We start from the raw sequence: 72,089 nt of genomic DNA on the forward strand, positions 1-72,089 counted from the left end.
ATGATCTTCTCTTTGCATGTGTTTGTATGATTGGTGTCAATTGTGTTTTATAACTTGTCATCATATTGCATAAAGACTGTTTAGTCTTACCCATTTAAGTGGGAGTGAGAAGCTACTCCTTCGTGAGGTTTTCACCTCCATGCAAGATAGTGGATCACTTCTGGGATACATCCGTACCTATGTCTTCGTGAGATTTTCATCTCCGTACAGCCATAGGGAAATGTATTCCCCTGAACCGAACTCGGTCTATATGAGCCTATAATGGGTGAAGACTGAGGAATCTGCTGGTTTGGATACCTCAACTTTAGAACCAAACCGCACATAGATAGCCTAAGAGCCTAGCTTAGGTAGAACTCCCCCAAACCCTGGGGATTGCCCATGTAAATGCTTGTTTCTCTCATATTTGTTTCAAATTTTGTTTATATGCTACACTGACTAATGGTGTTTTATTGCTATGATTGCGTGTCATTTCATATTCGAAAGAGTGTTGATTCAAGTTCGATTGTTAAATTAGGAAGTTTGTCATGGAGAACGACTTTCTTGATAAAGTGGAAGACAATGTCATGGTCCGTATATAGTCAGAGAAAGTGCAATTGGAAAAGGGAGACAGTCTAGCTAAAGATTATGTGTCAGAGCTGTGGGACTACACTCGTATTAACGTGACGGAAAATAGCCTTCAGAAACTGAGAGAAATATGGGATAAGTGGAATGATGAGACCAAGCAGTTGTTCTACTCTAACTATGGAGACTTGCCGTATTTGCCTGATGTCAAGGTGGATGAGCGTTTGTTCCGGGCCCTGGTTCAATACTGGAACCCAGCATATAGTTGTTTCACTTTTGGCAAAGTAGATCTGGTACCTACGGTAGAGGAATATACGGCTTTACTACATTGCCCAAGGCTTCAGGTGGATAAAGCATATTCTAGAGCCACGTATGTCCCGGCATTTTGGAAGAAATTGATGAATATTACTGGCATGAGCGAGCAGTGGATCACGGCCAGGGTAAAGCAAAAAGGGGAGTGTAAATGTATTCCATGGAAAAATTTGCGGGATTTGATTCTAGCACATCCAGATGGGAAAAAGAAGGTTGATGTGTTTGCTTTGAGTATCTACGGGTTGGTGATCTTCCCTAGAGCATTGGGGCATGTCGACGAAGCGGTCTCAGATCTTTTCGATCGATTGAGTAAAGGGGTCACGCCTGTTCCTGTAATTTTGGCTGAAACGTTTAGATCTTTGAATGTGTGTAGGCGAGCTGGTGAAGGCAGATTTATAGGTTGTGCGTAATTGTTGATAGCCTGGTTCCATAGTCATTTTTTGAAGGTCGACAAAGTTTCATATCGGGTTTTCTCTGGGTATTACTCCCCATTAAAGGAGATAGTGCCTACTCCAAGAAGGGACGATATATCAGAAGAAAATTGGACAACAATCCTGCAAAATCTTCCAGATGATGATGTGGAATGGAGAGCTTCCTGGTTGATTCCTAATGAAATTCTTTACCGTTGTGGAAGCTTTGACTGGGTCCCGTTGCTAGGGATTTGGGGAGTCGTCGGGTATGCACCTTTATTGGTCTTAAGGTAATACAATTCAAGGCAGTTTGTGCCAGCGATGCAGGGTTTAGCTCAATGTGAGTTCTCGTACCGCGGAGACAATTACAAGAGAATGGTGAAAGAAATTTCTCAGGCTTGGAATCAGGTTCATAGGATGAAAAGGCTAACTATGGGTTCAATGACAACTCCAGAGTACGGAGAGTGGCGAAGTAAGAGAATTAATGATAACATTCCAGAGTTAAACTTGGAGGGTGTTCAACCAATGGAAGAGTACCTACAAGTAATCCCATCAGAATTGGAGATTATAAAGCAAGACTTCAAAAAGAGGAATTCAGAACTTGAAAAGAAAATAGAGCAATTGGAAGAAGAGAAGATGCATTTGAGGCTAGACGTTGACGTCCAAAAATTAGAACCTGAAAAATTGAAGAAAGGGAAGAATAAAGTAGAAGAGGATTTGGATAGCTTAAAGATAGACTACAAAAAGCTACGAGTATCAATAAGAACCGCGGGGCTGGGAAAGACTTCAGAGCAATGGCGAAGGGAGATCCAAGAAGAAAGAAACAAGGCTGATGGATGGGAAAAGAAATGCCAAGAGACTCAAGTACAAAACCAGGCCCTGGAGAGGAATATGTTAGAAAGCCGAGGTGTGACAGATGAATTAAAGGCACGAATAGTTGAGCTTGAAAAGTCTCTTCATCGTTACCGAAATCGTAATACCGTAGTGGAACTAAGAGCGAGCTTGTACAAGATTGAAGAAACAAAGAAAAGATTGGAAGAGTTAGAGGCGACGTTACAAGACTATGAGACACGGGTTGCATTTTTTGAAGCCAGTGAAAAATGTCAGAAAGAGCAGCTCCACTATTATCAGAGCTAAGTTAGAGACAGAGATCACGTTATGGGAGAAGCTGTGACCCAAATTCGGGAGGTAGCCGATTATTTGCAGACTTTGGCAATACAAGCCGACACCTTAAGCATAAAATAAGAGTTGGAATCAGACCAGGGAAGAGAGCTTGCTTCGCTGTTTAGAAAGATTAAAGTTCTGAGCATTAGGGTAAAATTGTATATGTAATTTATTTTATGTAAAGAATGTTGTTATCCAAATGAAGCTTTCTAAATGAAATTGAATCAGAATCGACGCCTTTTTGTATTCATGCATTGCATCACATTGCATCATATGCATTAAAGTCCACCAAAAGACCCTAATTGGTTAAAATTATTACAGTTAACCTGGAAACTGACAAAAGCTCACCCATTAAGCATCAATACGGTACTTGATGGAAAACTAAGGAAATGGACCAAAGACTAGAGAAACTGGAGCAAATGCAACGGGATATGCAAGAACGATTACAAGCACAAACGCAAGAGCGACTAGATAAAATTCAAGAGGACATGATGGAAAAGTTGATCAAAGCTCAAAAGGATGCCATGGCTGAATTGACCCATCTATTGACTGGAGGAGTAGATAAAGGAAAGGGCCCTATGGCCGATCATGGAGAGGGTAGTGAGGATCCATTATATCCTCCGGGTTTCACGCCACCAAATGCACGAACCCAAACTGAAATGTACCCAAGAGGACCGTCTGTCACAATTAGCCTGCAACAATTACAAACTGGTGCCACAATTTTTCAAGGACGATCAAGTCTAAACCCGGGGGAAAACCCCATCAATCCCACTATTCCGGATTTTGATGAAACAGCTAAAGAAGGAAAAGCAAGCGCAGAATTGCCAAAACAATGGGAAGATAGGTATAGGTGGTTGGAGGAAAAGTTCAAAGCCTTGGAAAGCGCTGATAGTAATCAGGGAATCGACGTTAAAGATCTAAGCTTAGTTCCAAATTTAGTACTGCCTCCCAAATTCAAGATGCCTGAATTTGAGAAATATAATGGAACTAGCTGCCCCGAGGCCCATATCACTATGTTCTGTAGAAGAATGACAGGCTACGTTAATAACGATCAGTTGTTAATCCACTGTTTTCAAGACAGTTTAGTAGGGGCAGCATCTAAATGGTAGAATCAATTAAGTCGTACCAAGATCGGTTCATGGAGGGACCTAGCACAGGCATTCATGAAGCAGTACAGCCATATAACGGATATGACCCCCGATAGAATTACATTACAAAACATGGAGAAGAAATCAGGCGAGAGTTTCAGATAGTACACATAAAGATGGAGGGAAGTGGCCATCCAAGTCCAACCACCGCTCCTAGAAAGAGAGACCACAATGCTCTTTTTCAATACCTTAAAAGCCCGTTCATCACGCACATTCTGGGAAGTACAACAAAAAATTTCTCAGATATAGTAATGAATGGCGAAATGATTGAGAATGCCATAAGAAACAGGAAAATAGAAACAGGAGAGAGCAATAAAGGTCAGCCTCGAGAAGAAAGGAGAACGAAGTAAACAACGTAAATGCCTACAACAAGTCAGTTACAGTGAATCAGCCAAGAAAGATGGCTGCCAGTCAACAAGGTTCAGCAAGACAAGAATCTGGCGTAAGACAGGGTATTGAGAAGCCCCAGTTCACGTCGATTCTGATGTCATACAAAGAGCTGTATCAGAAGTTGTTCAATGCACACATTGTTTCTCCCTTTTACTTAAGCCCTCTGTAACCCCCGTATCCCAAATGGTATGATACGAACGCACAATGTGATTACCACGCTGGAATTACAGGGCATTCAATAGAGAATTACACGAGTTTCAAGAAGATAGTCGAGAGGCTCATCAGCATGGGCGTTATCAACTTTGACGACTCACCTAACGCAGAAAATCCTTTACCTAATCATGCTGATAAGGGGGTGAATATGATGAGCAAAAGCAGAGGAGAAAAAGTCAAGAACGACATTGCTGAAGTAAAAACCCCCGTTGAAATGGGTTTGGAAAGAGATGGCGAAGAGGGGACTAGTTATTTCAAGTGCTGAAGAAAGGTATGAGGCTGAAGGCTATTGTGAGTTCCACCGTGAGGTAGGACATGAGATTCAAGAATGTGAGGGATTTAAGGCTCTGGTCCAAAGCATGATGGATAATAAGGAGATGAGGTTTTATGAAGAAGTAGAGGATAAAAGAAATATTTGCGCATTAGAATTGGAAATGAAGACTACGAAAACGAATCATCCTGGGGTCATCATTTCATGCCCTCGGAGCAATGAGTCTAGGGTCCAGATGACACCAAAAATTGTAATCCAGAAACCATCAAATTTCCCATACAAGGATAACAAAATGGTGCCGTGGAATTATGGATGTAACGTGACAATTTTGGGAAAAGAAGCAGAAAGAAATTAGGAAATAGGTTCTTACACACGCAATGGGAAGCGATATGATGCACAGGCAGAATCATCAAGAGAGGAGAATTGGAAGAAAGAGCAGAAGAAAGGGAGGGTCGTGGAAGATGAGTCATTGATTAATAAACCAGTAAAAGAGGATGAGGCAAAGGAATTTTTGAAGTTTTTGAAACACAGCGAATATAGCGTTGTGGAACAGCTACGCAAACAGTCGACCCACATTTCTATATTTGCTTTGCTCTTAAGTTCAGAAGCGCATCGAAATGCACTATTGAAAGTAATACATGAAACATATGTGGCGGATGATATTTCGGTGAACAAGCTGGATCGGTTGGCCAACAATATAAGTGCTGACAATTTTATCTTCTTCAGTGATGACGAAATACCATCTGGAGGAAGAGGTTCCACTAAAGCCCTGCACGTCACAGCCCGATGCAGAGGGTACATACTCCCGGAGATCCTGATTGATAACAGATCTGCACTGAATGTATTGCCTTTATCTACTCTTAGTCAGTTACCGGTGGACAGTTCACACATGAAAGCGTGTCAGAGCATAGTGAGGGCATTTGATGGAACGGAAAAGAGGGTTATGGGGAGAATGGAGGTACCGTTAAGGATTGGCCCAATTACTTATCAGGTGGACTTCTTGGTGATGGATATTAAACCTTCCTACAACTGTTTATTGGGAAGGCTATGGATACACTCAGCTGGGGCAGTACCTTCATCGCTACATTAGAAGGTGAAGATAGTATCAGAGGGCCGGGTGATAATAATAAATGCGGAGGAAGATATCATCGCAACAGTAACTGGTGATGCACCTTATGTGGAGATTGATGATGAGGCAGTGGAATGCTCTTTTTAGTCATTAGAATTTGTGAACGCGATGTTTATTGCTGAAGGAAGCAGAATTCTAGTACCGAAGATATCTAGGAGCACAGAGATGGGGCTACAATTGATGATTGGAAAAGGAGCTTCACCCGGGAAAGGATTGGGAAAGTATCTTCAAGGAAAGATTGAAGCACTGATGCTGTAGGAAAAGTTTGACAGTTATGGCATAGGATACAAGCCAGACATGAAGCAGAAGAAGAAAGAAGTAGAGAAAAGACAAGAGAGAAGAAGGGCACGTTTGAACGGAAAAGAGGTCAAGTGGGAACCTATGTCCTTTCCCCATATATTTACATCTTTATTATCGGGTGGATTTATTCATCCTGAGCGTGGAGTGCCCAGAGGCGAAGACATTGAAGAAATGTTGAAAAATGTCCATATCAATGCTATAGAAACATCTGAGAAAAGGGCCTTGTTGGAGATCTGCCCTTACGAACCTGGAAGCGAGCTAAACAACTGGACTGTGGAAGAAATCCCTGTAGTCTTTAGGGCTTATTCAGAGTAATGCTCAGAACATTCTTGTTGTTTTAGCCTGGAAATGATAGGAAAATCCTTTGTGAAAAAGGCTTGAGCTTGAATATCATTATTCTAATGAAATACATCTTTATATTCATTTTGAGCAATTATTCTTTTTGCCTTTCATACAAGTAAATTTTTTTTATTATTGATTGTCCTGCAAATAATTCTTTCATTTGTAACCTTATTGTACAAATAATTATTCACAAATTTATATGTTCTTGGTATATTCTTTGATATGCCCTCATAGGTCCTCAGATATCAATGACATGAGTGACGCTGTTTCAAACACGGAGCTTCTTTTTGAGCAAGACATGTGTTTAGAGGGATCTCACGACTTTGAAAATGACGAAGATTGTGGTATATCTCCAGACTTGTCGAGAATGCTAGAACAAGAGGATGAACAGATCCTACCTTATAAGGAATCATTAGAAATCGTGAGCCTGGAGGAGGGAAATGAGGTGAAAATTGGAACTGAAATCGCCGCAAAGACAAGACAAGACCTCATCAAATTGCTCTGAGAATTCAAAGATATTTTCGCGTGGTCATACCGGGATATGCCCGGGCTAAGTACTAGTGTCATGGTACATCGTCTGCCCATAAAAGAGGATTGTAAACCAGTTTAGCAGAAGCTCAGGAGGATGAGACCTGATGTTGTGCTAAAAATAAAAGAAGAGGTCAAAAGACAGTTCAATACTGGGTTCTTACAGGAGATCAAATATTCAGATTGGGTAGCTAACATCGTCCTCGTTCCCAAGAAAGATGGAAAGGTAGGAATGTGCATAGATTACAGAGACTTGAATAGGGCTAGTCCAAAGGACAATTTTCCATTGCCTCACATTGATACTTTGGTAGACAATACGGCGAGCTACTCATTATTCTCTTTCATGGATGGCTTTTCTGGATATAATCAAATAAAGATGCACCCTGAAGATATGGGAAAAACAACATTCATTACTGTATGGGGAACATTTTGTTACAAAGTAATGCCTTTCGGATTGAAGAATGCGGGAGCAACATATCAAAGGGCTATGGTGACCTTGTTTCATGACATGATGCATAAGGAGGTCGAAGTCTATGTTGATGATATGATTGCAAAATCTAGAACTGAAGAAGAGCATGTTCAAGTCTTGAAAAGATTATTCTTGAGATTGAGGAAATTTCAGCTCAAGCTTAATCCCGCAAAATGCACATTTGGAGCCAGATCAGGGAAGTTGTTAGGCTTCATAGTTAGTAAGAAGGGGATTGAGGTAGACCCAGACAAAGTAAAGGCAATCCGAGACCTGCCTCCTCCGCGCACTCAAAAAGAAGTCCAAAGTTTCCTAGGAAGATTGAATTACATTGCTCGACTCATTTCACAATTGAAGAAGAAATGTGATCCAGTATTCCGTCTTTTAAAGAAGCATAATCTGGGTGATTGGGATGAGGAATGTCAATAGGCTTTTGACAAGATAAAGCAATATTTGGCTAATACTCCCATACTATCACCGCCAAGTCCGGATAGGCTATTGAAATTGTATCTAACGGTGTTTGCGAATTCCATGGGATGTGTATTGGGCCAACACGATGAAACGGGAAAGAAAGAAAGGGCAATATATTATCTCAGCAAGAAATTCACTGGATGTGAAATGAGATATTCGTCAATCGAGAAATTGTGTTGTGCTTTAATCTGGGCAACACGAAGACTAAGGCAGTATATGTTGTATCATACGACTTGGTTGATTTCAAAGTTGGATCCTTTAAAATATATAATGGAATCAACTGCTTTAAATAGGAGAATGGCTAGATGGCAGATCCTGCTCTCTGAATTTGACATAGTATATGTAAGTCAGAAGGCCATAAAGGGGAGTGCAATAGCTGATTTCCTGGATAGTAGAGCCTTGGAGGACTATGAGCCTTTAAACTTCGATTTTCCAAACGAGGACTTGATGTGTGTGGCAAGCACTAAAGAAAATCCTCAGAGGGATCATGAGTAGAGGTTAAATTTCGACGGAGCTTCGAATGCTATAGGTAATGGAATTGGGGCAGTCTTGGTATCCCCGAGTGGAGATCATTACCCTGTGGCTAGCAAGTTGGACTTTGATTGCACAAATAATATGGCAGAATATGAAGCGTGTATTATGGGCATTCGTGCAGCCATCTAGCGGAACATAGAAAGTGCTAAGAGTATATGGGGATTCCGCATTGGTGATATACCAACTTAAAGGGGAATGAGAAACTAGAGAACCTAAGTTAATCAGTTATAGAAGGCTGATCCACGAGTTGGTTAATGAGTTTGACAATATCACTTTCAGTTATCTCCCACGAGAGGAAAACCAAATGGCTAATGCATTGGCTACTCTAGCTTCGATGATTCAGGTGAACAGGCTTGAAGTAATGAGGTTTATTCAGATGAGCATCTATGAAACCCCAGCTCATTGCTACAATATTGAGGAGCAAGGAAAAGATGATCACCCTTGGTATCAGAGTATCCTATAGTATGTGAAGAATCGAGAGTACCCTAGTCAAGCAACGGAGAACGACAAGAGATCTCTAAAGAGAATAGCCATCGAATATGTCTTCGACGGGGAAGTGCTATACAAAAGAAGGAAAGATCAAGTACTGCTAAGATGTGTGGATGCCGTCGAAGCTAAGAAAATTTTAGAGGAAGTCCATGAGGGTATCTGTGGGACGCACGCCAATGGTTTCACCATGGCCAGACAGATCATGAGATTGGATATTATTGGTCCACTATGGAAGGGGATTGCATTAATTACGCCAAGAAATGCCATAAATGTCAGATTTATGGAGACAAGATGCATGCACCCCCTTCACCACTCCATGTTATGACCTCTCCATGGTCGTTTTCCACGTGGGGTATGGATGTCATTGGGCCGATATCGCCAAAGGCCTCTAATGGGCATCATTTCATCTTTGTAGTCATTGATTACTTCACCAAGTGGGTAGAAGCTGCTTCATACGCAAATGTCACGAAGTCAGCAATCAGCAAATTCTTGAAAAAAGAGATCATTTGTCGATATGGAATGCCTAAGAGAATCATATCCGACAATGCGCTGAATTTGAACAATAGCACAATAGTTGAGGTTTGCATCCAATTCAAGATCAAGCATCATAACTCATCGTCGTATCATCCAAAAATGAATGGTGCAGTAGAGGCGGCCAATAAGAATTTTAAAAGAATTGTGGGGAAAATGACTGAGACTTACAAATATTGGCATGAAAAGTTATCATTTGCTCTCCTGGCCTATCAAACATCTATTAGAACTTCTACCGGGGCAACACCTTTTTCTCTAGTTTATGGAATTGAGGCAATATTACCCATTGAAATTGAGATCCCCTCTCTACGAGTATTATTTGAACTCCAGTTGGACGAAGCCGAATGGGTCCAATCTCAATATGATTAGTTGAACCTAATAGAAGAGAAGAGGTTAAGAGCTATTCATCATGGGCAAATGTGCCAGAAACGAATGATGCGAGCCTATGATAAAAAGGTTCGCCCCAGAGAATTTCGCGAAGGAGACTTGGTGCTAAGAAAGATCCTTCCTATGCAAAAGGACTTTAGAGGAAAATGGATGCCAAATTGGGAGGGTCATTATGTTGTAAAGAAGGCCTTTTCTGGTGGAGCTTTGATTCTAAGTGAGATAGATGGTAAAAGTTTGCCAAACCCCGTAAACGCAAATTCCGTCAAAAAATACTTCACCTGAAAGAAGGGGACCAAAGTGAAAACTGGAAAATAGCGCTTTGCTTCCTAAAATAAAAAGGGGGAGGATGATGAAAAATGAAAATGAAAAATGAAAAAATGAAAGAGTAAAAATGGAGAGGCTAAGGGGAAAACCCGCAAAGGGCACCTTAGGCCAAAGGGGATTTGAATCGAAAACCCGAAAAGGGCGGCTCAAATATTGGTCGGAGAGGGGCATGAGAAGATTGGAACTGTTCAAATTTTGATCAGGGCACACGATGATCTTGCTATACCTGAACCAGCAAGAAGGGGCATACGACATCTTGGAGCATCGACAGAGTACTGCAGATCTCCTAAACACATGCTAAACTCAGAATAGTCTTCAGAAGTTTGTACAGAGAAATTCAAGCTGCGATAACTGGGGCACCTAGTTCTTATTGTATTGAATGTGTAAATACATTTTTCTTTTTTATTAATATACACATTCTCAATCAACTTCTTTGTTATTCCTCTTTCGCTATTGTTGATATTTTATCTCTTTCGAGCTATGCTCAGAACCAACATTTATCCATAGTCATAATCTTTCAGCAAACATGTTGCATTGGAATAATGATTAATGGACTACTAAACTTTCACAAAGTAGGTTTTGCACATTACTCTGAAAATTTTCTAAATAATACAGTAATCTGAAACAGGACTATTGTTTAGAGCGAACTAGGTTTAAAGGTCAGAAATCTAAGAAAAAGTCTGATTTTAAACAATCCCTTCGGATTTTATTGACAGAAGCATCAATCAAACGAAATGTCAACAATAACCGTGAGCTAGTAAGAGGGGATCTCTCTCAAGGAAATTTCTTCGCGCACATTTGATGTGGCACTCTGAAAATGGTATATAAAAACCAAAGAATTACACGTTTGGTATCCTTCAAATTGCGATGGGAATGAGTTGGAAAGCTAGATCTCCTCATTTTTGAGTCACATCTGGAGAATGAAGATACAACTTTTGCATTCCGGAGGATTAAACTTGGAAGTTTACAGTGGGGGCAATTTAATCAAGTGTTTCATTGAAGGCACCAGCTAGGAAGGAATGTGTTAAAGCACAGTCATCACAAAAGCCTTAATAGATTTTGAGTAATACAGCAGCATCTTGCACTCATGCAAACATCACCCATGTCTAGTTAGGAGCATTTGATTCATTTTGATCGTGCCATCCTAATTATTAGGCATAATTAAGTTCATCATACAAGTCATGTTCCCAGAGAACAGGTCCGTAAAGCCGATAATCCTATCTCCCTGAAGTTGTAGTGGAGCGGATTAAAGTAACAGATCTTATCTCACTGAAGTTGCAGTAGAGTGGATTGCATCAGGTCTTATCTCCTTGTAGTTGCAGCAGAGCAGACTAAGTAAGCAGGTCTTATTCCCCTGAGGTTGCAGTGGGGCAGATCAAAGATGGCAAATCTTATCTCCCTGAGGTTGCAGTGGAACAGATTGAAGTCGATAATCATATCCCCCTGAAGTTGCGGTGGAGCGGATTAAAACGTCAGATCTTATCTCTCTAAAGTTGTAGGAGAGCAAATCGCAACCAGTCTCATCTCCCTGAAGTCGCAGTAGAGTAGACACAAGAAACAAATCCTATCTCCCTGAAGTTGCAGCGGAGCGGATCAATATGATGGGTCTCATCTCTCTAAAGTTGTAGCAGAGTAGATCACATCAATCTTATCTTTAAAGTCACAGCAGAACAAGTTGAAGCTACAAGTCTTATCTCCTTGAAGTTGCAGTGGGGCAGACCAAATATAGCAAATTTTGTTCTTTGAGAAACTACAAGTTACAAATTTTATCTCCCCGACGTTGTGGTGGATTGGATCGAAGCAATTCCTATACCTCTGAAGATGCAGTAGGAGGGAATGAGACTACTGAAAGAAGAGGAGCACTAAGGTCTAGTACGACCGGGCAAGATTGGTCCTCTTTAATCTTTGCCCTATTCTCGTTACACGACAATGAGCAAAGAGGGGCAGCTGTAATAGGCCCAATTTGCCTGGCCCATTAGTGAAATAAACCAAATAAACAAATGAATAAAATAAAACCAAATTAAAATTAAAAGTCCAAAAACTAACACAGTCCAGTCCTTTACATCAATAAGGCCAAATCCTAGCAGATCCAATTAGCCTAAAGTCTTAAGACCCAGCATAAACCCAAATACAAGCCTAAACCCTGACCCAATACAACAGGCCCAAACCCTAGTGGCCCATTTGTTTGAAACATCCAGAAACCCTAGGGTTTCTGGAACAATTCTTGCCATGCAGTGTGTCGGCCCTTTGGCAGGCACCACCACGCCTTCCAATCATGAAAGTCTTGCGCCTCCATACCAGTCCATCGCGCCTTCTCCAAGCCGCCGCGTCTTTGACACTTGTAAGGTCAGTACTGCAACAAACGTAAACAAAAAACGCAATGAGGAAAAGGAAATTGTATTCCTTTCGATTTATTTTTTGTTTGAAATTTTCGGCCTATAAAATAGCGCAAAAAGATGCCTTTGTAAGCATATACAAAAAAAACAAAAACAAGAAACACATTCAGAAATACAAAAAAAAGAGATCAAAGAGGTGATTTATGGTTTTTCTTTTCTTCTTCCCATTCGTATTTCGTTCCTTTTCATTGAGCCATTTATTTTTTATTAAAGATAGAAATAGCAGTCAGAAAGGAAAAAGAGGTACCTTGTGACGAGATTCGGGCCTCCTCCGCTGCCATCGGGAACAGTCCGGATCGAATCACTGAACCCTCCTCGGTCAAGGCGCTGGCAGTAGCAGGAACATGGGGTCTCTTTAGATTTTCCGAAATGAAAGTTTAGGTTTTTTTTAGCCTTTTAGTTTTAAAGCTCGGGACCAAAACGTCGACATTTGCTGCTAACACAATAGCTTCAAAACGGTGTCGTTTGACGATCAGATCCAGGCGGTGACCCGACCCGGGGCAGGATCCGCGCATGCTGGATTGGTTGGTTTATTTGTTGTACTGGTCCCTGAGTGCTTGTTGAGATTATGGTTTGATTTCTTTAATTTGTTGAAATTTGTATCGCATATTTAATCCTATTTTCATTTAAATCCAGTTTTAAATGTTGCCGTTTCTATGATAAATTGAAATAATCTTAATATTTGCTCATAATTGCTGATTTGGTCCTTCATTTTTAAAATAAATTTTATTTTAATACTAATTTAGTTTTCCTTTCAAGATTCAACGTCATTTTAATCCTATTTTACATATTATAGTATTTAATATTTTTATAATATTTATTTTGATATTATTTAGGCTTTTTATTATAGTCCAAATGATAATAAATTATTGTCTCATTTTGCTTTTTTGTTTTTCAAAACCATTGTATATCGAGATTTTGAATCTATTGAAATTATTTAGTTTTGTTTTAATCATTATTATCATCCTATTTTCGTTTGAAAATTGGGTTTTAAATTTGTAAATTATTATTTTAATGTCAAAAACGCTTCCTTCATATATTGTTTTGCCTTCATAGTTTTTTATTTTGAATAAATCTATTATTATATTCATATATAAAAACATTTTTACTATTGTCTTAATATTATTTACAAACTTTTTATACTTTTATTTTCCTCATTTGCTACATTATTATTTATTTTACCACACTTAATATACTTTAAGAATTCAATATGTATTTCATATTTCTCAATAATATATTTTAGACTATGGCTCTATATTTTACTTGTGATTAGATCATTTTATATTAATTACGCTTGCTTTTGTCATTTGTAGGATTGATTATTAGTTCATTGGATTATTCAATGTTGATGTATTATATACTTGGTTGCTCCATGTTGTAAATCTAATTTGTTATTTATCATTTGCTTTATATGTGGCTACTCGATTATATTGTTTGAGAGAATCGCATTTCATCAAAATATTATAATTGTTTTGTTTCAAGTCTACTAAAAAGTTTGGCGTTCGTAAGTTCTCGAGAGGATTGTGCCCTAACTTACTGGGCTTCAATTCTTCTCGATGTATTTAGATCATCAAATGTTCATTTTTATAAAACTATACAACGACGAATAATAAAATTCTTTAGATTACAAAATGTTGGATCCTAACTCACTGGATACAACAATTTGTTGTCTCGTTTTTAAATAAGGGCAATATTTGAGGTTTAAGATTTTTGAGAGATTGAACCCTAACTTACTGAATTCTGAATTCTCAATTAACTTAAACAGTCAAGAAACCTTCTTTAAACTCATGATTTTCTAAAAAAGGGAGAGCATATTTAATTTCAAAGATCGAATTGTTGCACCCTAACTCACTGGTGTAGCAATTTATTTCTTCAAAAATGAGTCTGTCTTATTATCCAATTTGATTTACTCAAATTTAAACTTCAAAGATCGTATTTTAAAATCTTTTCAAATTCTCGACACTAAGACATTAAATAATCAATTCGGTACCAATTTTGGACGTCACGAGGGTGATAACCCTTCCTCGTGCGTAACTGACTCCCGAACCTGTTTTCTTAAAATTTCGCAGACTGAAAATTTATTTTAAATGGTGAACCGGTCTCACCTTAATAAAAGATCGGTGACGACTCCCATTTCCATTTTCAAAATCGATTTCCATTTCTCAAAAATTTTAAAAAGATGGTTTCTACACTCTTTATGCACAAGAGCAGAGAAGGGCAAACAGAATGGAAGACCACTATGAGGGAGCCTTTCAAGCTAGAAGCAGAGAAAGCTCAAGTTCAAATTTGAATTCCAAAGGCAAGAAGCCTTAGACTGAAAAGAAGAAGAAAGAGCCTGCCAAGAAGAAGTTTCCACCTTGTGTCCATTGTAAGAAGACTACTCACCTTGAAAAATACTGCTGGTACAGACCAGACATTCAGTGTAGAGGTTGCAAACAATTTGGCCACATTGAAAAGGTTTGTAAAAGCAAGTCAAAAGCACAACCACAATATTAGAATCAAGCTCAGGCTGCAGAAGATGTTGAAGTACAAGAGGAATATGTTTTTTCAGCATCATGCTTTACAAGCTTGAGCAAGGTTAGCAAAATTTGGCTAATTACAGTGGATGTACTCACCACATAGCTTCTAAAAAGAGCATATTTAAGGAGCTTGACACCACTTTCAAGTCCAAAGTCAGAATTGGCAATGGTGAGCTATTTGAGGCAAAAGGCAAAGGCAAGGCTCTGATAAGCACTAAGTCAGGTAACAAAACCATTTCTGAAGTTCTCTATGTACCTGACATTAACCAAAACTTGTTGAGTGTTGGTCAGTTACTGGAGAAGGGCTACTCTTTAATTTTTGAAGGTAAAAAGTGTGTGATCAAAAATGCTACTGGTGAAGTGTTAACTTCAGTAGCTATGCAAGACAGAACCTTCATTATGGATGTGAATCAGCTGCGGGCAAGGGCATATGCATCTTAGACTGATGAAGGAAACTTGTGGCATAGAAGGATGGGACATGTAAACTACAATTCACTAAGTATGCTGCAAAAGATGAATTTGGTCAATGACATGTCTAAAATTGAGCCAAGGGAGGTTGTGTGTGAGGTCTGTCAGCTAGGCAAACAGACCAGATTACCTTTTCCTGTCAACAAAGCATGGAGAGCACAAGAAAAACTTCAGCTGGTTCATACATACATCTGTGGACCTATGAAGACCACCTCCTTAAATGGCAGTAGGTACTTTATACTTTTCATTGATGATTATTCTAGGTTCTGTTGGGTAAATTTCTTGAAGTTAAAGTTAGATGTTTATGATTTCTTCTGCAAATTTAAAGCTCCGGCTGAAAACCAAACTAGCTGCAAACTGAAATGTTTGAGGTCTAACAATGGATTTGAGTATGTATCTCAGAAATTTCAAAAAATATGTGATGATGCTAGAATTCAACACCAGCTAACTATTGTTTATACACCACAACAGAATAGTTTTGTGAGAGGAAAAATAGAACAGTCCTCGATATGGCCAGGTGTCTTTTGTTTAAGGCTAAAATGCCTAACATCTTTTGGGCTGAAGCTGTGAACATAGCTGTTTACCTGCTAAACAGGCTACCAACTAATGTAGTCAAAGGTAAAACACCCTTTGAAGCCTGGTTTGTGTTATGTATTGGTACCAGTAGAGAAAAGAACCAAGTTGGATAAGAGGTCCATGCCAGGGGTGTTTGTTGGTTATAGCAGTGTAAAAAGGGGATACAGAGTCTTTGATCCACTAACCAAGAAGGTTGTAGTGAGCAAAGATGTTAAATTTAGTGAAGCAAACAGCTGGAAATGGGATGGAATTGAGGCAAGTTTACTTGATGTAGATCAGAATGACCTTGATATACAGTAGGCTGAAATTGAAGAAGTGATTGAAGATGGTTATGATGATGAAGATGGTTATGATGATGAACCTGTTCGAGGCACCAAGACACTAGCAAACATCTATGAAATGTGTGTTGTAACCTTGGTGGAACCTTCATGCTATGATGATGCTGTAAAAGAAAGATGTTGGCAAGAGGCTATGGAAGCTGAACTGAGGATGATTCAGAAGAATGATACTTGGGGCTTGTTAATAGACCTGAAAACAGAAGGATCATTAGTGTCAAATGGGTCTTCAGGACTAAAAAAATGCTGATGGTTCTCTGAACAGACACAAAGCCAGACTGATTGTAAAAGGCTATAGTCAGCAGCAAGGGATTGATTTCTCTGAAACCTTTGCATCTGTTGCAAGGTTGGACACCATCAGATTATTGCTTGCTTTAGCAGCTCAAAAACACTGGAAGGTGCATCATTTAGATGTTAAGTCAGCTTTCCTAAATGGTTTTCTCAATGAAGAAATTTTCATAGAACAACCTGAAGGTTTTAAAGTCCATGGTGAAGAACACAAAGTCTACAAACTCAAGAAGGCCTTGTATGGCCTAAAACAGGCTCCTAGGGCCTGGTATGAAAGAACATATGGCTATTTAGCAAGGCTCGGGTTAACAAAAAATGTCAGTGAGCCTACTCTTTATGTAAAGAAGGCTGAAAAGGAAACTTTGTTAATTGTATCTTTATATGTTGATGATTTGTTGGTTATTGGCTTCAAAAATGAGCTTATAGTGGACTTTAAGAAACAGATGCAAGAGGTTTTTGAAATGACTGATCTTGGTCTAATGACCTACTTTCTTGGCATGGAAGTAAATCAAGAAAGTGATGGTATCTTCATAAGTCAGCAGACATTTGCATCAAAAGTGTTGGAGAAATTTTGTATGTCAAATTGCAAATCTATTGCCACACCTGTTGCATTGGGAGAAAAGCTGTCAAGCACCAGTGAGTATGATCGAGTGGATGAAAAGGCTTATAGAAGCTTAATTGGTTGCTTACTTTATTTGATAGCAACAAGACCAGACATTATCTATGCTGTCAGTCTTCTTTCAAGGTTCATGCATTGCTGTAATGTGGCACATTTAAAAGCAGCAAAAATGTTGTTAAGATATGTTAAAGGAACCATCGATTCTGGTGTGAAGTTTTGGAAGACAAAGGAACTGAAGCTTGTTGGTTATTCTGATAGTGATTGGGCAGGTTCAGTTGATGACATGAGGTGCACATCAGGTTACTTCTTTACTCTAGGCTTGAGTGTTTTTAGCTGGAGTTCAAAGAAGCAACAAAATGTTGCTCAATCTACAGCAGAGGCAGAATACATCTCAACTGCAGCATCAGTTAATCAAGCCATTTGGCTTAGAAAGATTTTATGTGATTTGAATGAAGAGTAAGCTCAGCCTACTGAAATCAAAGTTGATAATCAATCAGCTGTAGCCGTAGCCAAAAATCCAGTCTTCCATGGAAAGACTAAGCATTTTAAAATTAAATTTCATTTTGTTGAAGAAGCTGAGCAATCGAAGGAGGTCAGCCTTGTCCATTGCAGCTCAGAAACTCAATTGGCTGATATTTTGACCAAGCCATTAGGAGCTAACAGGTTTGAAGTCTTGAAAGAAAAGATTGGTGTTTGTTGTATACAGTCCAAGGAGCAGTGTTGAGCTTTAGCCTGCATTGCAACAAAAGACCAGCAGCAGCAAATTCAGCAATGTCAAGCAGCAACACTGTTCTGAAGTGAAGAAATGAAGCTAATCTGAATGCAGCAACTTGTTTTGAGTGATTTGTTCCTACGTAACTTTGTCTAGTTCTTTTGTATTTTGATAGCAAAGTTAGTAGTATGTTTTGATTGATTTGTATTGATGTAATGGCTAGTATGCTAGCTTTCTTATGTTTTGATTGATTTGTATTGATGTAATGGCTAGTATGCTAGCTTTCTTTTGTATACAAATTAAGCTATTTTTTGTATATGTATTAAGTGGGAGCAGTTAACTAGTAGGTAACTGTCCAATTTCTTGTGTAACTCTCATATATTCAAAATTTGAATGAAAATTATTCAAAATTTTCAGTTACATCTTTGCTGAGTTTCCATTTTTTAGTTTTTCTCTTCATCTTGCTTCATTCGTTTTCTTTTCTTTTCTTGCTGAAAAATCCAACAGGTATAGACCATTTACTGCGCCAGTGTTTTGTTGCGAAATCGGTATGGTTCACTTTAGTTCAGACTCTTCAGAGAGTTTTTGTCAATGAATAATAAAGAATGGGCGCTATTGAATATACGAGATCCAGCTTACTTTGCGAAAGTGGATGCTGTCGACTGGGACCTGCTGTTTGGATTTATATGTCGAAACTTATTGAATTTGTTGAAATAAGCTTTTCCTTGACCCTAGCTTTATTGAAACAAAAGGAATTTTAGAGAAAAGCAACATGATATGTATTGACATGCGAAGAGCAGTTGGTCTCGTGGGGCGACAGCAAAGTGCCAGTGACCAAAAGTATAGTTGGTTGGTAAGCTGGGAGAAACCGATGGAAGTATGGTGTAAGGTAAATACAGTCGGGGCGTTGCGGACTGAGGAAGGGGTGGCATCGCCCAGGGAATTATTCAAGATGTTGATGGACGTTGGCTGATCAGTTTCTCAAGAAGCTTTGGGCCATGCCCGATCCTAGATGCCGAGCTGTGGGGAGCTTATGATGGGTTAAAATGTGAAATGGACATGGGTATGAGGAAGGAGATTTTAGAGACGAATAACATAGAGGTTGTTTGACTGTCGAGGCATAAAGGAAATCTGGCAGCTAATAAGGCGGTGTTACGATCGATTTGGCACTTACTTGGGAAGGAATGGGATGTTAGGGTGACACATGTCTTTCGCGAAAGAAAGTAGGCAACGGACGAGATAGCGCAATAGCTTGGGCTATGAATAATTCGAGAGCCTCTTTAAACATTAGGACAACATCTTCAAGATGATTCCAGCAGTGTAGGAACAAGAAGAGTACTGCATAATTAGTCTAATTTAGAATTTAAATCCTTTCATTAAAAAAAACCCTCAAAAACTGTGATTGCAATAAAAAAAAATGTGACCACATTTAACCATTTCAGCATAATTCAATTTTTTTTTAAAAATCCTTAGAATTTTAAAAATTATAAAAAAAATATTAGAATGAGTGACTTTTTAAGTTTTTATTTTTTTGGAACACCTCTTCTTCTCCTTCTATTTTGCTCTCTTCATCTCAAACCTTCCGCCATTGTTGGTCCACCAAAACCAATCCAATTTCTCGGATTTCCCATGGAGTCCATCTCTAAACTAGATTTTTATCTCTAGAAACAATGGCTTCGCTACCGGGTCTAAGCCGCTGGGTTCTTCTGGAAAACTCTTCTATTTCTCTGTTTGGTATTGCAACATGTCTAGAAATAACATTGTTGTTTGATCCTCCGATGACTCTCTTCAGGCCAAAACTTGTTACCGGGGATGCCATCAGCGACTGGTAACCGAAATTCAACGGGGCTGGTATTGGAAGAAGGGGGATGTCTGGTTTATGGGAATATTTGACATAGTTTGGATTTTCCAACTGATACGATTTTGCCCAACCACACAATGAATTTTCTGAATTTGTTTGAATAAAGACTAAATTATATAATATTATTTAGGTGAACATTCCTTTAATGATTTAAGGAGAGAATAATCAAAAGTAATAATATTAGTTATTAAAACAAAAAACTTAACTCTTATAATATTAATACTCTTACCAAATAAAGAGAGTGAATATGATTTTTAATGTTAATTCTGAGGTCTATAGTATAAAACATGAAGAAGAAAGAAGGTCAAGTAATTTTATTACCAGATTTATAATGACGAAATGGATGAAGGCTCCCATTAATTTCCTATCTTGGTGGGAAAATTGATAAAGTCAAACCTTTCTGCCCCTTTTCTGGGTTATTTACCACTAGTCTTCAATTATTTATTAGGGTTGTGGGCGTTCTGATTTGATGGTTGGCCGTAAAAACCCCTCCCTCTACCAATCCATTAGTCTGAATGCGCTCCTTTTTTCTTTCTTTGATTCCAGCTTTAACACTTTCTTTTTCCTTCAAACATCCCCATGCATGAAGTTGAAAGGTCAAAGTCTTCTTTAGCCCCTAAAGACAAGTTACAAGGTGGTCAGCTCACGCCAGGCGCCCACTTCGCTCATCCCTTTCGTATAATTTACATACACACACGTTGCCCTCACTTTCCTATTCCCCATTTTAGGCTTGTGTTGCAACCCAACTATATAACATTTTGGGGTTTAAGCTAGCTTTATATGTCATGTGAACCTTCAACTTGATGCTCCATTTTGTTTAGAGCTTGATTCCCATTATTGGAATGGACAAACACCAAGAATACGAGAGGGTATTTAATCACTTCGATGAGAATAAAGATGGGAAGATATCCCCAGCGGAGCTTCAACAGTGCGTGAAGGCTATAGGAGGGGAGCTGTCGCGGGAAGAGGCGGAGGTGGCGGTGGAGGTGTTGGATACGGACGGGGATGGATTGTTGGGGTTGGAGGACTTCATTAGGTTAGTGGAAGAAGTAGGAGAGGAAGAGAAAGTGAATGATTTGAAAGAGGCTTTCAAGATGTATGAGATGGAAGGTTGTGGGTGTATTACGCCAAAGAGTTTGAAGAGGATGCTTAGTAGATTGGGTGAGTCTAGAACTTTAGAGGAATGTAAATCCATGATTGCTCAGTTTGATCTTAATGGCGATGGAGTCCTCAATTTTGATGAATTTAGAGTCATGATGTTATGATCTTGTCATATTGACATATATAATCTTAACGATGAATTTGAAGTCAAGATGCTTGGATGTATAAATATACATATCTTTCTTCTTCTCTTTCCTTGTTCCTTGTTGAGATTTCTTAAAAATATTTTTATTTCACATAACGATATTAAGATTTTTTATATTAAATGTCAATAATATGATACGTTCAACAAAGTAGAACATCCATTAGGTATTTTTTAGCACATAAAAATTTTGAGAGGTTACGAGTAAGTTTACAGAGAGGAGTATTTGATCCCTTTTCTTAATACATATGGGAGTTGAATAGGTAACTTGAATACCACTTTATCTACCTTTTTGTTGAGGCAATTTCGACTTATGAGGAAATAAAATCAAGCATAGACACTTCGAATCTAATACCAAGCCTATTGAGAGGGTTTATAAACTCTTAAGAATGACACTTCAAAAATTTCTCTTTAAAATTAGATTACAATCCCCTAAAAAAATAAAATAATGCAATAAGTGCATTAAAAATTTCAGCTCTAAGTGTTCATCCATTTTAAACCCCTAAATAAGTTGGGGTCATAAACACAAAAATAATTAAAATTTTAATTTTCTTATAAAGTAATAAATATTACTGTGAGTGTATTTTTATTTTTTAAAACTTATTTTTCTTGAAAAACAACAAATGCATTTTATTTTATTTTATTTTCAATTAAAGCCTAATTTTTTAAAAATAAAATAAAATAATAATATTGCAAACTGCAGTTTACAATAAGAGAAAATAGGGGAAAAAACTGCAGATTCGCGCATTTCTACATGATGTGACAGGAGAAGACCCAGAGACTTTGCCCTACAAGAATTTTCATACTGTGGCATTTGGTCCCTCCCCACCCATAAAAAAGCTTTTAATTATTGGCCCCAAATTCATAGAAAAGTGATTCAACCACCAAAAGCTTCAAAATGGTTTTGGAGTGAAAAAAGAATATTCCAATCTTAAATATATATATATATTGAATATCTTAGATAGATCAGTTACCAATATTTTTTTCTTGCAAATTGTGATCCAATGAATGTGAAGCATACCACTACCAACTACCAAGCATCACCTAGAAAGTGGCAACCTTTTTTATTCTACAATTTCTGCCAATTTCAATAGTTTAGCTAAACTTTTGACTGAATGAGTCAAAGCAGCACAAGCTTCAGTGAAGAATTCCCCACCATTTGGCTTCATAGTTTATAGTAAATTATATGTAATCTTCCAAGCTTTTTCTAAAATGTTGACTACTTGAATGATTTATTATATATCAGGAAATGCAGAGAAATTAAATAAAAACTACAAAGTTGAAACCTGCCTTATTTGTTCAATCTCAGTTTTCTTTTAATTATATATATGTAGTTATTTACATGGATCTCAATACCCTTATCAAGAGGACAAGAGGCTATGAAGCCTGGACTCGAAAACAATAGCTATTTTGGATCCTTTTTAACAGATTATATTATATATTATTCACAGATTGGATGTTGTGGATGATGTGTTTACCAGAGGTTTGGAAGAGCTTTCGAAGATCAATGTGTGTTCTCCTTCTGTTGATTCTTCCACCAATCTTGATAACCTGTCAACGATCTCTCCAGCACTTGGTCTCAAACAAGGGTCTTCTTCAGTGCAAGCTCTTGCAAGGTTTGCCAATGTGACTGCCGTATCAAATGAGTAATTCTCCCCTAATGCACTGTCCATCCATGCCCTTAACTCATCTGCACTTTCTGATTGTAATATGGCCTTGATTTTCTCCGAAAGCCAAACGTTCCCGCCTCCTTTCTTATCCGGTCGGCTTATCGGGGTTTGTCCCGATAAGATTTCCAGCAAAACTATCCCATAAGCAAATATGTCAATGCCTGGGGAGATCACCCCTTGGTGAAGATACTCAGGAGCTAGATAACCCAAGCTCCAACTGGAAGGGTTTGTTGAAAGATCAGGATATTTTGTATCATCTTCAACACACCTTGCCATACCAAAGTTCCCAATCTTTGCATTCAAATCTTCATCCAGGAATATGTTTCGGCTCTTGATATTTCTATGAACATAGCTTGGATTCATAACTTGATGCATATACTGTAATGCCACGGCTATATCGAAACTGATCTTCAGCCTTTGCTTCCATGTCAAGAAGCAGTAACATGAGGCTATGAACTGATTTTTCATTGCCAATCCACCATGTAACCAATCCTTCAAGGAACCATTTTTTGCATATTCAAAGACCAAAAATGGATGGGAGCCCTCAGTCACACATGTTCCGAGTAATCTAATTATGTTTGGGTGGTGATGAGTTGCATCAGTAAAGAATCTAGTCTCAACCTTTGAAATATTTTCTGTTCTAGTGCGCCTTATTGCCATGTTTTTCCCATTGAGATGACCATGATACACACTTCCCTCTATATGAGTACTCGGATTGAAATCCTCGGTAGCTTTCCTGAGCTCCTCTATGGTATATAACTCCAGCAGCGCCTTACGAGGTGTAACACTGTCTATCAGCGGACCGTCTCCGGCATCCTGAGATCCTGCAAACGAGACTTTCTTCTCGCTTGCAGTCCGCACACTTAAGCTAAGCTGCTGCAGTTCCAAATCATCATCCTTGCTTAAGTTTTGCTTCTTCTTTTTCCTCTTCAATCGGATCACCAAGAAGGTTGCTGCAACAGCAATGATAGTCCCAATTACAACACCACTTACAGCAATATAAACTCCCGCTTTCCACATCCTTGGCTTTTTCTTCTGCGGGTTAATTATAGGAATGCTGGTTTCTGGAAAATGCGGAAGGGGCTCACCATTAAGTGGAATCAAAAGAGATGTAAGAGTAGCTAAACTTTCAGGTTCAAAGGTCTCTAAAGATCTGTTATTTGCAGATATTATAGCTTCCGAGGTTGTATTGAAGGCAGCAGCCAAGTTAGAAATTGTATCACCTGGACTTACAGGGTAAGAAAGTAAGAGCCTTGCTTTCAAAGTGACTTCAGACGGCGACGGACATGCGCATCTTAGTGGTACCACTAACCGGACTTTGTCACCAAGACCCCATGGTGAGACCCCGGGATTCTTGTCTTGGATTGCTTTGCAGGTTGTCAAGCCTTGCAGTGATTCAGCAATACCATAGAAGCTCTCCCCTTTGATTGTAGTTTTTGTTAAATCAGCATGGAAAAAACCATTGTTGCATTTACAATCAATTGGCAACAGCAAAGGCTGATCTCTTGGTAGAAACTCAGTTTGTGCAGAGAAGCCATTAGCTTCAGCAATTGCAACCCTGTTGAAGCCTAAATAAAAGCTCAGATTGGAAAGAGATGAGTAGTATGAAGTAGCTCGAAGCACCGCGAACGTGCCGCATTGATCCTCTGATCCATTTATACCACAACGGTAACCCAAAGCATCTGGAGATGTAACGTTACAGCTAAGCAAGTTCTGTCCAAGTGGAGAGATAAGTAACCATATTAATAAGACCAAAGCTCTCAAGTATATTTTACTCATTACAGATGCCATACCAGCTCCAACATAACAGGCCAATCAAAAGAAGAGCTCACTTCGAGAGAGTGAATATTTTGGATCCATACATAAAAAAAAACAAAAAGGGGGGGGTTAAAATAAGAGCTTTTTTGCTTTTTTCCTCAAAGCTTTTTCAAGGACAGGATTCTTGGGGATGGCGAAGATATTGCGTGTATATATATTTATATGGTTCCAGCTGTTGGTTAACCACCTAGGGGGTGGCTATGTATCTCAAAGGTTTCAGTTGCCGGGGAACTAATCGCAGCCACCACTCTCAGCTACTTTTTGAGAACTTCTGGGGCCTCTCAAACCTGCTTTTTGTATGCTGCAAAATATTCTTACATGTGCATTGACAGGACACTTAATTTGTTCCTTATCTTAATCTATATACATATAGATATTCATTTTCCTATGACATGAATGCCCCATTAGATCATGGATATGCAAACATTTTGTACATATGGTCCTGAAGTTGGGGAAAAAAAGTTGCTTATGATTCACGGACCAGAACTGGAATGCAAACATGGTCCTGGAATTAGTACAATAAGTTGTTATCTTTATTGGTTGATTTAAATTAACTATGTTGATTGCATATTTGTTATTTGCAGAACAGAATAGACATAGGTTTTTGCAATGAAGAAAGCTGCCTGATCAATGGGGTAAAGGAAGCAGGAAGAAGAGGAGAAACTGGGAAATAATGAAGGTAGATAAAAGCATATCCACAAATACATGCATGCATTGACATACATGGCCTACCATAGCAATGAATTGACAAAAGTGAGGGGGAGGCCCCCGCAATTTCTAACGTTTTCCGTCATGTAAAATTATGATATGATGAATGAGCAAAAGTTTCCTTACTTTCATCAAGATTTTCTAGACAAAACATGTGAATTGCCTTTCCGATAATCAGCTGCCTATGTGGGAACCGACTTAACGAGATTAGACAACTCGGTGAAAATTTTCCACATGCAATAACCAGATTAGAGATGAATTTCAATGACTCAACTTATTAATAATAATATGAGGAAGGACTTATCAGAAAATTTTATTATTTTATTGTAGGTTTTTTTTTTCAAAATTATTTATCTCTAACTACCTTAATCCTATAATTTCTTTTTATTTTAAATACATCTTGTCACCCATACATTTTAAAACCAAGCTTGAATAAAATTTTTAACATATTTGTTACTATTTTCATTTTTTTAATTACCACTTTAAAATATTTATGTTCTTCCCTTTTTCGGTTTCTAGCACTTTTTATCTTGGGATGATGATATATTATATATTATTTTATAGTATTAGTAGTTACATGTTGTTGATGTAATTTGTTTCATTGAACTCAATTACTCATTCTTTCACAAAAGAATTCTATCAAAGATATATTTTGTACGATTATCAAGTTACAAAATATAGGTTGAAGCAAATAAAAACTTAAAGAACGTGACATTATCACATGCCTTGAAATCTTCGTTAATTTCTCAATACTACCTCATTGTTTATAGCCATCCTCATAGTGCCATGCTTTCGATGTCATGTCACTATGTGTTAAATTGACGAGCTTTTTTTTTTTTTTAATTCCCATAGATTTGCTTAAATTTGTTAATGGAACTTTGAATCAATGGAAGGAAATGATGTTTCGGTTGGTGTCTTAAGCTAAAACATATGTTTATTTGGCGATTTCAAATTCTAATAATCGCTAAACTTCCAAACATGAAAAGTTATGACTTTTTAAAAAGACAATTATGTACTTATTGGTACATATATAAATAGAGGTTTGGTTGGAGTTGAATTAATTAATTCATCCAAATCGTGAGTGAAAATTTTCATTAGTATTTTCTTTCTCATGATTTGAGATATATATGGAATAATTTATTTATTCAAATTATTATATTATTAACTAACATTTGGATGTTGTTACGAGATATTATTTTAAATGTATTCATTGCTAAATGTTACATTTAAATTAAAGTTTATAGACAATCATACAATATAAATCATCTTGACCGGTTTAAAACACCATAAGCTAAATAAGGTGTACATATGATAGCATTTTAATATATATTAAAAGGTTGAATAGGATTGTGAGTTTTAGTCACGTGTTATATTAGTTTTATGATAATTAAATGTTGAACTAGAAGTGATTTTGACTAGAAATAAAATAAGTCATATATAATATGCATGGTTAATTTTTCTAGTCAAATAGAATAATAGAAAGCATTGGCTTTAATGATAATATCACTATTCGGTATAAAATCTTTTAGTAAGAATATGAACGTTATAATCATACATTTGAAATCGAGATCATATTGTGCATATTTATAATGGTGAACATTTTTAATATATACATATATGATTTGCATATGATTTATAATTTCATGGTTCTATAATTTTTTTAAGATATAACGAAATTTGAAATATATTTAGAAACCATAAACAAATTATCTCGTGACTAAGAAAATAATAATATGAAGCTATTTGACTCATTTAGGTGATGACCATAGTTTTAATTATAGTTACTAAAAAGACTAATAAAGTCTATGATTATGATCACATATTATCTTAAATATGAAAACATCATATCTTTTGGATATTCAAAATATACTAGTTTTCTTTACAAAATTATCCTAATTTGACAAACTAGTGGATGACCAACTGATGCTAACAATTATTTTTCTTACCATGGTAGTAAATTAGTGTTTTTTTTGGTTGGATTATATGTTATTAAAGATTATTGAATTTGTTAATATTATTTCTAGTATTAATATTTTAATATTTTACAACTTCAATTGATAAGATGAGTAACTAATTTATCAACTTAGTTTATTATAGTAGATCAAATTTTGATGATTGAGATGGACTCATATTTCAATTGATAGATCTTATCAACTTGATTATTAAGAATGATGTCACATTGAAGGAAATAAAAAAGTGGATTCATAGAAAAATGCAACGAATGTGATATACCGCACTTGAACCCGAATGCAATGAATTGTTAGTATCAGTTGGTCATCCACTAGTTTGCCTAATTAGGATATTTTTGTAAAGAAAACTAGTATATTTCAAATATCCAAAAAGATATGATGTTTTCATATTTAAGACAATATGTGATCATAAAAAATTGGTTCTAACTTTGTATAGATGTATTTCAATACTTTTTACTTGATTTGGTAAGATTTGGACAGATCAAAATAGATTGTTATTGAGGATTAAATTTAATTTTTTATATTGAAGTCTTGCTCAACCTTGGAATATATACATTGAAGAGAGTGCATATCTAGTTCAGTAAGAGGAACTTATTCTTGAATGCATTTACTTATGTTCATAAAATGTTCTGTTGGTTTATACTAAGCTTTCGCGGTGAAATATTTAATTGGTGAGAGTTTCCATTGTAATTGTACAAGAGTGAGGTTGCAATGATTAGGATATCAATTAAGTTTAAATCATAGCTTGTAATATGAAAGTTATAATCAATTTCTCACTGGGTATGACCCTGCAAATGTAGGTTGTTGAATTGAACTATATAAATTATTGCTCTTGTTCATTTGTTTTATGTTTACTTGTTCCTTAGGTCACAACTAAACATGCAACTAATCAACAAATTTAACACTATCAATAACATAATAAATAATGTATTCAAGAATACTAATAACATAACATTGGGAAAAAAATATTTGCATGATAAATCGAGTCATATTAAAGAGTGATTAAAAGAGTTTTAGAGTAGATAAAGAGGTTTAGGTTTGAATGCGTAGAGGATAGGATAATAGGGGAAGAAGTAGTAATTGTAGGGTTTAAGAGAAATTAAACACACAAAATATGAAGCCAAACCTCAACATCCATGATGTTGAGGTCAATGTAACTAAGATCAAATTCGTATTAATTGAAGTATAAGATCCTTAACTGTTATAATAAATGTCGATAATGGCAATAGAATGATTGCAAAAATAAGAAAAAAAATAAGAACACACAAATTTTACGTGGAAACCCCTTTGGAAAAAAACCATAGGCAGAGGAATGATACAAGAGGAATGTTGAAAAACGAATAATAGAAGAGGAGTTTTAACTACATCTATTTAAGGATTGAAAAAATCATGTTCTAATCAATATAAGAAGTGTAGTTTTATATGGATTCTACTTGTACAACCCTTAGCCTCTCACCCCCATAGTTCCCCTTATTTTGTCATTGTATTTATTTCTTCAACAAGTGATGGGATTCGAGTCACACAAACTCTAACAATCTCCACTTTAACACGAATTATCAACAAACAAGTTCTCCACCTTTTCCACAAAACCCCTAAAGGGGTATTCTTTAATAATGAACACCAACCAAGTCCAAGTAATGCTTAAACTTGGTTATAGGAAGTGACTTAGTCATCATATCTGCAAGATTATCATGAGTACTAACTTTGCTCACAACAATATCACCACGAGCAATAATATCAAGCACAAAATGATACCGAACATCAATGTGCTTTGTTCTTTCATGAAAAATTTGATCCTTCGTAAAGAATATGACACTCTAGCTATCACAAAACATTGTATTGATCTGAAGGTCTTTACTGAGTTCACCAAAGAATCTCTTTAACCAAATAGCTTATTTACAAGCCTCAATAATCGCCCTGTACTTAACTTCAGTAGTAGATAAAGCAACTATAGTCTACCAAGTGGCTTTCCAACTGATTACGCACCCCCAATAGTAAACACATATGATGTGTCGCGAAACTAACTAAAATTTTAACTAAGACAAGTGCACTTATCAATTAATAGTATGGCTACAGTGAGCATAGATATCATTCCTACGAAGACTAAAAGTACTAGTAATTACTATCTTTCTATTATTTAACCGATAATTTTGAGTGAACAATTAAAAACTAAAATTAACTAAACTAATTAACTAATGAACACGAAAAAAAACAAAACACAAAAATAACCAAGTAATAACTAAGAAGCGAAACAATACCTAGGAAAGAATTCACCTAGATTTCATTTGTTACTATCAATCTAAATTACGTAATTTTTTTACTTAGCATCTTGATTCGTAAAAATCCCTAAATTATGCTAATATATCTTTCGAGAGTAAGGGCAACTGACTATAGGTTGATTAATTGAAATTTCTTTCTAGATAAAACCCCTATTATCGCATTACCTCAATCTGTGGGTTCCCCTATTAGATTTGACTCTAATCCGGTAGATTTATGTCGTCCTATTTCTAGGATTGCATGCAACTCTACTCAATTACACTAGATCTACTCTTAAACATGGTCTATTCCTCCTCTGATTTAAGCACATCAAACATAAATCAATAGTCTAGAAATATCAAATCAAGAATTAAGCACACATAATTGAGAACAAGATCTAAGTATTTATTGCGTAAAATAAAAATCAAAAGATAGAATCCATCATAAAGTTCATCTCACTAGGTATTTAGAAAATTAGTTCATGCTTGAAAATAAAAACATCCAAGACAAAGTATAACCGAAAGAAATAAAGAAACTCATGATGGCTTTCTAAGAAATCAACGGGGAGTCTTCAATTTTGACAAAAATCTGCTTCAGAATCTGCTTCAATGATATTTTTCGAGTTGTTTTCTTAAATATTCTATGACAGTTTTCTCCTATCTTCTTATTTTGTCATATATATGTCTTAGAAAGCCCGAAAAACCTAAAAATCACGTTTTTCACTATTTGGAGTGTAATTTTGCAAAATCGGTATGGTCTGCTACATGGTCGTGTGGCAACTCATGTGGCCAAGCCATGTGGAAGGGGTTAGCCCATGTGGCTCTTGTACTTTGCTCCGATTTTTTAATTTTTGCTCGTTTTTCACTCTTTTTTGCTCCCAAATGCTCTCCTAAGTATAAAAACATGAATTTAAAATATTAGGAGCATAAAATTCACCATTAACATCGAATAATAATCTAAAAATGCATTAAGAATGAGATTAAAACATGTTACTTTTAGCACTTATCAACATACCTTATGAGTGTTCTTCTTTTATCAAGGTATCCGGCAAAATCAGAATCAACACACCTAATGACTCCATCTTTAGTTCTTACAAACTATAAACAAACATCAGTAGTACATCGTAAGTATTTGAAAATTCACTGAACTGCTTTCCAATGTTCTTTAGCAGGATTCGCCATGTATCTACTAACTGCACTAACTGCATATGATAAGTCTGGATGTGAGCTAACCATAACATACATGAGAGATTCCACTGCACTAGAATATGGAACACGTGACATGTAGTCAATCTCATCATCTGATTGCGGAGACAAAGTCGATAAAAGTCTAAAGTGGACTGCTAATGGAGTACTAACAGACTTGACACTTTGCATATTGAACCTGCATAGATCCCCTTATTTTGCCACTGCATTTATTTCTTCAACAAGTGATGAGATTCGGGTCACACAAACTCTAACGTTAACAAATCTAAAAAATTGATCATGACCTAAACACCCAATAGAGTCAATGTCAAAGTATAATTATTTTATCATGTCCTAAATGATGAAAATTAGATTCCGTAAGGATTCTTTGACATAAATACTAAATTTCATGATACTTATGAGTGTTGAGTTTCCTTCAAAAATTATTGATATGTACCTCGAAATCGGTAGATGTTGAAGTTGTGTAATGCTAAAAAAATTATAAAAATAATCTTGAAAAACGCCTATTTTAGGAAAATATAAATAATAAAATAAAATTCCCCTTATATCACAATCAGAAAAAGGCTGATATTCTTATAAATGGCAATAGAATTTGTTACACAATAATAAATGCATTTAAGATGGAGAAAAAGCAATGGTAGTATGTGAAGCAAGTTGGATGAGGGGAAATGATTGAAATTTTGAAACATAAAGAGGATGACATCAATCCGCTGAAGATATATATGTCCATGAAAGTTGAAACGAAAAGTTGGGGCATGATAGGAAGGCTAGCGAATCATAGGTCAAATTTGGCATGAAGTTCCTACGTTGACAAGATCCACGTACCCACCCATGAATCAATCAATCATCATTGCAACTCCAGGTTGTCAATGGAACCCTTACTATACTTTTGGCTCTCTCAACTTCAATGAACAAAAGGAGTAAATCAACAAAATTTTCATTTTCCCATTTTTTCCCCTTCCATTTTCTTGCCTGGAAGGCCACTTCTTCACTTCAACAAGTGAAGTTATTGCATTTTAGGAGAGCTTTTAACTTTGGGTTTACTGCTTTTTCATTTTAAACCCAGAATTGAAATTGCATTGAAAGTTTCAAACATCCATAAAACTAGGTTTACAGAACCTAATGTGCACGTGAATACACGTGAAGCTATGCATAATTTAACAACAAAAAAATATGGGACTTAGGTTTGGAGCATGGCATAGCAGACACATTTAAGAATCGTTTCTTGTCGAGGATAAATGTATGCCTCTCACGTGCGTGCACGTAAATGGACATCTCGTTTTTGTTTGAAAGCACCTGGATGGAACAATTTGATCCAAAGATGAAACAGTGTGTGTAGATAACAGGTTTCAGCTCAACGACTCTGAAATTAATTTGGGTTTTCTTCATCAGTCTTAACAACAATTGGTAGATTTAAATCACTATTTCTGATTAGCTCAACCAATAAACCATGTCTCCATAATATCATTCAATTATCTTTGCAGGCCGGTTTGTACATACATAGACCACTTCAGAAAGGTCATTATCACCAATAATCTCAAATCATTTTATTGAAGGCCCTAACCCACCATCTCACCTGCAAAACAAATCCACAAAGGCTTTAGCATGTGTTCATTGCTCTAATGCATGAACATGGTGTTCCTAAGGAATGGTACTCTTCAAGAAGTAACCAATGCAAAAAGGTTGTGGAATATTACAAGGTTTGACCTTTACTTACCCCAAGTAGCAGATATAATCACAATAATAACATAAAGGTCGTGGAATATTACAAAGTTTGAACTTACTTACCCCAATTAGCAGATATAATCACAATAATAACTAAAGCAAAAAAGTGAAGACTATGTACCAAAAAAGTAAAGGAGAGAGCTTTACCAAGCAATGAAACATACCCATCCTGCAGAAAAAAAGGTCCAGAGCTGAAAAGGAGATTAGAATTTAGAAACTCTTTTTCATATCTTAAGAATCCATGAAAAGCAAAGCTAAATGCTTTTACCATGATATCCATGTGAAGCCAGTGAGCTCCAAAGTCCCATTTTCTTTCTTGTTCATCAAATAGGGTCCAAGTTTTAGGCTTTTTCTTATTGTTTGGAGCCCAAGTTTAAGTTTTGTTTGGATGGAAGGAAAGTGGATTTGCAGTCTTGGGCCTAAGAAAGCAAATTATAGTGAATCATTCATATGAATATCACATGGTTTGATCTCGAAAGTTCAAAGCTTGAAAGAAACAAAAAACGATCACGCCAGGCAGCCACATGGCTTGGCCGATCATAAATCTCTAATAAATATTTTCTCCATGATTCATGATTGAAAAGCTTGATTGATTAAATATATTCCGAAGGGTGTGATATTTTTAGTGAATGTGAAGCTCAAACAGACAGACAATGGCAATTGGAGATGTTCGGTGTTGGCATACAAACAAAAGAGATATAATTCTTTCTTTTGATTAGAATTTTGTTATTGCTTTGATTTTCAAAAACTCTTATCTTTTGGTACTATAGCCACAACCATCCTCAGTGGGTTTTCCATATTCCATTTGCTTTCCTCTCTTTTTTCTTTCTGTTTGGAATTTTCTTGCTAATCTAGGACAGGTCGGATTTATGGTCCAATTTGATTATTTTAAATATATTTTATTTTAAGAACAAAAAGTAATAAAAAGAAACTATTTCCAGCACTGCTTGCTAATTGTTGTGCTAACTTCCCTTTCGATTCAAGACTAAGCACTTTCTCTTCCAGAAGCCATTTTTCCTTTCTTTTTTAACATAACGCTAAAGAAAAAGAGCTCTCTTTCCTTTCTCTCCCATTTTCTTTTTGCTTCTGCCTTTTGGGTTGCACAGTCCATTGGTAAAATAAGTGGGATGCTGTGGTTCTAAAGAGTTGGAGACAGAGAGAGAGAGTGGGAGAAGAAAAAAAAAAAGAGATGGGTTCATGTGTTTCAGTGCATAAGAGCTCTCAAGAGTCTGCCATGAAACTTGGGCTTTCTTTAGAGCCTAAAACAGATAGCCTTATCATTCCACCTTCACCTGTTAAAGAGAAACCTGCTGCTGCCAATGGTGACTTTGCACTTAAATCTCAATCTTCCTCTACTTTTAAAGATTTAGGTAATTGATTTCTTTTTGGTTTTCTTGGTCTTGTTTTTGGAATTAGTTTGCTTCGTTATGAGATAAAGGCAATCTTTTTTTATTTCTTGTCGTACATTTTTATCATAAATTGAGTACAAAGTTTTGAGCAAAAAAAAGAGTACAAAGGTTGTTTTTTTTTTCATTCAGGAATGATGTTTTATTTCGATAATGTGAGATCTGAAATTGAGTACGTGTTGATCTTGATGTCTAGTAGACTATTTACTTTTTTAATAGAAGAAAGGTTTTTTTTTTCTGGTTTGATGAATAATGATGCTCCCAATTATTGATTTTTATGATTATGTTTCAATCTGTGCCATGAATGATATGCCTAATGAAATTGGTTTTAGCTTTGTTGATTGTGAGATATAAACATGGTGGCTCCTTTTTTTTTTTTTTTTTGGTTTTCTTATATTTGTGGGGTCTTGTTATTGTTTCATAGCACAATAGAGTATGGCGTGGTGACATTTCAGAGCATTTTCACCATTGTTTTACTGCAAGTTCGTCTATCTTAGCTTAAATTTATTTATTAGAGTTGAGATTTCTTTATAAGTAAAAAAAAGTTCATGTTTACTAGTTAACTCCATTTCCCCCCTTCCCGTTTCATATGAGATTTGTTACAGAGAAGTAGCTTGTCTTGCAAGAAAATTCTTCCGTATTGTAGTTTTTGCAAAAAAAGAAATCTAATATAAGATGTAATGAAGCCAACTATTCCTAAATCTCTGAATTTTTGGGGTCTAACTTAGACTTTTGGGGTGGATCTTTATTCAGATGGATTGAAACGCCCTTGTTCAATACCTTACCTTGTGATGTGGAATAGTAATAGCATAAAGACATGTCAGCAATTTTAAGATTTTGTCTGATTTTTGAAGGTGCACATTATAGGGGGCCCATTTTTTAATTTCTGCATATAGAGAGCAGTACACATCCTGTTGTAGATTTGTCAGCCTCTGATGGAAAGCTTGTTGATGCATGGACCACACCTAGATATTATGAAAGAACAAAGAGTTTTAAGGTTTTTCTAAGGACATTGGTGTAAATAATTTGACATTATCATGAATATAGAAAGACCAGAAAGGCAATTTGTGGACTATCTCGGTACCATTCATACTTGTTTATGAGTCATAGGGTTGCTGGTAGTGATGTTATATTTGTAGAATATCAAAGAGGTTACATCCTTGTACATTGTGATGATGTAGTTCTTAAATCAACTTCATCCTTTTTAGCAATCTAAATTCCTTGAGCTAAAATGTTCTTTTGTTTTGCAGGTAGTAAAGATGAAACTTTTTTTGATTCCCGAGCGTATCTCGATTCAGATTGTGAGGATGATTTCGTTAGTGTCAATGGGGGTATGAATATAATAAAATTTTGAATTCATTGATCTAGGAGGCTTATATGATGGTCATAAACGGAGAAGCTTTCATGACATAAGTTAGGTTGTTTGTGATCATTTGTGATAATGTTGCCTTGGATGTTTTATGAATATATACCAGAGCAACTGTATAGTCCTTCCTGCTCTAATATCAAATCATTTTTCAAAATGTTTGTATGTTTCTGTGCAGATTTTACTCCTTCTCATAGTAATACCCCAGTTCATCAGAGCTTCTCTGTGGGGACATCTCAAGTTAACAAAGTCGGTGATGATGGATCTCCAGGGTCAGTTTCTGAAACATCCCCATCGGGAAAGAAAAAGAAGCTGGTTGAACTATTCCAAGAGAGCATTAGGGATGACCACGATACTTCCGAGTCAAATACCTCAAGCAACCAGGACACTGCCAATGAAAAGATAGTCAAACCAACTATCCAAGACATACTACCTCCAAAATCCGCAGATGGTACCCCTTATGTCTCTGGAGCTAACTCTTGCTGCAGTAGTGAAAGGACTGTGAACGGAGATAACCCTATCTTTAAAGAGAAGCCATTAAGGTCCGTACAGTGTTGCCTTCCCAGCTTGGTTTCATGCAGTAGTTTTAGTGAGAGGAAGAAGAAGATGAGCCCTGCAATAGCTGCAAACAATAAGCCGTAACTTCCATCTGCTACCAGCAATTAGATTGAAGAAGCCTGGATCTTGATTCCCAGAGATCATTTGCTCAAGATGACTTCAAATTTTTGTCAGAATTAACGGAGTCTAGGTGTCATGGTTACTTAAATATGGGATTTTCGGATTCAGGGCAATGAAAAAAAGCTGCCTGGCCCATTAGTAGTATATCGTCTCAGTCAACCTGAAGGTATTAATTTTCTTTTCAACTCGAAGTTTATAACATTACAGGTATTGTGTGATAAAAATGCAAAAGAATCAAAGGAAAACTTGTAAATGACCCTTGTAATCAATTTCATATATATATTATGTAAAGTATTTTTTATATATCTTAAGTAACTTAAGGGTTGTGAAATATTAATTGTGCTTCTTGATTAGTAGGTCTTGGCACTTTGAAAAGCTCATGCTTTAACTTTCTTTCTCAACACTCAAAGATATTGCTCCTTCAAAGTTTGTGTTTGATTGCTTAATAAATTTGAACATGATGGACACTTATTTTTCTGTCGTAAAGTAAGCCCTTTCTTCACCTTTTGTTGATTTATCCATTGAAGGTAATTTTGGGATGTTTTCTTGCACCATTGCTGTTTTAGCTGTGTTCAAAAGGACCCTAAAGAAGAAAAGGAAGAAACAAACTTGAGTAACGAAGGGGCATAGATTGTGCATTTACTTTTCGGAACTCTTCGGACTTAATACAGTTAGAAAGTGGTAAGATCAGACTGTAGAGACCTGAAACCAATCTACAATATGTTGTTGCGGTTTTTGTCTCACAAGTGTGAGATTAAGTCTATGTGTCTTGAGTTTTTAATGTGGGATTGAGGTGTTAAACATGGCTTTCATAGTACGGAAGTGGTTGTGAAGGATGCGCCAAGTTAGCATTGGTCTCGGCTTCATCACATGTTGCCATAAGAGGACAGCAAGATGTAAACAGAAGAAAACAATCTATATCATTTATTGCTCTGTTCTTAATCAAATGAAAATATCTTCATTATTTAACTGAAACTTTATGAAAAAGAATTGGTGCAACTTAACAAGGTTGTACACGGCTGTTGAATCTCTTCTCTTTGATCTATCCATAGGTGAAAAAAAACTGCAAAAAATGAGTGCAACTGTGGAAGACTGAACTTAGAAAGATGAAAACAAAAAAAAAAAATATGTGTGGTTCAAACAAATCTGCTATTGTACTTTTGTTTTATTTTTCCCTTAAGAAAGCTTGGGTCTTTCTAGATGAGGAAAGGCACTCAAAATGTTGTAAGCCCGCAAGTCTTGCCTGGTCAAGATCCCAACTACAGGAGCTACCTGCAGAAGCAACTTTGTAAGTAAGGTGTACAAAAATGGAAGAATAAGCATGAAAAAGAAGAGAAGTGTTTATGGTTAGTAAACTGACCCCTGCACCTTGATACTTTGGCACGATGAGCAAATGCCGGAGTCCGACTTGCCTGAACAGCACCAAGGCTTTAGCCACTGACAAGCTTTCCACCACAGTGAAAGGGGTTGTGTTGGTGAGAGGATGTAAATCAACATACATTTCCATTTCATCACGGGTCACTGCCACCTGCTCAATCTTGATTTCCCTTTCAGCAAGTTCAACCCAGTTGAATTTCTCCCTCACTTCCCATTCCTCAGTTCTTCTTTTCTCTGGCAGGAACCATTTTTTCTTCAAGGCTTGAACAAGGTGAGCTCTGAGGATCAGTCCATGCAGTTCGGTTGCACCGGTGGCTACCATGCCTGGCACCGGCACACCCTGGTCTACGATGGGGAATGCATTATGTGTAGTGTTCCTCAATACGTCCACGATCCGTGAAACCTTTTCCACCCCACAAAGAGTGACTACCGGTGGCTTGACATCAGCAAGCTCGCCAACTGTGAGATTTCTCATCCAGGGTTCAGGATTTGCATCCAGGAAAGGAAGGCCTTTAAGTTCCAGTATAATCTCATAGATACTGGGGTTGAAGCAGTCTCCAACAGTTTTGGCAATCAAAAGGACTATCATAGTTATTGGCAGCAAAAGAAGGTTGTTTGTGAGTTCAAGGAATATGACACAAAGTGACACAGTCATCCTCATTGAGCCAGCCATAAGGGAGCCTGCACCAAGAACAGCAAAAAGACCCTCGTCTAAGTTTGTATATGATCCCATGGCCATACTGAGAAGTCGACCATAACCTGAGCCCATCAGAATGATAGGGAGGAAGAGACCAGAAGGAACAGCAATGCCAAAAGTAATGAGTCCTAAGATGCAATAAAGTGCAAAAAAGATTAAAATGGAGGTAACATGGAATTCATTTGTAGTGTTGGTTGAGAAAATGTTTCGAACAGCATCATCATTAGTGGTAAGGAGGAGGGTGGCTAGATCATTATAGTAGCCATCAGGGCAGTTGAACTGCTTGAAGTTCCCAGACCGATCATTTGTTGGACAAGTCTCAGGAAAAGATGGATCGCATGCTCTGCATTGGGCTAGAAATGGGAGACAGTATTGGCACACTGAGGTAAAAAGAGAGACACCAAGAGCTAGGAGTAGCTTATGCATTTTCCCCTTACTGCAACAGATTAAAAACATTGATTACTAATCAAGCAATCAAACCGAATTATATTAATTTTGAATTGCTCATTGACCATTTATCAAATTTTTAGAATATGTTCAAAATAAATCAATGTAGTTGTAGGATTGATGTGATACCATAATTGAAGAGGAAGATGGATTATGTATCTTACTGGTTAATGAGATTGTAGACTCTGAGGACCTTATGAAGAACATGATTATATAAGCTTCCCAAAAGTCCACCAATGATTCCAATTATGATAATTGGGATTACATCCATGGCTTGGTAGCTGACTTTAACATCGCTAACATCGAACATGATCAACCCTCCTGTTCCAAAAAGGCCACATTTCCCAGAGTTGCAGATTTCGATGAATGCCCTTAGCACTACCACCACCACTGCTGTACTAAAGAAAGTTCTCCAGAGAAGGGCACTCCTCCACCATGTTGCAACTTCTTCGAGAGCAAATAGGACACCTCCCACAGGAGCACGGAAAGCTGCACAAACACCCGAGGAAGAACCACAGGTGATAATATCTCTGCGATCGCGATCATTGTTGAAGTAGCGAAGCCAACGCCACTTGATGCGGTAGTTATCAGGCCCTCCCTGGGCTAGTAATGAAGCGATGCAACTCCCAATGTGCACTAAAGGCCCTTCTTTCCCCAGATCTAGACCAGCAGAAACTGCTCCAATGCTGCCAACAATCTACAATTTTACAAAATTCATCAGCACCACTAAGAAACAAATTAAAGTGAAACTATCTCATACTAGATCCAAATTATAAAGAAACAAAGTAAAAGTATCTCATACTAGATCCAAATTTACCAGCACACTAATTAAGAAACAAATTAAAGTGAAAGTATCTCACTGGATCCAAATTAAGAAACAAATTAAAGTGAAACTGCTCCAATCCTTAAATCCCGGACAAAAGCAGCAAAGCATAAAGCACAATAGCAACCCCACAATTGATCTATAGGACAGAAAACAATTCTTGAAATGCCGGATCTGATCGATCTCTACCGTCCATAATTGTTTTAAACAGGCATTTCTAACTGAAAAGGTAACCAACCTTGACAAGCAATGTTGTAGCACCAAACATGTTAGGAGTATCAACTCCATTGAGATAAGCCTTGATTTCAGGGATACCAGGACCAGCTGCAGTTGGGGCAAAACACACACAGAGAACTGCAGCAATCAAGGTCAGAAAAAAGTTTATCCCAGTGAAAAAGATCAACCCAGATATATACCTGCATCAAGTCACCTAGTCATTATCAAAATCAAATTCAGATAATCTTGGATGTAAAACTGAAGTTTAGTCTTTGATCATTAAAGTCCTTACCTGCCCTCCTCTATGAAACCAACAATAGCAAGAAGCTTATAGCCAGCAATATTCTCAATTGCAAGATTGATAAGGGTGGCAATCAATCCTGTCAACAATCCAACAAGGAAAGCCAAAGACCATTTCAAGAAAATGTACTGCAAAACTTGAACTTTAGATCTTCTTCTCCAATCATGCTTGAAAAGATCATTTTCATTTATCCTGCATCAAGTTTTTTTTTTCTTTCAGTAGATGTTATCAGAAACAATGATCAAAGAAGAAGAAAATTCAGAATTTAGAAATATATGTGTATATATAGATTATTACTCATAATCCAAACTCTCAATATGGGAGACCTTGGCTCCAACCAAGGCTAGTGGAGTGGAAGAAAGGGTTCTGTTTCTTTTGAGAAGTGGCTGACGCAAAGAATTGCTCTCAGGATCTCTTCCTTCTTCTTCTTCATAAGTTTCAGCCTCCAAGCTATGGGGTGTTTCTGGATTTGCCAAATGGTTTGAATCCTCCTCCATCAATCAAAGAAGGCAATGACAAAAGTGTTGGCTTTTGAATGGCAATGGATTAGCATTAAGGAGGAAGCAAAAGCTTTTTATATCTCTTGAAACTTTATAGTAAGGACTTAAGCTTCTTTGTCCTACTTTAAACCCATCTTTCTTCACATGAAGTTGCACGATATACACACTAGCTAAAGAAAGTTTAACCATTTTTGGTCTTTAATATAACATTTTTGAATTTTTTCTATTTTTAAAAATAATTTTTATTTTTATTTTTATTTTTTATAAATATCCTTTTAAATAATCCCTTATTTGGCTTTTCTTTTTTTGACCATATAATCCATGCATGCAGATCACGCAAATCACTCCTCAGATCTTTAGTATGTTCAAATGGATGAAAATTGGCCCACCTACAATCAAACTAGGCCACATTTTTACTCCAAAATTGGCCCCACCAATAATGAAGTCCTCACTCAGAAATTTACTGCAACATATAGAATAAGATGAAATTGGATAAATTCATGTTCACATTGGTTGTTTATTGCTTTGGCGTTTGTCTCTTTATTGTTCACAAATTGATAATTAAAAAGGGGGGGGGTGTTCTTCATGACAGATGGGAACCAATCTCATCTCAATCAAAGCCCACTTGGATATAACGTTTAAAGATCTAACGGTGGACAAAAATCCGACCCTTGGATATTGGAAAGGGTGGCCTTATCCATTAATTTAATAATAATATATTTGTGGGACTAAATAATTGAAAATGAGAAGTGATGGGATTTTGGTGTTTTTATTTATTAGGCGCCAGGTGTCAGATATTCAGGTGGGTTGACGATGGATGATCCACATGACTGGGGATGTAACCCATGTGACGTGGGAAACCCTCAACCATCCGATGTTATTTAGACAAAAGAAATCCAAAATACAATCTCGAGACGCCACTTTCCAGCAAAATCAGCCGACCAAGCAAAGAGCATGGGATGGCATGATATATGTGATGTAAGAAATGTGGATGGAATGCCCCCATATTTTTTCCTTTTGCCTTTTTAAACAAATTCATCATTATTTTTCACTTCCAACAAAATATATCAATTTAAAAAAGGAAAATAGCTTTAGGGGGAAAAAAAAAGTCAGGAAAGACGAATACATAAAAAGATGATGGTTTTTAAAAGTTGAGGTTGAAATTTGTGAGTTCATCCGCCCACCGAAATCATTCATACTATCCACTTACGCCACGATTCTAAAAAAAAGAAAGTATATATTAAATTTTATAGATATTAATCTTTATCAATATAAAAACGAATTCAAGAAAAACAAATCGGATCAATTAAGTTTTAGTTTGATTAGCATGGATATCGATGTCAATATAAGAGGAACGTAAGTTTAAGTGTATTAAAACACATTATCCTCCTATTTATGAGTTGGAGAAAGACCCTTGGTAATTTTAAGTATAATCAAAATCTATAATAAAATTAAACATGTGAGAACAATATGTAATTAATCAAAACAATTTTTTCCTTTACTTACTGCTATCTGCTATCGACCATTATTATAGAGAAGCAAAGGAATTATTAAACACCTATTTAAATTTCTATATGATATGCAGTTGTTTCTCCACTTTAATTTTTTACTTATTTGTACCATGACTACTACTCATAATCGATTTTAAATGATTATATAAATTAATATTTCTTTCTTTTCACTTATTAAACATTTGTTATAAAAAAAAGTACGGAATACGAAAAAAATCTGCTAGGTTAGCACAATTCCATCTACTGGTTAGCACGTTACTTGATGTTTGTCTAGGGTTTAACTATTTTGTGGGGATATTTGGATCTAGTGATTCTTTTACTAAAGGGTAAAATGGAGGAGGATCTGGCCAACTTGAATATTTCTGAGGAAGAAAAAGCACCATTATGGGGGCAAGGGAATGTAGATGTGATTGAAGAGGATTATAGGCTTTGCTTGGTGGGAAGGGTGTTAACGGATAGTGTGGTGCACTTCCTTTCGACGAGGAATACACTTGCAGACCTATGGCATACACTGGGAGGAGTTGCTATTTCAGATATTGAGGAAAAGAGTTACTTTTTCCGATTTTATTATGAGATTGATGTAAAGAGGGTAAGTGAAGGCATGCCATGGACATTTAATAGATCTTTGATTATCTTTCTTCCAACATGTCAGTAAAAATGACAGTCATACATCTCATGAAGGTTGTCAAAGCATTACACAATTCGAATGGCATACGTTTAAAGGCATACATACCAAAAAGACATGTAAAAGTAATTTTTTCTTGATCATTGGAGTGTATAGGAATCTGATGGTATCCAGAGTATCCATCAAGGAAATAATACTATTCTTTTTCGGCTAATCTGTCAAGCATCTAATCAATAAAGGGAAGAGAAAAATGATCTTTTTTCATCGTGTCGTTTAATTTCCAATAATCAATGCATATCTTCCATCTAGTTACTATTCTTGTTAGGGTTAACTCATTTTTATCATTCTCTATGACCGTCAATCGTCAATCGTCAATCGAATATTGCATAAACAATACCAGTATCCAACCACTTAAGTAATTCTTTTTTTCACTGCTTCTTTCATGGATGGATTTAAACATCATTGAACGTCCACCACTAGTTTTTTTTCCTTTTTCTAATCTAATCTTGTGTTGACATAATGTGGGATTGATTCTCTTAATATCTGCAATAGTACATCCAATTACTTTTTTGTGTGTTCTCAGTACACTTAATAACCCCCCTTCTTGTTCTGTGGATAATCCCGCGACAATAATTACAGGCAATGTATTTTGCTCTCCCAAATATCTATATTTCAAGTGGTCAGGTAAAAGTTTCAACTCCAAAACATGTGGTTTGATAATAGAAGGAACCATTTTAGTTGTAGCTGGATTTATCTGTTCTAGTTGTTCTCTACTTTTATGCCACCAGTCGAGCTGAAAGGCCAATTCGTTATTTTCTTGTTCTGGATCATCTATCATTTCCTCCTCTGTTTCATCCTCATTCAGCTCGATGAAGTTCAACACTTCTGATTCAGAATTATAAGTCATTCTTTCTTGGAATATAAACTCTGTTGTTTTAACAGTTTCGGTCTCCTTGCTCATACCCCATGTAAGTTCATTGCTACTGACTTTCTCCAACAGATTGACTATTTCTTGTCCCATTTTTGACTAAATACTTTCTCTAGCTATGATTTAAATTTACGTTTACTTTGTCCATCCAATCCATCATAAAAATGTTACAATTGTACTGCAAAGTTAATGCCCCCTCCCAATATTGACCGAATAATTAATTTAAACTTTTCTCATGCACATCCCAATGTCTCAATAACATCTTGCTTGAATTTAAATAGCTTCGCATATGTGATGATTATTGTAGTCATATGCACAACTCAGTGTAGGAATAATTGTACAAATTCAATCCATGTCGTAATAGTGTCTGTTGGAAGTGCATCTAACCAAGCCTTTGCTTGTCGTTCTAAGGCAAATGGAATTAATAATAATTTGATAACTTTCGCCCTCACGTCGACATACACAATTGTGCTACATATGTGTACAAACTACTGGAGGAAAGCTATGTGGTCCTTATTCTTGTAAATGTTAAACCTGATTTTTGAAGAAATACATGTTAGTAATGCAGGGTTTAATTCAAAATTAGGATTCTTAATAAAATGTCGAGTAATACTAGGCCTAACCAGTTCATGTCAAAGGGAACTGCCCCTAACACTTGCATCATCTTACTAAATTTAATTAAAAAATTAAGTAGGAAGAGATATGTCATGAATTAAGTTTCAGAGGGTTATTTTTGCGAACTTCCCTTAGAGCTATCTTGTCACAAGTACTCATTACTCTATACGAACACTACCACTTATAAGGAAAAGAGAAATGTTAATAAAAATAAAAATGACTAAAGTCAAAATCGTATATATAATTTAAAAATTTTCTAATTATTCTATTAAACGTAAAAATTAAAACAAATCTAGTAACATTGCCTCCCCGGCAATAGCACCAACAACTTGACCACATCCGGACGTACTAGCGTTTAGAGTGTAATTCCTACAACCAAATATTAGAGTTAGGCGGTTTCTGCAAGTATATGGGTTAGGTTGTAATATAGTTTATACAACAAAGTATGGAAGTACTTCGAGGATCGTACCCAAGGGAGGCGAAACTAAATGAATTCTAACTTTGACGTTAATAGATCTAATTAGTATTTTACCTAAATTATATTATGATAAAACCTAAAGTGAAGAAAAATTATATTGTATGAACAATAAATAAATTTCATGAAAATAAAGATGAAAAACTAATTTGTAGATTAAATCAATTCTAAGAACGGAAGACTAACTCGCTTCAGTGGTCACAACTAATTCCTATTTTGAGTTCTATTCAATCAACTAGTCATTAACCTAGTAAGAACTCTCGATTTTCCACTAAACTAATGAGTCGACAAGAACTACTTATCTCTCGACCTCATAGTTTAGACCGAATTGGGGTAAGGTGTTCACAGATAGGCAATACCAATTTTGGGTTCATTCCCACCTAGATAACTTCCTAGGGTTGTCAGGCCTAGGGTTTTAAGTTCGTCCTATCCCAACTAGCTGATCTGCTAAGAAACCCTACATAAAAATTAATTACTCTCACATCCACTTGTTAATACCCCATAAAAGGACTAGTTCCTCATGGATCTCATAAACAACATAAACTTGATTGAAAAGATGAACATGAATAATAAATCAAGAATAAGATTTAAGAAGAATCCTGATTTTGTATTAAGAATTGTAAGCACAGAAATCCACAAAGAGTTCATGAATCCACAACCAAATTCTCTAAAGAACGAAAACAAAGTGAAAGCAAATTACAATATTGAAAGAACCTAAGTACAAAATAAATTAAAGAAACTAAAACTAAAACTAAATAAAAGCTATCACCTAAAACTAGAATAAAATTTGTTTATGAAGTGTTTAGAGAAGCCTATTTATAGATTTAAGGTTGGTCATCTTCCATTGACCTAATTCAGCTAACGTTTTTACGTTAAAATTTGTTGTGTGGACCAAAATACCCTTGACTCTTTAATATTCCTCTTCAGGTTGGTGTCATAACATCTTCTGGTCTATGTCGCGACACTAATGGCAGTTTTAAAAGTTGTGACTTGATTTCAAGTTTGTTTCGTGACACCCTCTAGCTATGTCATTACACTAAAAGCAGCTTTGCTCTTTTGGGTACTCTGCTCACTATGTTGAGACGTCGACCCTCCATATTGAAACATTAAGAGTAGTCTTATGATCTCATACCTCTAAATGATGTCCTGCACACTCACCGAATACGTTAACCTTCCTTTAGGCCTATTTTGTCCCTTAAAGTCATATAAATAGCTCAAATCACACTTTTTATCATTTATGTACTGAAAACGAAAACTAAGTAAAAATATAATGAAATTATTTTTATACAAGCTCCTTAAGCACAAAAAATGGTTTAATCTGCTACAACAAATTGCGGTAGATCACATATGTCTAATCGATCCCTCCGTTACCTTTTTGAAACCATAAATGAATTGCATGCTGAATCAAAATGAACAAATTGAATAGAAATGGAGGAATGGAAAACATTCAGAAATGGTTACGGTTTTCTCCGAAATGGAGAAATGAAATAATTTGGAAATGAATTTGGTTTTCTCAAAATGGAAATGGAAATGAAAATGAGAAATAATTCATTTGCAAATGAACATGGATTTCTCAAAAGTGATCGGAAGAATGAGTTTGTCTTTTTGAGCTATTTTAAATCCAGAAAATAAAAAATAAACCATTCGGTCATAGTGAATAAGTTAAACGGCTAAATATTAAATATATTTTCTCAAAATTTTACGAGGTTAAAATTATCATAATTATATCGAGAGTAAAATTGGGATGAGAGAAATTATTCTATATATATTTATTGAATTTTATTTTGGGAAATAGAAAAACAAATATTAGGTTGGATCAAATTATAAAGTATTGGGTTAAAATCCCTTTAAAATCTTTTCCTTTAAAGTTTTACAAGCATGATCTTCATAAAATACAATTGAAATAAATATGAATTGTAAATCCTTTAGAAATTAACATAAATAAGGTTATACATTTCCAAGGAAAATGAAAACATAAAACCTCCACTAGAAACTCTTAAAACCATATTAAGCGTAAACCTATATGTATCTGCAACATCATATACATATACACATAATTAGACCAACATGAATCATTCGAAGTAACTAATTTGATACATTGCAAAAACATAATCACTTCACTGAGGTTTCATTAAATTAACGGTTTCAAAAGAATAACTTTAAAACACAAAATTCATTTCTTGGAAATGACACCATCTTGACACCACCTCCATGTCATGCATAATACAAAATACTTACAAACCTCACGGCAAAAGATGTCATCTGGTGTAGTCTTCGAAAAGTCCTTTACTCTGTCAGCGATCCTAAGAAGGAAAGGTAACTAAATAAGTTCAAAGAACTTAATGAGTTCCAGAGCAAACATCTCAATAGCTATATATATACCAATAAACTGTTAGAGTATGCCCAAAGATCAATCATTAGATGGTTGTAATAACATACTTGATTTATCATGTTTATTAATATAAGGCGTTACTATTATTATTTTAGTTTCTTTTCTGTGTGTATAAATAAACAGTTTTATAATAATGTCCTGAGAATAATATGATTATTCTTAAAAGGTCCTTAGTCAAGTATTATTGTTGGATAGGACAACAATAATGCATTAAGACTAACATATAGTTGATTGATGATAAAAAGTTGTCATTGATATGGAATGTCAAAATCGATGCATGAATATGTGTGTTAGAGAACAACATATTGGATTGACCCGTTATGAGTATGTTTCTTGGATTATTATGTAATTGTCACAACATTATTCATAGTGATTAATATGTATATGATCCTCTGACTTGAGATCATCATAATCTCAACATCGTGAGTTGTATATTTTGATACAGTCAAACGTACACCATAACTGGTTGTTCTATAAAGGCTGATGTTGGATATACCACGATCTATGTAGAGGGATATGGTTGGTCGATATAGGATAAGTCCCTCCTACATAATGGGAGTAATATCTTAGGCCACTTGATTTAGTGAGACTAGAAATGCATGGTCATGCTCAAATAAGCTGATATGAGATGTCATACTTATTTGTTTATCATAGTCTACTTAAGATATCAAGAAACATGGAATAGACTATGCAAGTGTGACTATTCCATAACTTGTGTCCAATCCAGAGATAAAGGACTTAAGGATTATTTCATGAAAGGTTAATCATAAAAAGGTTATGTCGAATCATGATTTCTTATGACTTAGGTAGCAATGATGCATTGCTAGGTGCCACTCATTGTTTGTAACATTGGAATCGTTCTAGTATTATTGCTAACGTTACAAGAACCTACAGGGTCACACCCTATAGTTAAAATGAACGAAATAAAACATAGTTGGTATTGTGTTTGGTTGTCGCTTGAATTAAATTAATTATAGAATTAATTTAATTGGGTAATCAAATATCGAACACATTACGTACAAGGTTGTTGTACGCATAATGGGAACATGAATTTGGTTAGTATATAAATTCAAATAAATATATAGTTTACCGAAATCATTATTATAATTAATGTAATTATAATTTTCGGTTTAAAACATTGTTATATTTATTTAATTTCTAGAAACCCTAAAAATAGATATAAAAATCCCATTTTTTCTTTGCTTGGGGTTTAGCAACCGTCAAAGCAAAATCTTTTCCAAAAATAGTTTTGGGATTCCTTCCATTCATTGTCAACTGGGTGGATTACGTAAAGGCCGGAATCATGATAGATTGCGGCTTGGTTCGATAGTAGATCAGATTACTCGTTGCTGAGGCGTTGCTGTCTACTCAAAAAAAGATTCGGTAATTTCGAAACCTTTATTTCACCCCGATTCGTTTCCTCACACATGGATCCATGGTTAGGATTGCCGGATGTTTTTTTTCGCTGCGCCGTAGGGGTGCCGGCGTTCCAACATAAACCGTTCCAACTCAGCAAGTCATACAATTCACCCATTGGTGCATACAATACACAAACAGACTTACTACAGCACTATATCTTTAACGCATACACTACGCCCATACAACCATGCAAACAAATTTATTCGTGCTAGCCACACCCAAGTCTATGATTAAGCCTTAGCATTCATTTTATTCATTCCATCATGATTTGCCAATCTAATTTGCACTAATTCTTGCCCTACTAGAGGCTACGTTATCCATTTTCATGTATTGCGATCTGCTAGTTCAATGCTCATTTCATTGAAAGCATCATCATGATTTCATTTTCATAACTTAGTTCATATTGTTCATTCCAGAAATAATGGGTGGTGGCATAAACACGAAGTAAGGCCCTTACTACATTTACATAGAAAACTAACACAGACTTATAACCACGAACCTTTCTTACCCATACACAAACATATCATCTTATACTCAATCAAACATAAACGAGAACATTATACACACATGGAAGCAATAAGAAATTCATCAGAAAATGCAGCAAGATTAGACAACAGGACTCTTGCCCTTATCACGAGAGTTTTCAAAAGTTTTTTGAGCTATAGTATAAAGAGTTAATTTTTCAAATCATTTTACAAGAAAAAATAAACAAGTTAAATAAGAACATTAACCGGAAACCTAGAATCTAGAAGTTTCCTCCCTTACACCTCAAACCTAGAATCTAAAAGTTTCTTTCCTTACACCTCAAACTGACCCTAAAGCATAAAACCTTAGGGTCCCATAAATAACTATGGAAATAACTTGAGTTTCGTCCATTTTTACTAAGTACCAAAAATGATGGAGTCGGCTGAGTACAACGAACCCAAAATCTTCAAGCAAGTCTTAGGTCTAGGATTTTCCGAGAAAAAATTTTAGAGAAAGTTTGGGAAGAAAATATGGTTGCCAAAAAAAGTATAAAACTTGCTTAGGAAGCCAAAATTGCTTTATAAAAATATACACAGAAGGAAAACTTAGTGGATAAGTCTGATTTCCCTCCAAACCCCTCATTCATTGTGGCTAAGCACTTCTCTCTCTTCATAAATGCGGGTCTGACATGTTATAAAAACTTGGTCCTATACTAATCAAATTCTTGTTCGTCTAACCATATTGTTCAACCAGGATAATAAAATAATAATAAAGCACATGATTCTTTTCAAATTAAGGTATTAAAACTAAGGGTCAAACATTTCATTTAACAACTAGGGTGGCGTATACTCTTCAGAAGAGTCTGCCAAACCACCAAACTCATCTAATGCAGACTTTGCTTGAAGGTGCAACCATAGACTCGTATACTTAGTCAAATTTAATACCTACCCACTCAGAACTTAATTTATATGCCTTACTTCTATAAATAATATTCGACCACTAAGGCTTCGTCGGGCGAGATGTTACAGTATGTTCATGCATATATGAGATAAGCATACCATATAGATTAGGGAGAATGTCACATGTACTTGTCATGTATATATTGATTATTCATGATTGAAACTAGACATGAAAAACCTTGCATATTTTTTTTAAATATTGAATGAGAAAAGGTCTCTAAACAAGACCTACGGCATCCATCAATGGTCTTTTATGATGGCATGAAATGAACCTACCCTAAGGTAGACGTTGTCATGTGGATCTCATTGAGGAGAATTCCTAAAAGTAAGCAGAATTGTTTTATGATCATGTGATGGTTTGACTGGCCTCTGTGGTAGGTATTATCTTGTGATATATCAAGAAATTTTGTCTTCAAAGAGCATAACTAGTCACAGTATGATACTCAATGAGATTATCCCAAGATTACTCATTTATGGTATATGATGCGATAGGTGTTACGTTGATGTTTATACACTCAAGATCATCTAGTTAAGTAACTCCCTAAGGAGCTATACTTAAGTTAGAATGATGGTCAAAGATTATACGATTATTAGTACATATGAATGCCTAAGGAATTAGGTTCATGTACTAATTGGATGGAAATCTATCTTCTTACTAGTTGATTAAGATCACCCAATGTAGCTTGATTCAATGGGTGTAGGAATTATCGTTGCAACGACTTACAAATGTTTTCAAGGTTTAATGTAAGATGCATGCATCATCTTAATGCATATCGTAATGTTGCACAATGTTTTCAAACATTTGCTTAATACAAAGATATTAATATATGAATTTTTATTTTCAGTTCAAAAATGACACCAACTCTCTTATTAAACATATTCACTGAAAATAAAATGTCGATAATAACTATAAGGAATGGAAAAGGAATATGATAATTATCTTGAGCTGTGAGAAACTTAAACAGTTATTGATAATAAGTGCCCTCTGGCCACTCAAGTTGAGGCTAGAAAATACTGGGGGAATTTGAAGAGATAAATCATTGTTATATGCTAGCAAGTGTGACCAACACCCTATATAAGCAACTAGAGAGTTGTAAAATTGCCAAGGTAATTCTGGATAAGCTAGAAGACATGTTCAGAGGCCAAACTACATTGGCTTAACAGTCTGTTATAACTAGCTTGATTAATGCCCAGCAAAAGCCTAATACTCTAGTCAAATAACGTATATAACTCTTATGGGATACTTTTAGAGATCACAAGTAATGAGGCAAATTTGGATTAAAACACTCAAATTGAGATGGTGTTCAAGAGCTTTCCCAAGGACTTTGTCGGCTTTCGGGCCAAATATAACCTTGGAAAAAAAAATTTTGACTCTTACACAACTTATGAATGAATTATAGTCTTATTAGTTGATGTTAAATGGCGACCAGTTGGTCCGAAGAGTAGAGGCAAATATAGTTATCATTTTTTTACTCAAAAGGGAAGGGAAAACACGCTAAGAAAGGCAAGGCTAATGTCTCTAGGTCACAACAAGTGGAAAGGAAGAAAACTAAAATGCCTAAAGACGTATCTAAGTCTAATTGTTTCTTCTATAGTAAGAAAGGACATTTCAAAACAAACTGTAAAATCTTATTTGTAATAGATGAATGTTGAATAATCTCCATTTTATCAAACCAAAGATGTACATATTTCTTGAGACTGAAATACCAAATAAGAAACTTAAATCTTCTCACTCTAATCAGGCGTACCTTTGGCATTTGAGACTTGGTTATATTAACCAAAAAAGGATCTCTAGACTTGTGAAATATGACATCTTAAGTTTGTTTAAAGAAATCGATCTTCCACAATGTGAATCTTACTTGAAAGGTAAGATGACCAAGTGATCTTTTAATGGAAAATGAATAAGGGTTGTAAAACCCCTAAAACTTGTGCACATCGACGTATGTGGTCTCATGAAAGTTATTGTAAGAAGTGGTTACGAATATTATGTAACCTTCATTGGTGATTATTCTAGATATGGGTATGTATACCTTATGCACCACAAGAGTAAAACCTTTGATAAATTCAAAGAGTTTCGTGAAGAAGTGGAGAAACAACTAGGTTTACCTATAAAGACACTTCGATTTGATAAAGGTGGGAATATTTATCTGATGAGTCCTTAGGGAACCTTATAGCGAATGAGATTTTGTCCTAATTAACCATGTCGGGCATTCTACAACAAAATGACGTGGCGGAGAGAAGGAATCAAACATTGTTAGACATTATACGCTCGATGATAAGTTATTTGAAGCTATCAATCTCTTTTTGGGGATATGCGATACAAATGAGTTGTTATATTCTGAATGATATGCTAACTAAGACAGTATTAAAAGCTCCATACGAATTGTGGCATGGCAAAAAGCCAAGTTTAAACCGTTTGAGGATTTGGGGATGCCCAACCCACGTATTAGATAAAGATGCGAAGAAGTTGGACTCATGGATAGAATTGTGCATATTTGTAGGATATACAAAAGGATCAAAGGATGGTTTATTTGATAACCTAAAAGAGCAAACTATTATAATGCCAACTCTTGCTACTTTCCTTGAAGAAAGCTACATGAATGACTTTAAAACTTGGAGTAAAGAGGTATTTGAGGAACTTTCGTGAAATAGAAAAAACCCTATAGAAATGGTTACAGAACCAACTATTAACAGTAGATCTACAAACGATCAGCAGCATAGTGTATTTCGTTGAAGTGTGAGGGTTTCTCACAGTCCTGAGTTCTTTCAATCCGGCGTAAGTGTTTTTAACACTGAATATGCCAAATAGAAAGACGATAACCCACTCTCATATAATGAAACGATGTAGAGTGTTAATTCCAAGCTCTGGGAAATAGCTATGAAAGTTGAGATGGATTCTATGGACTCCAACTTAGTGTGGGAACTTGTAAACTTACTGGAAGGAATAAAACCCATAGGGTGTAAGTAGATTTACAAGAGGAAAATAAATGCGGATGGAAAAGTGAAAACTTATAATGCCAAACTTGTAGCAAAAATCTTCTCTCTGGTTGTCATACTCAAGTCAATCCGCATATTGTTATCTATTGTGGCGACTCTAGATTACGAGATATGGAAAATGGATGTCAAAATAATGTTTTTGATTAACTATTTTGAAGAGAGCATCTATATGATACAACCCACTAGATATATAGCTAAAGAAAACGAACATAAAGTTTGCAAACTGCTTAGATCTAAATATATACTTAAGCAAGCATCCAACTCATGAAATCAAAAATTTGATCAAGCGATCAAGACTTTTGGATTTGAACAAAACGTAGATTAACCTTGTGTTTATAAACATTTAGGGGATGGAAAGGTAGTCTTTCTCATTCTATATGTCGATGATATTCTACTCATTAGGAATAGTGTAGGGACATTACCATCGATTAAAATATGGTTAACTCAATAGTTTAGCATGAAAGGACTTGAGAGAAGCTAATTTTGTTCTAGGCATTCAAATGCTAAGGGATCGAAAGAATAAAGTGGTAGCATTATCTTAGGCTTCATACATAAATAAGATATAGGAGTGTTATGCAATGATCGATTCAAAGAAGGGAATTCATCCATATTGGGATCATCTCTCTTTGGAGGACTGTCCTAAGACAACGAAAAAAAGAGAAAACATGAGAAGGTTTCTTATGCCTCGATAGTAGGAAGTTTCATGTATGTTATGTTATGTTATGTTATGCATATACCTTGATATATTTTTTGAAGTGGGGTTGGTAAGCCGATATTAGGAGAATCTGGAACCAAGAAACTGGCAAGTAGTTAAGCTTATACTCAAGTATTTACGGAGAATGAGGGAATATATGCTTGTGTATTCCGAAAGAGATCTTACTATTGAGAAATGTGTCTATATTTTAGTGAACATGTAACTATTTTCTGTATATTTGAAAAATGAATAAATAAATAAAGTTAATTTCACATTTTACTATTATGTCTTTTGTACTTCTATCTTTCATGTTTTGCATGCATAGCAAAATTATGACAAGCAAATATTAGCTCATTGATTGTTTAAGTTCAAACTAATGATTAGTGGCACTGTAAGAATGTTTACATTACGAGAAAGATAACTTATTTAGTGTATAATCTAAAGGAGTCTGTAATCCTGTAAAAGAATCTAAGTGAACATTTAATTCAAATACTTAGAAGGATTATTATGTCGTCTACAATTCCAATTGGGGAGATGTCTATTCTTGGCTATCAAAGCAGTTGACTCCACAGGTAGAGACATAGATGTATTCATTGGAAGAATGATACATTGGACTAGACCCAAGATAAATTAATTCTTGATATGATTGTGAATTAATTCACTTGTGAAGTTCATGGTGTGATTTACCTAAATCCTAAGTTAGTCAACGACCATGCGTATGTAACTCATGTGCTTTGATATAAGTGGAGGCTTATACTCTATAGATGATCTAACCTATAGCCGGTATGTTAGGTAGATGACTTTTGTATGACATGGCTTTATTAGCAATAATGTAATTGATAGCTTGATTAAAGATTTAACGATATCTTCTTATTGATATTGTGTAGATTGATAAATATGGAACGTGGCCATGGGTTACTTATTATCGAATAAGTAATTTATCACAGTCATTTGTTGACAGTGATCATATTAATCATTAAGAAGACACAATGGTGACAATGAGATAAAATAGGATTGTATTTGAGTGAGCAAATTTAACTCAAAGGAATCAATCATATCATATGAGGGTAACACACACATGATGAGGTCATTGGACAAAGTAGTTGGATGAATTGTTTTCGTAAAGAGTATACAATAAGGAGTTTTCAATCATGGTACTTATTGTGGACTAACTCCCTGATTAAGTAAATTATGAAATATCGAAACGATACTTTTAGACATAATTACAATTAGTCGAGCCTAATTGTATATATTTGATTGGTCCATTTGCTAGCTCAACAAAAGCTTGATCGAACTGCATTTAAATTACAAGAAAATTCTACGAATTTGGAAATAATTTAATTCAGTTAATTTATTCGATATGAAATTAAATTATGAATCGTGAGAATTGGTCAACTGGAGAATTTGATTAAAAAATTTTCTTGATGGTAGTACTAGAAAGAACATATATTTTCTCCCTAGTTATTGGTTAATTTGTTCTCATTTAGTTATCTTTAGCACATATTTTAGCATTTTCAATTCAGTAAATTGCATTTTATAACTCAGTGGATCTTAACCTATTTTTCCTTAATTTTGTCATGTTTTGGTACTGATGTCGTTGCATGAGTATTTCCAAATTGCGACTAGAATTGTCGCCGCACCTAACAGCTGTCTGGATAAGAACAAAAATGTGTGAGCTGTCCAGTTTGGTATAACCAACTTGTACGTACAGAGGCGGCATGATTCTGATGAAAGGACATCTGTGCTATTTGGAATAATAAAAATATTCACGTGAAAAAGAAAAGGAAGAGGCTTTTTGGGGGTATTATCTTCTTCAACCTATCTCCTGAAACTTTTTGGCTATGGCGACTTTAGCCTCCTTTGGGTGAATCAACGTGAAAGGGATACAGATTAGCTCTTGACGACGAGCCCTAAGTGAGACACAATAAGGAGTTGAGAGATCAAGTCGAGATTTTCTGAGAATAGTACTCTCCACTTGTTTCTTTTATATTTCTTTTCTAAACGATGGTAATTACTTTTTATTTCATGTTTGTACGGAAGTACACATGAGTAACACCCCAAACCCGGCCTAGACGTTACGGTCGAATCTAGCGATGTCACATGAAAAGAGATTTGAAGACAAGATTGTCGAGTTTAAAAATCGTTACAGTAAGTTAGCTTTTATTTAATTCGAAAAAAAAAACTAGTTGATTTGCTTTAAAGCTTGTCTCTTAGCGGAAGCTTTTGTAACCAATTAATTTAGGGAAAATCGTTTCTATTTACGAAAAACCTTAGTTTTTAGAAAAAAACCGCGTTTTGTGGAGTTGCATTTTTTAAAAAAAGTTCTTAAAAAACGGTATAAATTCCCAAATTTAAAGCCAACCAGTCCATAGTCCAGGAGATACATCAAAAACCCCAAACAAGTAATAAATTCTAAGCATTAACGGAAAACAATCTAAAATTTATGTGTGGCCATCGTCGAGTCTTCCGCTGCACCGACCCGTCAAGTTTAGGGATTACCTATCCAGATTAAACAAAAAAATGGTGAGTTTTCGCAAACTCATATGTAATCCCCACAGAAAACATGCATACAGATAATAAAAAAAATCAGTTAGATATAGTCTAGGGCCCATGCCCATCACAAAATTAGTTTGGGCCTTAGCCCATTCAGATACAGTCTTAGAAACACATTAGGGCCTTAGCCAATATCAAATACAAAATGTAGATACAGTAAATTAGAATGCTACCCACCAACCTCTACACACCATCTCTGTCCAACCCTACACACCATGCTGTACCGAAATGCGGCACATAATCAGAAGGTTTCAGCTGAGTTGCCAGATAACAAGTTTAATAGCCTTTTAGACACTTCCTCAAAATATCATCAACCCACCCCACCCCGATTCAATGCAACATACAAAATATATCATGCCATTATACAATTAACAGTACATACATTCAGATATCATAAGTCATGCTCGGTAGAGAAATCAGACAGACAGATCACACATATGGGGGCCTAAGTAAAGCTTACCGACCCTACAGTAGGTCCAAAGTCAACTTCGGCGACCCATGCAACTTTACAGAACTTTTCAGAAAAATGGGCTCACAAGCCTATGTGGCCCACTCGGCCCAAATTAGCCTTGGCCACGTGATCCATTTTTAATGTAACCCGTGCTAGTTAATTATTCAAATATGTTTTCATTATTTACTTATATGTTCTTTCAAAACTATCTACTTGAGTCACTGTTACTAAATTATTTATATCTTGAGCTACAGAATTCCGAATTAAGATCCACTTAATGTCTTTGAAACTGGACTTAAAGAAATTTCTACCATAAAATTTTCAGAATTTTTGGTTCAGCCAATAAGTACAGTAAAATCTTCAAACTTACCACCTGTCTGACAGTTTCGACCCTTCTTTGCTAAAAATTACTTATCTCCTAGTACAAAATTTGGATGATGTTTCCATTTGTTTCTATTGAAAATAGACTCATTAATAATTTAAACATGTAAATTTTAACCCCTAATTATTTTTCTCCAATTTTTGATGATTTTCCAACGTCAGAATAGGGGAACCCGAATTCAATCTGACCTTGTCTCACAAAGTTTATTATACCTCACGATTTACAATTCCATTACTTACAACGTTTCTTCTATAAGAAACTAGACTCAACAAGCTTTAATTTTATAATTTTTTCATCCTCTAATTTGATTTCCACAATTTATGGCGATTTTTCAAAGTTAACCTACTGCTGCTGTCCAAACAGCAAGCAATTTCGGCTTTTCGCCCGAATCCCTTTTTTTTTGTGTTTCGGGTAAACACTTGGTTTTGTTTGATGCTAAAATAGTCCCTGGGCACTCGAAAGCCTATAATCAAGATACTCAACATTAATTTAACGGATTTACAAGTGAATTAACAACCAATAACGAACAGAAACCCAACTTACCACAAATGATAACCCTCCGTTTAACTATTGTTAAGACGAGAACATTGAATTCACCAGTCTGAGCCTCCCCCTACTCCCAAATCGTAGAGGAAAAACATTACCACTTTAATTGTTAAGAGATTCATGACAGAAACGAAGAGAAACACTTTCCGAAAATAAGCGAGCACTAACCGCGTGAGAAAACGAAGGAAAATAAATGGATTAGGGAAAAATCAAGAAGAAGAAAAAGAAGAGAAAGATGGAAAAACTCAAAGAATTTCGACAAGAGGAGAGGGAGAGGAATAGACGGTAGAATTTTTTTTGGAAAAGAGAGTCAAAACTTGGTTACGGAATAAAATAAAATAAAATCCCGATAACCCCCAAAATCTGTAATACCCTGAAAATTACTACAGTAAGTAAGATAATATCCCTAATATGGTAAAATAAGGAAATAAAGTGATAAATGGGTAATTTTGAGTTATGTCAACATTGGGAAGTATATTATGACATATTAATTCAAGAAAGGATTAAATCGCAAAAGTGAGAAAAGTTTTGCTGCCTAAGAGTAAATACTCAAAATTTGAGGGGTCAAAGTGTAAATACGAAAAAGTTAAAGGACCAATAGTGTAAATATTTTAAGGGTGAAATAATCTAGAAACTAAGGAAAATGGATGAATTAGGACCAAATTGAAAAGGTGAAAAATTTTGAGGGACTAAATTGCAATTTTACCAAATTTAGTGATGACTCAAGGATGGAATTTTAAAAGATTATAAAGGGCAAAATAGTCAATTAGAAATAGAGAATTCTAGAAGGCAATGATGATGTTGGTGATATTTTAGATTAATTAATTAAATAAATATTAGTTTATTAATATTTTAATTTAATTTTAAATGATATTTTATTAATTTATTATTATTCTATTTAGTATATATATGAAAGGAAAGATGAAGAATTATCATCTTCTTCCCCATGCAACTAACGTATGAAGAGAAAAGAAAGAAAGAAACTTTCTTTTCTTTACAATTTGGTCTTTTACCAAAATTTACTATTTTCACTTAGAAATCAAAAGAATTTTCATATCCATCAAGAGAGAAAGATAACAAGGAGACTATGGGGAGCTAGAATATCAAGTTAGATTCAAGAAATAGAAGTTGGAGAAGAGAGAAAATCAAGTTAAAGATTGAAATCAATAGCACAAGAATAAGAACATCAATATTTTTTATATACTTTTGAGTTTGATATTATTGAAAAGTAGGAAATTAATGTTAAGGTAGAGTTTCATTATATAAGGTTCTATATTCTTGTTGTGTTAGTAAAGGCAAATAGAGAAAGTGATGGAAAATATTGAAGAGAAAGGAAAGGAAAGTGTTATAAATTTAGTTATCAACATTTTACACTAAAACAGTTTCGAGACAGTAGCAGTAGTCTGAATTTGAAAATTTGCCAAAAATTGCATAAATTGAATTATAGGATGAAAAAATATGAAATTAAATATTATTGAGTCTAGTTTCTCATAAAAGAAACAGTGTAAGCAATGAAATTTTAAATTATGAGATATAATAGGTTTTCTGAGATAATGTCAGAATGCATTCGGGTTCCCCTGTTCTGACTTTGGAAAATCATAAAAAATTGGATAAAAATAATTATAGGCTTAAATTTATATTTTTAAATCCTTAATGAGTTTATTTTCAGTATAAACAAGCGGTAACATCATTCAAATTCTGTACGAGTAGATAATTAAATTTTAGTGAAGAAGGGTCGGAACTGTCAGACAGCAGAATAGGGATGACTTTAAAGAATAAACTGTACTTATTGGATGAACAAAAAATCATGAAAATTTTATGGTAAGAATATATGTGAGTCTAGTTTTATATAAAATTAACGGATCTCAAATTTGAGTTCTGTAGCTCAAGATATAAATAATTTAGTGACTATAACTCAAGTGGACAACTTTGATTGAATATATAAATAAATGGTGAAATTATAGATAATGTTACATATAAGCATGTTATATACATTAAGGATGTGGAATGGAGAGGAGGAGGAGAAAAATATATGATTATTCAACTAGCATGAGTTTCCATTAAAAATGGCCAATTTACATGTTTTAGGTTCAGGGACTAAATTGAACAAATGTGAAACTTTAAGGGTAAATTTGTAAAAATGTCAAAAAGTGACCAAATTGCATGAAATAAATTGTTTTATTATTTAAATTAGTAAATTGAATGAAATATTAATTTAGATCAAGATTGGGTGGAAATTTGAGAAAAATAGAAAATTTCCAAAATGTCCCTGAATTTTGGTATTTCTGTAATTTAGCCCGATAAGTTCATATGAACTATATTCTGTATAATTTTAATTGAAGTGAATGCTATTTGGTAATGAATATTATATATGTGTGTATTTTATTATTGGAATTGAATTGTTATTGGTAATATGTATAATTATTTGATGCATCGAAATGATTATCGGAAACTCAATTGAGTTGGAAGCTTGTTGGAAATATATCACATTATCCATTGGTTCTATCAATAATTTTGGATGATTTGATTCTGGTTATAATGGCATGTATAAGTTAAATTGGTTAACGTTGGCTCATTAATGATTTGATTTTGATTGGTTATAAATATGAATGCTTGATGAAATGAAAAGTCTGAAAATTAATTAGTAAACTTTGGTAATGCTCTATAACCCTATTCTGGCGATGGATACGCGTTAGGGGTGTTACGAAATCCCTTAATCTTCTTCCCTAATTCCCACTACACATCCACTACTCAGAATTCCCCTATTACACAAATCTATCCCGAAATTTGAGCAAAAAAAAAATAATACCCTTGCCTGCATAAGGATTCAAACACAAGACTCCACCATAATAACACACCATTTAACCACTAGACCAGCGAGCCCATTCTGATGTAATTTACCCAACAATCAAATAAAAGCCTACTAAATAAGAGTAAGGCCTAATTCATTCAAAATATCAAAATTTGCCCAAGCGAAGGCTTGAACTTGGGACCTCCCAAACACTCCCAAAACACATAAGCTGACAGATATTTGTATCATATTTTCACAATAACGAAATTAGAAATTTTGGGGCGTTACAACATGATTTGTGGGTTAAATATTATTTTATTCAATCTTTCTTCTATTGTTTAATCTTTAGGTTTGAATGTTTTTAGTATGGAAGTGTTATTCCGGTCACTGACACTGGAAAGTGCAACGACAATTTAAGCTAACAAGCATGACAATGGCAGTTGCTTGAGGATTAGAGGAATTTAATCCACTTGTTCTTTTAGTGTTTCATTGCCATCATCGGAAGGTATGGTTAATGTGAATGTTTAAGTCTTAGATTAAATATAGAAGTTAAGCTTGGTAAGATATTCATTGCAATTTAACGCATCGACAATCACCTATCCTTTTATACCTTGTGAGCACTTAGTATTGTGTTGAATATTCACGTTAGGGATCCTAGTTTATCATTATCATATTTTATCTTATTATTTTCAAGTTATTGCTTCGATAACTATTCTCACAATTTATCTCATTTTTATCTATTTATTGCATCGACGTTGATGGACAAAAGACAACCATCCTCGTGGGATTGATATCTGACAGACTCATATCTGTCTACTATACTTGCACCGATAGTGTACGCTTGCACATTATTGCTGTGACGTTAAACAGCCGACCACTTGAAAAATTAATTTGAAAAATCTAACTGATTTTTGGGAAAATTACTTTTGATCAAGTAAAATTAAATTAATCAAATTAATTAAAATTAATATAATATTTTTAGAAATTAATTTTCAAGTCAAACAATTGACACAATGGGTAATTGAACTTGAAAATTGGACCTAAGAACGAAAATTAGGCCCGAGAACCCAAAATCTAGACTAAGACCCCAAAACTAGTTGAATCGGGCTTGGTATGTAAAACTATGCCGATGATCTAACCGATGGCAGGACCGAACCGGTTGGGCAATCACTGGCTCGGATCAAACCGACAACATTCGAAACAGTTTGGGATGCCGTGAGTGTGTCGCACCTGCGATGGAACCACCGGACATGATGGTGTCGACGACGACATTCCGACGGTCGGCGGGTGGTCCTTCAGTGGTGAAGCAGTGGAAAAATTACACTGCTACTGGGACTCTATCAGATAATTTGATTTCAAATTAACTATTCCAAGATGAATATTATTTTAATAAATTTAATTTTTATTCTTATAGTATTTTATTAATTTAATATTAAAATGATTATCTTAATATTTAAATTAATTTAATAGTTATCTTGTAAATAAATATTCTATTAATTTAATAAGATTTAATTTTAAATTTAATCTAACATTTATCTTGATAAGTATTATATTAATTTAATATTAAAGTGATTAAGTTTTAAAGAAACCTTTGGGTCATTATTTTAGACACACTTGAATTCAAGAGAAAGTCGTAGAGAGAAAATTATTTGAAGAAATTATTTCAGAAGATTTCTAGAAATATTTTTCTTATTTACAAGTTGGCCCAAAAGTTTAGAGAAATTGCAAAATTACCCCACTGGTAATTTTGTAGAAATTTTTTTGATTCGAAGCGAGCCCACACTCGACAGACGTGAGCTTGAGGATAACGAAGAAGACTACTTGGTCGAAGCGTTCATCCTAAACAAATAAAAAAGGTACAATTTTGATTAAGTGTTTATTACTTTAGATATCACAACCAAGTTCTTTTTTTAGGAAAAAATTTTAAACTCTGATTTTTACCTTAAACTTATTTTCTACTGTATTTTCCAAACCCATTTTTCCAACACTTACTCCTATTGGATATACTGATTCTGACTTCCAAACGTGTCAGGATTCGAGGAAATCGACATCAGGATGTGTTTTTGTCCTAGGCGATGGGTCCATTGTGTGGAGAATTGTAAAACAAAGTTGTACTGTTGACTCCACTATGGAGTTCGAATATACTACACTTAGAGCACCAGATCCAACACCAATCTGTTTAAAAAAAATTACAAGTTTACAAACGAATATACTACACTTAGAGCACCAGATCCAATAACTTAATGTTTACTTTTGCAAGGCTAATGATTGTTTAGAGTATACTATGCGAAAGATGGACAATGAAGCATTGATGAGTCATTTGGTGGTACTTTGGCAACTCAATGAAAGGCAATAGTTCCATAGGATCAATTTATCCAAGTAAGAACGCTTCAAAAGGACTTAAGGGTGCACTAATTTGTTGTATGTGTCGGTGCTGGAAGTACTTAGCGAGGATGAGCTCAAGGTCAACATAGATGTTGCTTGGAGGCCTGCCGAGTGTAAGGCTTTGTGTAGGGTCATTGTGCGTGACCCGAATGGCATGATACATGTAAGTTGAGTGCAGCACATGGCTACAGCCTTCGACCCTTTCTCGATTGAGGCTTTTGCTATCACTGAAGCACTCTATCTTGCAAGGTATCATGGTTTTAGAGACATTATCATTGAGAATGATTGTCATGCTCTTGTTACTAGATTAAACAGTTGGACTTTGAGTTTATCTTTGTATTATTGAATCATTGAGAATACTTATGGGCTTTGCTCTTATTTTCATTTAGTTGTTTTTAGTATGTTCATAGGTTGGCTAAAAGGGTAGCTCATAGACTTACCTTTTGGTCTCTTCATAAGGATAGTTCACGTGTTTTCAATCTAGATTATCTAGATATCATTCATTAGCTAGCATCGGATGACACCATAACTTGTTAATTGATGTTTTCCTTGACAATCTTTTGCTTTTAAAAAAAGGTTATGAAAGAGTAATTATTATATGTGATGAACTGCAATAAATAATAGATAATGAGAGTGAAAAAAGTTTCAATAATGCGCATTTTTCAACTTTTAAGGAAGGAGGCTAAATGGGCCATTGGTTATGTTCGTAGAGAAGATAACATGGAAGTTGATCAAATTACTAAGTTGGCTTTTGATAGAGAAGGAAGATTACAGTTATATGTAGCTTCTCCTTTAGTTTCTTTCTAGTTTTTTGTAACATTTCTTTTATTCACCAAAAAAAAAAGTGTTTCTAAATTTTATATATTTAAATAAATTATTTTATTGTTCAAAAGAATCATTTTATAAAAAATTTAAGCATAAAGTAGCATATTCTTGGAATATAATAAAACACATGGGGCCTAAATAAACTTTAGCGAAAGCTAAACGCAATGTAAATTTCTTTTGAATTGTTAATATGATAATATTCAAAGAAATGAATCAAGACGGATAGTTGGCCCATGTTCATAGTCTAAAGTCTAACATATATATATATATATATATATATATATATATTCAATTTGATCTGTTTTCCTACAAGGGATTAATATACAATTTGGTTGAGAACTTCGTACTTGTTTTTCCTCCATATAATTATGTGTAACTTATGAATCGCCCACCAAATCAACTATACTTTTTCTTTTTTAATATTAATTTCATTATAAGTTCTTATTATATCTTCTCCTTTTTATAGAATGTCTAGAACTATCTTTAAATAGGAGGATAATATACTTTAGCGCACTCGAACCCACGTCCTCGTGAAGTACACTTGAATCCACGTCCTCTTGCACTGACAACAATGTTGATGCCAATTAAATTAAAACTCAATCAGTAACTAGACCTTTTTAAATTGGACAAATAATTTTAAAGTTGTCTTTGATTTTAGGAACCAAAACATTTGGATTGTTAGTGATGATGAAGGGCTTTGGAGTTAGAGAGTCAAAGCGGATGAAATGATTCACTAAAATCGGGTTTTATATCCTGACTCGGTTGATTCATTTATTAAACTTAAAAAAGGTGACATGCAGCATCTCTTACTTTATATCTCAACTTTTGCACCAGGAAAGTAACATTTCATACAGCAAAGGAAATGTTGAAAAGGTTGCCTAGATGCCCAACCATTACAAGTTGTCGGAATGAATGTTTTGCCACTTTTGATTACTGGCACTAATGGAACAGTACATGCACCTCTGGTTGAACTTTGAAAGTTTAACCATTTTGATTAATTCTTTGTTTCTGCAAAAAGTTTTGCATTGCTTGTTCGTGTAAATAGAGAAAGAGATTCAACAAAACGATCGATTTCCGCTAAACTGAACAAAGAATCCAGGACTTAAATACTCTCTCTTTCTGCTGTTTGATGCCATCTTTCCAAGACTTCTCTTTCAGCCTCCAAAACTGCTATTTTTTTAACTTGGCGTTTCATCTGAGATTTCTGAAGAGTACTGGCTTATTGCCTCTAATGGACCTGAGTCCCTCAATGGCTTGTATGTAACATGTAATCACAAACTTATTTAGCAAACAATCAAGGATAAATCCAAAAGCATAACTATATTGTTGAAAACAATCCAAGAAACCATCAATTACAGTATCTCCATAAGCACCTTAGTAACAGACTTCGATTACGTTTGCTCCGAAACACTCCTAGAGATTCAACAATAAGGCTTTAAATCACATGATTTCAGATTCTGTCCCACTCAAATTCCAAACCAACTTATATTGACATACCACCAGCCAGCAAGCTCCGATATATTTTTCTCATTACAGAACACAAGACATTTCCATGACCAAGAATAAGAACCGGTCGTCTCCTTTGCAACTCAAAGTGGGAATTGGAAAAAAGAAAAGAGAAAACATAGACAAACACAAACTTCCACATGTTCGATACGGGTTACCTTCCAATAGGTCCAACAAAAACATGGTAATGCAAGGAAGCCTTCAGATCAATTTAAGGAATGAAAATCTTGACTTCAGTTATGTAAAAAGAAAAGCATAGGGCAATTCAAGTGGCAGAATTCATCCTAATTCAACTTACAATGGACAGACAAAACTGCCAGAGCTCAAAGACGAAGAAGATAAGTAAATAAAAGGCATGGCAAAATGCGATCAATAGGGAAGGGCTTCATTTGGCATGTCCCAGTTATCTTCGTCATCCTCATCCCTCTTCTTTGTAGATACTTCCTGCTTGTTTGGTTGTGAAAATCTTGCTTGGGGACGCCTGATCACATATGCATCAGAGAAGACATAATCATCACTAATTATTATCAACAGATATAATATAACCACAAAACAGAATATGCTCATTGAGAGCTAAGATAAAAGGGTTGGAAATTGACCATGAACTCAAACAGAAAAAGGCAAGGCCTAACTAGTTCATGGAGGATGTAAATGTAGAAGAAACAAATAAAACTACACCAAATATGTTACATGTTCAACTAAGATCAGAAACTGCATAGAATATACCCTTCTTAAACACTACTCTACAAGCTCAAATTTGAAAGCCTTCGTTCAATATACTGAAGTTGTCTCCTCAAACCATATTTAGAAATCAAATGCTGGGGATAACAGCTCAACTGAACACCATGCGCAAAGGAAAACAAAAGCAGCTAGGCCTTGACACATTGCATTGGTAAATCAATCACAAGGAAACTGCATAGGTTTCAATTTTCATCGCTAAGAAACAAATACCCAACAATAATTTTCTAATTTTCCCCTTCATATCCTCCAAGCTCCACCAGGGAACCAAAACTGTCTAATCTCATATGAATTCTTCAGCCCTTATCTTCCTTTCCACCCCAAATAAAACCCACAAATTCCAATGCTAAATTACTCAAAAAAAAGTCAAACAAAAGAGCCTAAGCATATGACATACATTGCATAGCATCCAAAGTTCCTTTCTTTTTCTTCATTATCTTTACACAGTTTACAAAAACAAAGGAAAGGCCAAAATTTTACCTTCTACGATTACGCTTAGCAGCCTCGCGTGACTTACGCTTCTTCTCATCTTGCTTATTCTCAAAGAACCTCCTCCTCTTACACTCTTGAATAACACCAGCTTTCATGACCTCTCTTCTGAACCTGTTAAGCAGTCTTTCTTCAGGTTCATTGTCATCCACAATAACCTGGATATTGTAAGCCGATTTGAAGAAAAGGGTGTTGGCATTTGCAAGAGAAGGGCTTATTACTGATGACAATTCAGTGGATAAAGAAGAAGATTGATCCTCTGGAGCTGACCATGAGAGAGGAGCATTTTTGGGTTTTTGGGAAGAGAGTGAAATGCTGTTGAGAGCCGGTGGGGCTTTGGGTGGAGAAGGATTAGGAGGTAAAAGGAAGGAGAAGAAGTTTGAGAGTGAGAGTGAAGTAGCCATTGTTGTGGTCTGTGGTGTAGATTGATAGGCTCAGCCTGGCTTTGAGTTTTTCAGTTTGTGGATGTTTTCTGACTGTACTTTCTCACATTGACACTATCCCTTTGTGTACTATTTGAGGATAAGCTGACTTGGCCTTGATTGACTCTTAAAAGTTTAGGCCAATTTTGGGTCTTAAATTTTATTGGGTTCTAAAAGGCTTTGGGCCTTTAGCCTTTTTTGAGTCAAAAAAATTACGGAGAAAAAGCTTAAATTTCTTTTTTATTTAACTGGAAATTAAATTTGGAAACTGTAAGTTAACTTTGTTGACACCATTTTTTGGATTGAAAACGGGGTCGACTTGGGTTTTGAAAAGTGAAACAGGAGTCGCCACCAATCCTTTTTTATGAGGTGTGATTGGATCACCTCGAAAAGTGGTTGTTTTTAATAAACAGTTTGATTTTATTAAAATAACGATTTTGGTCTACGAAATTCAGAAAACGGGTTCGGGAGTCGATTACGTACGAGGAAGGATTAGCACCCTCGTAACGCCCAAAATTGGTACCTAGTTGACTAATTAATGTCTTAATGTCGAGAATTGAAAACTTTGAAGGATTTTAAAAATACGATCCTTGTATTAAAATGTTGAAAATTTTTGGGAAAAGAAGCATATTTTACGTTAATCGAGAAAGAGAATCATATCCAGTAAGTTAGGACACGATGTCTCGAATTCCCGATACGCGAATAAAAATGCTTATTTAAAAATATTTGGCTATCTCGGATTTAAAAGGAAGATCACGACCAGTAAGTTAGGATGCGATTTTTTTAAATCCCGAGATCATTTAAAACTTGAGTTTGAAAAGATTCGTGTATTTAGATATATCGTGAAAATTGAAACCCAGTAAGTTAGGGTATGATCTTCTCGAATCTAAACACGAAATGCTATTTTTTTAAACAAATCTTGTTATAACGAGTAAAATAAAACACGAGGTCGTAGTAAAGAATGTGAAAACAAATTACATTGTTGTTATGCATGGCAGAACCATAATGAATACGAAAGTATAAAAATGATACGAACAATAACATAATATAAAATAAATAAAAGGTCAAATCTACAACATACAAAATAACAACATATATAAACGGATAAAATTAAAACATTCATTCAAAATAATAATGAAAATGAAATAAATAAATAGTGAATGCAATTAAAAATGTAAAGAGGTATATATATGTATATAGATATATATAAGAATCGAGGAAGGTATACAAAAGTATGTATTTATTTACAAGAATAAAATAATAAAACGTATATAGGTATATATATGAATATATATATATATATAACAAAACGTATGTATATAAGCTAGAAAAACGTTTATAAAGATATATATATATATACATATATATAAATATATATATAATAAGATACAAAGATATATATAAATAGCTATAATAGTAATAATAATAGGACAAATATATTTAAATTTAAATAAGTAAATATAACAATAATAATATAACAATAATAATATAAAACTAATGATATAACATAATAGCGGTAACAAAATTAAAATAATTAATTTAAAAATAAAAATAGCTAAAACAACAAAACAGGATTAAATTGAAAATAAACAAAAACTTTGGGGGCGAAATTAAAAATGAAAAGACAAAGAAATGGATTAAATCACGACACGCGCAATAGGAAGAGGGCCTTAAAGGCAATAATCCCCATTGATGAAACGGTGCCGTTTTGACAGGCCCGTGCGTATGGTCTCCAGACCAGATTGAAACAACAGCCAAAATTTTGTGGCCAAAATCAGGAAAAACAAAAGACCACATTGAAACAAGGCGTAAAGGCAGAGGGATCTATTGCGCAAATAGTCCCTCAGGTGAAAACACGCGGATCCCTCCATTGGAGCGGGTCGGATCTTCGGGCTAGAAGCTAAACGGCGTCGTTTTGGAGCCTGTTAACCCTAGCTCAAAACGGCGTCGTTTTGCACCCTTACTTAAATCAAAATTGTTTCAAAAAAATCATTTGCAGCCGTTTTTAAAAAAAAAAAACTCAAAGCCAATCTTTTTTTTCTCTCAAGCATCCGGCCTTTTGGTCCTCTAAGCGCCGTGCTGCGCATGCCAAGACCGCCACCACCTCGACGGACGGCCGAAGCGTCGGATCGGCGTTGAAACCCCGTCCCGGTGAGTTTTTCCTCTTTTTCTTTATGTATTATATATGAGAATAAATAAACAGGAAATAACAAAAAAAAAAAAAGAGTTAAAAAAAACTAGGAAAACAAAAGAAAAATACCAGCAATCACCTTAAATCTCTTTTTTTATTTTCTTTCCGTTTTAATCTGTTTTTTTTACAAAGTCCCCTTTCTTTGTTTTTCAATCGGTTTTATCTGAAAATCATACCCATCCCCTTTACTTGTTTTCATTTATTGTTTGCAGGTAAGTGATGTTGATGGAGCAAGTGGGCGATGGTGACAAGCGGCGACAGTGTCGGAGGCGGTGGCTACAGACTAGGGTTTGAAAAAGTGAAACCCTAGTTTGACTTAGTGTTCTTGGGCTAGGACATTGGGCCTCGGGTTTAAATGGTTGGGTTAGTGAGTAGTAGGCCTAGGGCTATTGGGTCAGCCTTGTAATTGGGCTTAGGTAGGTTTAGTTATTTTTTGGGTCTGAATGGTTTGTTTATTTTGTAAATGGGCCCGGGCGAAATTGGGCTTCTACAGCTGCCCCTCTTTGCTTCATTGTCGTGTAACGGGAATGAAGCAAAGACTAAGAATGACCAATTTTGCTCGGTCTCACCGAGTTTCGACTTCTTTTGACGCTTCTCCTTTTCTAGTAGCTTTATTTCAATCCACTGTGCCTTGTTGCTTCGATCCACTTTTCTACAACTTCTGGGAGATTCGACTTGTAGCTTCAATCTTCTTTGCAGCAACTTCAGAGGGACGAAATTTATGGTTTTAGTCTGCTCCACTGCTACGTCAAGGAGATAAACCTGTATCTTCAACCTGCCCCAATGCAACTTCAGGGGGGTAAGGTTTGTTACTTCAACCTACTCTACTGCAACTTCAGAGAGATAAGGTTTGTGGTTTTAATCCGCTCCTCTGTAACTTCAGGGAGATAGGATTGGTTTTTCAATCTGTTTAACTGCAATGTCAGGGAAGTAAAATTCGCCGTCATAGCTTCAATCTATTCAACTAGACATCCTGGGAGGTAAGACCTGATACGATCTACTCTAGTGTAACTTCAGAGAGATAAGATCACTTATTTTAATCCGCTCCACAGTAATCTCAGGGAGATAGGATTACTAGCTTCAATCTGCTCCGCTGTAATCTCAGGGAGATAAGACCTGACACGATCTACTCTACTGTAACTTCAGAAAGATAAGATCCTTTATTTTAATCCGCTCCACTGTAATCTCAGGGAGATAGGATTTTTGGCTTCAATCTGATGCGATATACTTTACTGTAACTTCAGAGAGATAAGATATTTTATTTTAACCCGCTCCACTGTAATCGATGGAGGCAAGACTTTGTTTTTGATCTGCTTTGCTGTTAATGCAGGAAGGCAAGAGCTGCTATCTTCAACCAGCTCCATTGCAACCAATGGAGGCAAGGCTTTGTTTTCAATCTGCTCCGCTGTTAATGCAGGAAGGCAAGATCTGCTATCTTCAACCAGCTCCCCTGCAACCGATGGAGGCAAGGCTTTGTTTTTGATCTGCTTCGCTGTTAATGCAGGAAGACAAGATCTGCTATCTTCAACCAGCTCCGCTACAACCGAGAGAGGCAAGGTTTGTGTCTTCGATCTGCTTCGCTGTCAAGGCAGGAAGGCAAGATCTGTTGTCTTCAACCCGCTCCACTACAACCGAGAGAGGTAAGGTTTTGTTTTCGATCTGCTTCGCTGTTAAGGCAGGAAGGCAAGATCTACTTCTTTAACCAGCTCCACTGCAACCGATGGAGGCAAGGCTTTGTTTTCGATCTGCTTCGCTATTAACGCAGGAAGACAAGATCTGCTTCTTTAACCAGCTCCACTGCAACCGATGGAGGCAAGGTTTTGTTTTCGATCTGCTTCGCTGTTAACGCAGGAAGGCAAGATCTGCTTCTTTAACCAGCTCCATTGCAACCGATGGAGGTAAGGTTTTGTTTTCGATCTGCTTCGCTGTTAACGCAGGAAGGCAAGATCTGCTTCTTTAACCACTCCATCAGAACCGATGGAGGCAAGGCTTTGTTTTCGATCGCCGCTATTAACGCAGAAGACAAGATTCGCTTTTAACCACTCCACCGCAATCGATGGAGGCAAGGCTTTGTTTTCGATCGCTCACCGTTAACGCAGGAAGGCAAGATCTGCTTCTTTAACCAGCTCCATTGCCACCGATGGAGGCAAGATTTTGTTTTCGATCTACTTCGCTGTTAACGCAGGAAGGCAAGATTCGCTTTAACCACTCCACCGCAACCGATGGAGGCAAGGCTTTGTTTTCGATCGCCATTGTTAACGCAGAAGGCAAGATCGCTCGCTTTAACCACTCCACCGCAACCGATGGAGGCAAGGCTTTGTTTTCGATCGCTTCGCTATTAACGCAGAAGGCAAGATTCGCTTTTAACCACTCCACCGCAATCGATGGAGGTAAGGCTTTGTTTCGATCGCCATTGTTAACGCAGGAAGGCAAGATCGCTTCTTTATTCAGCTCCATTGCCACCGATGGAGGCAAGGTTTTGTTTTCGATCTACTACCGTTAACGCAGAAGGCAAGATTCGCTTTAACCACTCCACCGCAACCGATGGAGGCAAGGCTTTGTTTTCGATCGCTTCGCTCTTAACGCAGAAGGCAAGATCGCTTCTTTAACCACTCCACCGCAACCGATGGAGGCAAGGCTTTGTTTTCGATCGCTTCATTGTTAACGCAGGAAGGCAAGATTCGCTTTAACCACTCCACCGCAACCGATGGAGGCAAGGCTTTGTTTTCTATCTGCTTCGCTATTAACGCAGGAAGGCAAGATCTGCTTCTTTAACCAGCTCCACTGCAATCGATGGAGGCAAGGCTTTGTTTTCGATCTGCTTCGCTGTTAACGCAGGAAGGCAAGATCTGCTTCTTTAACCAGCTCCATTGCCACCGATGGAGGCAAGGTTTTGTTTTCGATCTATTTCGCTATTAACGCAGGAAGGCAAGATCTGCTTCTTTAACCAGCTCCACTGCAACCGATGGAGGCAAGGCTTTGTTTTCGATCGCCATTGTTAACGCAGAAGGCAAGATCGCTTCTTTAACCACTCCATTGCAACCGATAGAGGCAAGGCTTTGTTTTCGATCGCTCGCATTGTTAACGCAGGAAGGCAAGATCGCTTTTAACCAAATTTCTACCGCAACCGATGGAGGCAAGGCTTTGTTTTCGATCTGCTTCGCTCTTAATGCAGGAAGGCAAGATCTGCTTCTTTAACCAGCTCCACTGCAATCGATGGAGGCAAGGCTTTGTTTTCGATCGCTCATTGTTAATCGAGGAAGGTAAGATCGCTTTTTAACAGACTCCATTGCCACCGATGGAGGCAAGGTTTTGTTTTCGATCTGCTTCACTTTTAAAACAGGAAGGCAAGATCTGCTTCTTTAACCAGCTCCACTGCAACCGATGGAGGCAAGGCTTTGTTTTCGATCTGCTTCTCTGTTAACACAGGAAGGCAAGATCTGCTTCTTTAACCAGCTCCACTGCAATCGATGGAGGCAAGACTTTATTTTTGATCTGTTTCGCTGTTAACGCAGGAAGG

General features: G+C 35.8%; 5 protein-coding genes across 8 annotated transcripts; 2 read left to right on the plus strand and 3 right to left on the minus strand.

The window, feature by feature from the left end:
* Positions 1-20,101: 20,101 nt before the first annotated feature.
* LOC105779251 (calcium-binding protein CML38) lies at positions 20,102-21,094 on the plus strand. The gene has a single exon (XM_012603019.2). It carries the CDS (start codon positions 20,587-20,589, stop codon positions 21,007-21,009), a length of 423 nt encoding a protein of 140 aa, XP_012458473.1. The 5' UTR covers positions 20,102-20,586; the 3' UTR covers positions 21,010-21,094.
* Positions 21,095-22,338: 1,244 nt separating this feature from the next.
* Positions 22,339-24,958, minus strand: LOC105778734 (protein LYK2). Its single transcript, XM_012602491.2, has one exon. The coding sequence runs from the start codon at positions 24,506-24,508 to the stop codon at positions 22,493-22,495; it is 2,016 nt and encodes a 671-aa protein (XP_012457945.1). The 5' UTR covers positions 24,509-24,958; the 3' UTR covers positions 22,339-22,492.
* A 7,978-nt stretch (positions 24,959-32,936) lies between these two features.
* LOC105779961 (uncharacterized protein At3g27210) lies at positions 32,937-38,027 on the plus strand. 2 transcript variants are annotated; one of them, XR_008195285.1, is made up of 4 exons: positions 32,937-33,769; positions 35,056-35,136; positions 35,350-36,015; positions 36,377-38,027. XR_008195285.1 is itself a non-coding variant. In XM_012603992.2 (3 exons), exons 1-3 carry the CDS (start codon positions 33,589-33,591, stop codon positions 35,811-35,813), a joined length of 726 nt encoding a protein of 241 aa, XP_012459446.1. In that variant the 5' UTR covers positions 32,937-33,588; the 3' UTR covers positions 35,814-36,164. The 2 variants fall into 2 exon arrangements, 1 of the variants encoding a protein (XP_012459446.1); XM_012603992.2 differs by lacking the exon at positions 36,377-38,027 and having other exon boundaries at positions 35,350-36,164.
* On the minus strand, positions 36,747-40,384 carry LOC105779960 (chloride channel protein CLC-b). 3 transcript variants are annotated; one of them, XM_052629555.1, is made up of 7 exons: positions 40,008-40,384; positions 39,702-39,902; positions 39,432-39,609; positions 38,535-39,067; positions 37,210-38,359; positions 37,008-37,121; positions 36,747-36,912 (listed from the first exon to the last, which is right to left on the minus strand). In XM_052629555.1, the coding sequence occupies exons 1-6, from the start codon at positions 40,205-40,207 to the stop codon at positions 37,026-37,028; spliced, it is 2,358 nt and encodes a 785-aa protein (XP_052485515.1). In that variant the 5' UTR covers positions 40,208-40,384; the 3' UTR covers positions 36,747-36,912; positions 37,008-37,025. The 3 variants fall into 3 exon arrangements, with proteins under 3 accessions (XP_052485515.1, XP_052485516.1, XP_012459445.1); XM_052629556.1 differs by having other exon boundaries at positions 36,747-36,931; XM_012603991.2 differs by having other exon boundaries at positions 36,747-37,121.
* A 24,464-nt stretch (positions 40,385-64,848) lies between these two features.
* LOC105780545 (30S ribosomal protein S21, chloroplastic) lies at positions 64,849-66,458 on the minus strand. The gene is made up of 2 exons (XM_012604937.2): positions 65,948-66,458; positions 64,849-65,210 (listed from the first exon to the last, which is right to left on the minus strand). Exons 1-2 carry the CDS (start codon positions 66,358-66,360, stop codon positions 65,099-65,101), a joined length of 525 nt encoding a protein of 174 aa, XP_012460391.1. The 5' UTR covers positions 66,361-66,458; the 3' UTR covers positions 64,849-65,098.
* Between the last annotated feature and the right edge of the window lie 5,631 nt (positions 66,459-72,089).

Source organism: Gossypium raimondii, chromosome 4 (genome assembly GCF_025698545.1).
Source record: "Gossypium raimondii isolate GPD5lz chromosome 4, ASM2569854v1, whole genome shotgun sequence".
Classification (NCBI taxonomy): Eukaryota; Viridiplantae; Streptophyta; class Magnoliopsida; order Malvales; family Malvaceae; genus Gossypium; species Gossypium raimondii.

Excerpts from the sequence above, each read along its gene's own strand:
- LOC105779251 (XM_012603019.2), top strand. The coding sequence starts at position 20,587 with ATGGACAAACACCAAGAATACGAGAGGGTATTTAATCACTTCGATGAG.
- LOC105778734 (XM_012602491.2), bottom strand. The coding sequence starts at position 24,508 with ATGGCATCTGTAATGAGTAAAATATACTTGAGAGCTTTGGTCTTATTA.
- LOC105779961 (XM_012603992.2), top strand. The coding sequence starts at position 33,589 with ATGGGTTCATGTGTTTCAGTGCATAAGAGCTCTCAAGAGTCTGCCATG. Across the intron at positions 33,770-35,055 it reads CTCTACTTTTAAAGATTTAG|GTAGTAAAGATGAAACTTTT; the intron begins GTAATTGATTTC and ends TTTGTTTTGCAG. Across the intron at positions 35,137-35,349 it reads TTTCGTTAGTGTCAATGGGG|ATTTTACTCCTTCTCATAGT; the intron begins GTATGAATATAA and ends GTTTCTGTGCAG.
- LOC105779960 (XM_052629555.1), bottom strand. The coding sequence starts at position 40,207 with ATGGAGGAGGATTCAAACCATTTGGCAAATCCAGAAACACCCCATAGC. Across the intron at positions 39,610-39,701 it reads GGTTTCATAGAGGAGGGCAG|GTATATATCTGGGTTGATCT; the intron begins GTAAGGACTTTA and ends GACTTGATGCAG. Across the intron at positions 38,360-38,534 it reads GTCTACAATCTCATTAACCA|TAAGGGGAAAATGCATAAGC; the intron begins GTAAGATACATA and ends AATCTGTTGCAG.
- LOC105780545 (XM_012604937.2), bottom strand. The coding sequence starts at position 66,360 with ATGGCTACTTCACTCTCACTCTCAAACTTCTTCTCCTTCCTTTTACCT. Across the intron at positions 65,211-65,947 it reads GCTAAGCGTAATCGTAGAAG|GCGTCCCCAAGCAAGATTTT; the intron begins GTAAAATTTTGG and ends ATATGTGATCAG.